The sequence below is a fragment of the Apostichopus japonicus genome, chromosome 20 (assembly GCF_037975245.1).
Source record: "Apostichopus japonicus isolate 1M-3 chromosome 20, ASM3797524v1, whole genome shotgun sequence".
Classification (NCBI taxonomy): Eukaryota; Metazoa; Echinodermata; class Holothuroidea; order Aspidochirotida; family Stichopodidae; genus Apostichopus; species Apostichopus japonicus.
In genome coordinates this window covers 30351604-30412551 of record NC_092580.1, presented here as the reverse complement: position 1 = coordinate 30412551, position 60948 = coordinate 30351604, and the positions used below count along the sequence as shown (strand labels likewise).

Here is a 60948-nt window from a genome sequence, read left to right as displayed (position 1 = left end):
CGTTGGTTTGTTGCGTGGTGTTATTGCCATTTTCGTCGGCAAAAAATTCACGGAGACGTAAGCGTCGATAGAACATATTTAGGTCAAGAGAAAGTTTCTGAGCGTTAACTTGCCGTGGTTTAGGGCAAAAATTTAGACCTTTGGAGAGTAAGTTTGTTTCTCCTACCGAGAGTTGGCACTCAATGGTAACAACTGCACCTTTGGTGGTGTTGCATCAGGTCTGTATCTCTTTGCGACGGAATGTGCGAGACCTGGTTCTTTTTGAGGTTTCAAGTTGGGTTTCACCAGAAGACTTAACTACCTCTCTTTGGGTGACATTATCCCTCTTCAATTTGTGAAATTGTCTTGAAGCTAGGGTATGTGAGAGGTTCAAGCATATTTTGGAGATGGCGTCAAGCTTTCTTTCGAACTCGTTCTGAGGGAGTTCTTTTTGCAGTTTTCTGGTTTTGGAATCAATTTGCTGGCTAAGTTCGTGAATGGTTTTGCGACAAATACTTATTTGCACAGCCATTAATTCAAGCGAAACATTCTTAAGGATTCCTCTCCAATTGGCAAAGCTGTCGCTATCAGAAAGTGATAAACCAGCACGGACCTTGATTTTAAGTCCTTTGGTACCGTTTTGTGTTTACGGTATAGTCTGTAGTTGGAAAGGTGATGCCGATACCTAACCCGCTTTTCGGAAAGGCGTCGAAGCGTTTTCAAAGTTTCGAAGGTGCTCTCCGTTTTGTTGGATCAATTAGATACAAACTGTGAAAGATATAGATAGGAATAACGGAAAAACGGTTAAACAGCTATGCTGCATTTAGGGAAAGGCTGGATCTCGAGTGAGATACAATAATTGAACTAGGTAAGTGATTGGAAGTAAAACAGCCAATGTTTGGTTTTTGCAGAGCTTTCGAGCAAAGCTCTGCAATAGCTCAGCGTAGTTGTTTAACAGTTTTTCCGTTATTCCTATACATAGGCGTAGGAGGCGGGGGGGGGGGGGGCTGGGGGGGGGGGCTGCAGCCCCCCAACCAAACTTTGTTGTGAAAATTCGGGCAGTATGCTAAGAATTTTTCGGGCACCTACTGGAAAAAGAATAATTTGCAGTGTGTTTTTCATTTTTTGGGGGGTGAAAATTCGGCAATATGCTGAGAATTTTTCGGGCATCTACTGAAAGAATAATAATTTGCAATGTGTTTTCAATTTTTGGGTGAAAATTCGAGCAATATGCTGAGAATTTTTCGAGCACCAACTGAAAGCATAATAATTTGCAAAGTGTTTTTCAATTTTTTTTGGTGAAAATTCGGGCAATATGCTGAGAATTTTTTCGGGCACCTACTGAAAGAATAATAATTTGCAGTGTGTTTTTCAATTTTTTTGGGGGGGGGGGGAATTTGGGCAATATGCTGAGAATTTTTCGGGCACCTACCAGTGGCGGAGCGTCCATACAGTCAGAGAGGGCGGATGCCCCCCTGACGGACTCAAATGGACTGCTGGCGCCCTTATCAGCTTTTTACCACTTTTTACTTATTCGCGATTATTGACTTTTTTATTGCTCTCTCAAATACCTATTGATATTTGTCACATTTTGTTGTTGCACTTTTCTGACAAATGGCAATGACACCTATTTATTCTTCGTTTATCTGCAAATTAGCGGGGCCCGGAAAGGGTCATTTCCGGCGATCTAGGGAGTATCTTTACTCAAAAAATTCTGTACGCTCCGCCCCAACCTGTGGTGGCGCTCCGCTTAGATAGTGTCGAAAGCGCCCCTACAGACCATTCTCTCCCCCCCCCCCCCCCGGACCTAGCTCCGCCACTGGCACCTACTGAAAGAAGAAGAATTTGCAATGTGTTTTTCAATGGTTAAACTTATATTATTATTATAATTATCATTATTGTTGTAACGACTTCCCCAATAATTATAACCAATATGGAAGGGTGATCAGACGGAAAATGATTTAATGTTATTGGCATGTGATGTAATAACCGATGAATGCCTATATGATAAACACAATAACATGTGGAATGCCCACTCTGCGCGCGAAAAATTTTGGTCATATTTTTCGGGCAAGTCGTTACAGCCCCCCCCCCCCAAATCAAATGAGGCTCCTACGCCTATGTTCCTATATATATATATATATATATATATATATATATATATATATATATATATATATATATATATATATATATATATACAAGCACCGATTCACACGCAATGTACAGGTAATATAGTACAGGTATAGTACAGGTGTCAGGTGCTACACTGTTGATGTGGCCGTTAATCCAGATGTCTGTCTTCCTTTTCCAGGTTGATAATACACACCTTGTGAAGATGAAATGTACGAGTCAGAGGACATGCCCAGCCGCTTCCTCCACATCCCCCAAATTTCGGATTTGAGAGTGAAGGCAAGAAAAATAAAAAGTCCTTGCAATGACGTGAATATGATAAAGAGATACCATAGCCAAGGTTCATCAAACAACGCAGCAACAAAGCCAGTGACCCAGGTTAACCCTAGGATTATGAAGATCTGAAGAATCAAAAATAGAATCAAAGCATATTTTAATGATATAATAGACTATAAGTTTCAAGTAGGCATCATTGAATTGTTAATATAGAACTATCAACCATAAAGAACCTTCACGCAATCGATTCCTGTTTTCCTAGACGTATGGGATTCCGAAATTCTTTTAGGTAATACGTTTGTTTGTTGTTTGCTTGTGTGTTTGATTGGAAATTTCGATTCTTCACAGTCAGGTAGCTGTAAGGATACTACTTTCATGAATCGCACTTTTTCCTATATAGCAATTATATGTTTAGTGACTCCGTAATGTAAACAAAATTGGAAGGAAGTGTTGCTCAGAATCACAGCCATTAACGACGCATATAAAGTTGCTGGTTATTAATTACCGAGGGAAATGCCAATGACATAAAGTGTAATTTACGTTCATCTATTTTTTTGTAACTCCATACTATCTCTTTAAGAATAATTTCAAAATTACGTTCGGAATAACAAGAACAGGTTTCTATATCGGTTTATACATTTGTCAAACTGACAATGTATGAACAAGCTTAAGTTTCAGAAAACTTGAAGCAGATATCAAATCTAGTCAGGAATCTCATGACTTTTCCTGAACTGGGAGGTTTTGAAAGCTTGGTGTATATTCTAGATAGATTGACCGTGAGTCGTTATCATTGACATCAGTGCATACTAAATTAAAAAAACAAGCGGCATCTCTCACACTGTTCAAACTAATTTACAGGCACTATGAGCCATAAGAACACGGTTTCTTGAAATAATATCCACATAACAGCGTTTTTAATGAATAACTGTGATTGTATCATATACAAACGTATCCTGCTAAGGTTATGGGATGTCATAGCCACATTATAAGAAGAAAAAGAGAGGAAAAAGAGAAGAAAAAACTTCTCACCTTTGAATAAATCACCAATTCACGTAAGTCCAAAGAAATGTCCAAGACCAGATATTACTGAGCATAAGGTACGATGAAGTGTAGAAATACCGGCGAAGATAAGTAGTAACTGAGCCACTACAAGGCAACCACAAAGGTTCATGATTATAATGTTTGCTAGTCTGGTTCTTAATGTAGGAAATACGGAGTAGCTGATCAATGTTAAAAGCAGTGCAATCACCGAAAGAGAAATACCAACCGTGCTCAGGATACTTTGTGTTTGGGAATATTGAGGCAAAAACCTATAAGTCACAACGGTGCCAGAGGCTTCCAAAAAGTTACACACCTGTATGTCACCATTTTGTTGTATTGTATACATATCTGGAGTAAATTGAATCGATATATCCGCCGCATATACTAAAACACTGGACTCGTTTTCCAAAGGGAGAAAGACGTTTGAATCGAGTGTAATCATCGGGCATGATGATACTTCACTAGAGTTAAATACGCATCTTTGTACTAAAATGTCCTCTGATGAGATGTTACCATGTGTTGATGAAAATTGAAATAAATGTCGAATCTTTATTTGAGATACGTCAGTAGTTTCCGATGAATTTTGGAAAAGAATTCCAGCAGTAATATTACCAGATGTTCTCCACTGAGGTTCACTGTACCATTCCGAATCACAATATAGGGTCGGGTCCTCCACTTTGGATGGACAGTACGCCACAAACTCCACAATGTTCAAACTTTTGCATACGTCTGAATTTTGCAAAGATGTACTGCCAGCTTTTGCCAAGAGACTTCCAATTATTTCGAAAGAAGTCGTGACAACTTCTAAAACAACCTGTTCTTGGCTCGTCATTCTGCACGATGTATTGTAATGTTCCATGTTAGCTTGTAAAAGTAATACCAAATCCGCTGGTAGGCAATTAAAAGTTGTTTCCATGTTCTCCAAACAAGAATTGTTGATAAAGTTTACGTTGTCAGCTTTCATATGTATAGAATAGTGATTACATTCTTCTGACGAATTTGTAGTAATATTTGGCAGTTGTACGCATAGTGAACTTCTCAGAACGTAACCACTAGGACATGTTAATAGTTTGCACTTAGCCTCGAGTGGATCAAAAACCTGTCCAACGTTACAAGTCACAGATATTTCTTGGATCCTTTCATTGTTTTTTGTGATTGATATACCACCAGAATTACCACCAAAATTAAAGGTTATAGAAATTGGTACGAGGGGCGGTGGTGGCGGTTGGGGTGTTGGGCATATGCTTTCACCGGTTTCGTGGTCATAGAGACACGGCACCGCTAAAATGGGCGGATTTACATTGAAGGAAACTCTGTCATCATATCTCAGACAGATCTCAAAAACCTCATAGTTGATATATTTATGAGAAGAATAGTAACATTCAACACAGAAGGTATTTTTGAAGTACCCTCCAATCCAAATGGGAGCTGCTATGGTCGAACATTTGTGTCTGATATCCTCGCTAGTTGTGTTGTCGTCACATGTATCGATAACGTCATCGGTAATTTCAAAACAAGGTATTACAGATAACACGTAAAATGGATGATCTGAAGGTGGAAGGAAGGACAAGCTTTGACAGTTTTCTCTCAGTAGAAAGATTTGATGTTTAGCGGTCAGGTTCGTAGCTGTTTTAAAAATATCACTGTCTTCACAATCTTGAGCCTCGAATGACCAAGGTGAAAGGTCGGATAAATCCTCTCCATGACAGACAGCACAGTAAATATTTCTGTAGGTTAGTCCTTTCCTTGATAAAACTGGAATACCAGATAAATTATCTTCCATTCTACCCACGGTGATATCTGTGTCGTCGCCTGTGATGTCACATTCGTTAGGCCCCGTCCATGTATCTGGACATTTAGACACCATCCAGTATTTCTTCTGTGATATGACATCCGTAGCACACTGAAAGTAATCTCTCATCTCGGGAAGAACTTCAGACAAAAATATGTCGGTGTCGGTATCATTGGAACAGCGATTACTTTTTTCGATAGTATTGTAACAACAATCTTGGAATAATTCACAAGCTGGGTGACAAGAACATTTGACCGATGTCAGAGAACCACATGAAGAACTACATTCATAATCTCTAGCGCAGTACTCTGCAGTCCATAAAATTACTGTAACGTGAATGGAAAAGAAAGAATAACTATAAAACCTCACTTCTACTTACGTTGACAATAATGCAAATGTCAAGTAGTAATTTCCTCCGATTGCCAGATTGCATAGCTAATATAAAACTTGTTCAATTGAAATCAGTGTTTGCTGGCGATGAGATATGCAAATCCGTGAATTGCCTTCTTCTTGTAAGTTTTCTGACATATCCATAATATATTTTGGTACAGAAACTGATAGCGATGTATATATAATGATGTTTGACATATGACAGGGAACTGATTGTTTTCACGGGAGTAGAAATTTCTAAATCTTGCTTATGTTGTTTTGAAGCGTAATTCATGTCTTATTCCATTCCGATATTTAATCGTAGAAATGTTGACTATATTTTAAAAAAAAAGTAAATACTTTTTTTCGATAGATTTGTAACAACAATCTTGGAATAATTCACAAGCTGGGTGACAAGAACATGTGACCGATGACAGAGAATCACATGCAAAATGGCATTCATAATCACTAGTACAGTAGTCAAGTACGGTACGGTACTGGAAAAGAAAGAATAATTAAAACCTCCGTTGGCGGACAAATTTAATACTAACATTGAAGAGAAAACTATTCTACACTGTTAATTAAGAACACCTCCTTAATACATTGTCCCTAACTCGCAAAATGGGTGATTGTATATAGCCTACTTTGGCTGGCTATAGTCAAACACTATCTTTCTCCAGGAAGGGGACTTAAGAAGATGGACTGTGATATTTTAGGGTGGATTTACTCCAAGAGTTTTATAATTTTCTCGTTGATATATTTAATATGTTGCTAAGCTGTTAAAGGTCTCTGCTTTTTGTTCTTTGTGGATTAGTGATATATTGTAAAGGAAAGTTAGGAGACTATCATATAAATTTATCTGATGCTTCTTTCACCCTGCGATTGTCAGATGCATATACAAAATAAGACCAAATTTATCACATCTTGGTGTTATACAAAATACAATGAAGATGTGGTTTGACCTAAAAATACATAATTTTCAAGTAAACAGCTGCACCCATCACACAGTTCCAGTCAAGAGGGGGGGGGGGGGGAATTAATGAAATGTCAAAAAGTGTGAATTAATTGTATCCTGCAGTTGCATTATCACGTATGGAACAAAGGGTAAAGTGCTATGTCAGGTAGAGCATCAATCAAATAAAATATTAAAAGCATCCTTGTGTACTAAGTGGCCGGGTGGAAGGGAGCATTCCCCGTCCCCCTCCCCTCCCCTCCCCTCCCGCCCTTCCCAATAACTCTCTTCTAGAGTATTGCAATCACGTGTCAAGTGTCCGCATACCAGCCCTACAATTCACGCAAACTTTATTGCAAATTTGTCTGTGAAATTACATTATTTTCTAGGGAAGAGAAGGAAAATCAATTTCCGCTTGCTAAATTGTACCAAATTTTCCATCTCAGTAGAATGTTCTTTCGCAAATGCACATCAGTGAGAAGCGCCGTCTGTTTCACATGTGTATTACAAATTTATCAGATTAGGCATATGTCACGTACGGTAACCGGTATCGATTTGTGACCGATTGGTAGCTTCCATGATCCAGTATACCTTAAACTACTGTGACGAAACTATGACAAAAGTAGTAACATATCATGGGCTTGATCGGGAGAGTTGGTTTCTATAATGTTTACCGAATGCAATATCACAACAGTGGCATACAATGTTACAAACTATATAAGAACAAGTTAGAAGTGGATTATATCAGAAGGAAGGTCTGTGATTTCATGATTGCAGACGTTCTTCAAAAGATTTATTTGCCTCTCATAACTTGTGTTGTTATTGGCGCTACAATTTTCCTACATTTGGAATGTTGGTTTCGTTGATATTGTTAATTTCATTTAGAAATTCTTTCACTAGTCTGTGAGAATATTCCTTCAATCCGTAGTGGATAAGTGCATGCATGACTTACATATTGGAAAAGAAAGACATTTTCAGTTCAATTGACATATGATAACATCATTAAAATCTGATGTAGCAATACAAATTCATAACAAGAATCCCCTAATTACAAAACAATTTAATCTCTACGATATAAATTGTTATCAAGACGTAAAAATTGAGCCCATTTGAAGGCAAATGTCCAGCAAGTTTGCTAAACAATGAATTTCAGTCACACGAATATCCCTGTGATGCGATGAACAAAAGGTGTCGTGGCGCGGTTTTGTGATACAAACATCAATGTCATCCCCTGTTTACAACAACAATTGTTCGCCACATATACAATACAAATGATTAACGAGATAAAATTGATTATTTTAGTTAAACGAGTACTTATTTTTTTTTTAAATCATGACAATATTTTGTTAACGATATGAATTCAAAGTTATTTCATTATGAACACTTGTTACTTCCTCTTGTTTATTTCCTCAAATCGTTTTTTAAGGACAAAGAAAACCAAATTATCCCTACGACAATATATCTGACATACTAATATCAAAGTGTTAACAACTTGGTGTATTAACACCAATGATTGCACTTCCATTGTCACACAGACGGCACGCCTCATGCTATATTCAAAACATAAGTAGACCTAATACGTACTTGGAACTGTTTGAAGTGACAAGGCTTTACGTGGTACGACCTTGTTAGCCTACATATGGTTACCTCAACTTCATTCGCGGTTCCTTGTTACAATATTTAATGAATGGATCCACCCTAACACCAGTAATAACCCCCACCCCGTCTTTCTCCCAGCCACGCCTCCGTAACCAAATCGAGCCCGCATTTTCGAAGATCTTAGAAATAATATGAAAGAGAACATAACGAAACTTGATCACAATATCATCACTCAATGAAGCATTTTGGGTTGTGGACTTTACCCTCGGTTAAGCATCCCCCCCACCCCTACCTCACCATACCAACCAGGGGGAGAACACCGGCAACGATACGTTTACTCTGCTCACAAAACACCGCAGACCCCATTAGCCACACAGCGAACTGCGTACTTACGTATTGGAGGTGGTTCCGTTTCTGGTTCCGACTCTCCTAGTACCACGATTACGTGAATACTCCAAAGCACTGTGAGGACACTTTTCAGATTTGTATATAAAGCCATGTTTTGTTGTATATACTTTACTTTCCAACGAGAAATCCAATAGCAGAAAAAATACTGAAGCAGGTTGTCATAACTGACAAACGAAATATACAAGATTATATATGTATATTGTTTGGAATATATAAGATCGGTTTGTATGCAAAAAAAGCGTTCGGTTTATTCAGGGAGTTGTTATTGAATAATAACTCCCTGGTTTATTGGTATCAGCATGGAGGTAAAACAGTTCTGTTTTACCTCCATGGTATCAGATATCTTTACGGAAATGCAAGACAATGGTAACACGATACAGGTATCGCCTGCAGCTATAACCAAGTCGAAACCAGGGTATGTTTTTACTACAATATGTAGAAGATATACAAAAGTTGTGACGACATGATAAGAAGACACCACGGTGAAATGAAGCTTAGCTTAGCTAGGCTATATAGATATGCGTATCCCTAAAATTATACCGCCAATCTCGTATCATGAGTTTCCGTAAGAGCTGAGTGCTTACATGGAATGAAGTATGCTGTTAAGATAACCCGTACATTATAGATGAAAGTTTAACGTACTATTACTGTGGCACGCCGTTTGTACAATGTAACAGTGTTTTACTAAGATGATGTGTAGTATATATATATGTTACCTTTCAAAGGGAATCGCTATACCAGGGAGTTGCAATGGAAACCCCTTGGTTATACATACCTGACGATGATCACCGCAGTCACAGTCTCGATGGAAGGGGACTGGGAATGAGAGCTGATCAGTCGTTTAGTTGTATGGTTTCGTGCCCAGGTTCTTTCTTGGGTGACTTTTCTTGAGAAGTCACACACTGAGCATTTGCGGTATAATCATTAGCCTCTGAAGTCAAAAGTGGTATTACCGATTAATGAAAAATATCTGTAAAATTAATAAGAACAAATCAACCCTATGAAAGAAGAAAACTTTGCAATAGAGGAGTTGTTATTTCAACAGAATATAACGACGTGAATTCTCGACTTTTGGGATTTGTGAAATGACAGGTTTCGAGGTATTTTGTTGAACGTCATTCGATGTCATTAGAAAGGTACGTGCTCCTGAATTTCCCCCAACAATCTTCTTCAGTCTCAATATTGTTGATAAACATTCCCCGAAATGAGTAAAGTGCATGGAACTTGTCATACTGAGAGATAAATCTTGTTCAGGGTTACTGATATAGCCAATTGGAGTTATGGGAGTCGTGCTGGTATCAATTTTGTCATTCGGTGTATGACCGTGCTGAAAATGATAAAAGAGTTGAGCCCTATGTGAATATCAGTGGTTTTGCTTTCAATTTGAATGATCAGTAACTTTTGCATACGCCAGAATGTGTCCCACTAACTAACCCCATGATATCAATGATAACGAATGAAAATGTTATAAGAAACAGTGGATAAGACAAATGGTTAAATTTAGGAATTTCATCCAATTTTTCACACTTGCTTCTAGTTCAAAAGGATATCATACGCAATATGTCTAAAAAATAATTTCGGTGGTAGAAAAAAAGCAAAGTGACAATATGTATGGAAGAGACAATGTTCGACTTTGTTACTTGACTAGCCCAATTTCTTAATTATTGTTTGTTATGATGGTAATTTATCGAATGTAAACTATCTTTATATTAGATTTTAAAAAAAACACTCCGATCTTCAGGAAGTTGATCATATAGTAAGTGGTTCTGTGAGGTCCCTCAAAAGTCTTACTTGCCTATCATAATTTGTTATTGATTTATCCTTCAAATTGTGATAAATTTGGAATGTTTGTTTCGTGGTTAGTGTTCAGAGCCTGAATTTCTTTCAACTAATCTGTGAGAAAACTCCTTCGATCTTTTGTGGATAACTGATTTACACAGTATAAAGAAAAACCGAAAAGTTGTCTCGGCTTAATGTATCTGCTTCTGTGCGAGAGGATGCATTCCGCATGGGAAGTTTTTTTTGGGGGGGGGGTTAACGCTTTGAGATTTGCAGAATCGATTAGAGAAGGCGAAATAGACAAATAAAATATTATGCTTAAATTAGGACATTGTACACAACTTTTTAACTCATTAAACTGATTTTTTACCCGCAGGAGCTCACGTTGTTTACATTACAAATCAACTCAGTTGATGCCTGAGAGTTTATAGCACCATCAACTTTCGTTTTCTATTGCTTTATTTAAATCAAATTTTTAAGACTTGCATTTAGATCAAAATGATATCATACGCAATATGTCTATAAGAAAACAGAATAAAAGCTCCTTATATATTCGTATTTTGATGGAGTGTCGTTTTAAAATCTTTCGTATACTTCCTATGTCCTAATCTCTCGTTTGTTAATTGGTAAGTATTGGGTAATAAGAGGAAGTCCTCTACTGTGAGTTAAAAGCATAGGCGTACGAGGCGGGGGTCAGGGGGCAGACTGCCCCCCCCCCCAAATTTCCAGAGGACAAGAAATTCGGGCAAAAGTCCTGAAAAATTCGGGCAGCCTAAGAGGAGAAAAAAATATATATGTATATTTAAATATGCAGTAGCTTGCCCGAATCTTTTTCAAATATTTGCCCGATAATTCTGTGGAGAGCGTTTTATGTTATTTGTTTTGTGACATTAATATGAATATAGGCCTAATGATTTTCTTTATTTAGCAACATGTTGCCCGAATATTTCCTTGTAACACCATCCAGCTCATCTGGGCTACCACGCTTTTTGCACTATCAAAATTTGTCTAACTAGTCAACTGTATACCTGGACATCCCCGACATGAGTGTATAAGAAACGTTTTCTTGTTCATGGATGGTGGCGGGGGGGGGGGGGGAGTGCCTACAAGCCTAGAAGTACAGGTTTATCGTATTCTTTGTTATTTTTTATACTTTTTTTTGTGAGACAAATTGCAGTCTCACCCGACACAGCGACATTATCCCGCCTACGTGTCGTTGAACAATGTATGTTTTTCTGGAGGTGGCTGAGTACTGTGTTAAAATAACAAATACGGTAACTAAATAGGAGCTTAAAAAAATATACTGTTCTATTTTTCCCCTTCAAAGTGACGTTACCATTTTTCTTCTTCTAATTTACAAAATTTTTGGGGAAGTGTAAATTTCTAAAACGTGAGATTATAAAATAAAGACTGTTTAGATGCAACTTGCAAGGCCTCAGAAGGGCCATTTCCGGCAATCTGAGAGGCATTTTTGGCCAAAAAAGTTCTTGTACGCTACGCGCCAACTGATGGTGGCGCTCCGCTTAGATAGTGTCCAGAGCCTTATATATAAGGCTCTGATAGTGTCCAGAGCCTTATATACAGAGTTTCCAGAGCCGTCTCTATATACGGCTCTGATAGAGTCACGGGAACTTTCGGGCACAAAAGTTTCTGCCCCCCCCCCCCCCCAAACTGAAATGGTCCCGTACGCCTATGGTTAAAAGTGCATTTGTTTGCAAAAAGTTGAGGATCGCCTCTAAAATGATAAATTTGCAGAGATTCGATCCGTAACCATCATCGGAGATTTCTTGTCAGAAGTGGGGGGGGGGGGGGGTTGCAGACCATTGATGAAATAAAAAGTCATAACTGCTGGCTCACTATCTAAGTGGAGCGCCACCATAAGTTGGCGCGAAGTGCACAAGAATTTTTTGGCAAATATTGCCTCCCAGATTGCAGTAAATGGCACTGCCCAGGCCTTGAAAAGCTGCATTTAACCAGGGGCGTATGCAGGATTTTCTAACCCGGGGGGGGGGGCGCGTATTACTATCTAAGCGGAGCGCCACCATTGGTTGGCGCGCAGCGTACAAGCAAATTTCTGGTTTTGGTACCCCCAGATCACCGGAAATGGCACTTCTCGGGCTTGAAACTGACCAACCATATGTACACTTTTGCCTGAGAACCAAGTTTTTTCCAGATACTTTTTTCTCATCTAACCTTTTTGAAGATTGTCACCAGTCACACATCACGTTCGACTTCATCACATATCCTGTGGATCATTGCTTTTGTAGGTGATTCTTCATCGCGGCCCACAATATCCGTCAGCCCCACCGTTCAGAATTTGAAAATTCACAATTCTCGTGAATAAATTCACTTCAAAACAGACCCATAATGTTGCACAAAATATCATCTATGGACAACCGATATAGAAAAACCTCCTTCAAACCCTAACAGACGGGTCAAAATTGCACGAGTATGATGAAGTATGATGAAGAATGTTGGTTAGCAAATTCAGACGGCTACTAAAAAATTTCGTTGAAGGAAATACAAATATACCAGATATTTCCGAAACCGAACACTACACATATCGACAGTTTTGATCATGGGTGCAGATCAGTCTTGGATAATGGTGGGGACGCGTGTCTGTTCTATGACACTATCTAAGCGGAGCGCGACCATGGGTTCGCGCATGGCGTGGGATTTTTTTTTTGGGCAAATATACCTCCCAGATCGCCGGAAATAACACTTCCCAGACCTAATGATGCTCCTAAACCTCCTTAAGTTTTAGATCTCATGGCTTAGAAATTTAGTTTGAAGAAATACATGGGCGTCTGCAGAAAGAAAATCAGGGACAAATAATCCAAGTAGACTTATGTATATACGATGGGTCTGGGGTCCTCTCCCAGAAAACAAATATAGACTGCCGCAAATGCGATTTTCGTCCTATATTTAACAACTGTGGATAAAATACAATAAAATGAGAACTGCTGCATGTCATTTGCAAAATGCTGGATCAAACTGCGCCAAAGTTCAATACAGGGAAACTTGAAATGCAGCTATTGGTCAAGACAAATTGGTGGGGCCACGGTATATCATGTCCCCACTACTGAAAAAGTTGGTTGGGACGCGTCCCGCTGTCCTCACCAGGATCTGCGCCCATGGTTTGGAGGCTGTTTATCGTGGAACGCCATTTTCATGCTCACTGATATGATGTGATATCTGCTGTTTGCTTTACAAATTCGAATAATTTTGTCACTGTTCCTCTTTCTCTTCCCGTTTTCTTGCCGTATTTTCTACTCCATCCTTTTCTCCTTTTCTCTCTTTCTTCTTTTTCTTTTCCTTCCTTCACCTCGTTGAAGTTGGCAAGTGTATACAGTTGCAAAGCTATTCAACAGCAACAAAACGTTATTTTGTGTATGTCTGTTGTGGGGTGAAGTTAGCGCTATGAGCTACAAGTTCCAATGCGCAAGGTGGGGGAAAGGGGCTAGAAATATTGTGTGGGTCAATTCTAACTCGGTTTTCGGTCGTTAATTGTTGATGTAGCCTACCAGGTAAAAGGTTGAAATGACTTTAACAATTTCAAATTAATAATTTGATTTATTATGCCATTTGGAGCACATAACATGGCTATAACAGAACATTACTGGCAAAAACTAGGGGGGGGGGTTGATTGTGTGGGCCAACCCCCCTCTTCAAAAAGTGGGGGGGGGGTTAAAACCCCCCAACCCCCCTGTTTCTCCGCCACTGGAGGCATACAACCTGCCCATTATCTATAGTTTACCGTTCGAAAGCAGTTGGTATTCTGAATCGATTTTATTTCAAGTCGAATGGTGGATTTGGAGTCTTTAAGACATCTGCAACTTATTTGTAAACTTTTATATCACATTATTTATGCTTTACTTTGGATATTTCAAACACCATCCCTACTACAAATTCGCTAACGGTAGCATAGAGTTATCAAAGCCTAAAATGTTCCATTGTCACGTGTGATTGCTAATTTCTGTCGGTACCATGGGAAACCATTCAAAATTGTCTGGAAGTATACTAGTGCAGTACGCCAGTATAATTGAACACTTCTCAATGTCTGTAAGTACACTTGTACACTACAGTAGTAAAATTTAAAACTCCTAAATGTCTGGAAGTACACTAGTACAGTACACCAGTATAATGTAGCACTTTTCATTGTCTGGAAATACACTAGTACACTACACTAGTATATTTTAACACTTCTCAATGTCTGCAAGTACACTGGTACACTGCAGTAGTATACTTTAACACTTCTCAATGTCTGGAAGTATACACTTAATATCCTTGGTTTGAGTACTAGAACGAATACAATACTTGCGAATAAGAGTAAGTATTAACCCTGCCCTATTAAGTCATGTACTAGATGTATTACGGTACGTCATGCATAGAGTCCCAGTATAAATCCACGGAGTGTGTTATATGGAATACGGCGAGTACTAACATATAGACGTTTCAATACGGGTTCAGTACGCTTACGCATGTACGAAACCATGAAAGGTGTTGTCTGCATACCTATGTATATGCAGCGTGAATGTAGTAGAGAGCACTTTTAGTACAATCATTATGCATAATATATGTTTTCTTCTATTTATGTCTTCCTTTCCCAGCCTGCCCGAAAGGAAAGCGGGGGAGTCGGCTGCAGTCAGCGCTCTCCAGTAGAATTATTCAGCGCTGAGCCAAGTAACGTTAATATGCTGGAAACGTCATGACGAGTGTCTTATTAGAATTTAACAGCGATCTTACTATTACGATACTTGTTGCGTTTGGTGAGGTGGAATTCACAGCTCTATATCCTTGGTGCAGGGTGATTCAATACGGTATGCACCGTACTCAATATTATGGGTAATCTACTTTATTACATATCTGTATTATATATTCGGTTGCCTGTATACCGGTACTTCAATATTTCCAAATTAAGTATCTTGCAGAAAATATAACCTTGTGCCACCAGAACCATTTCAACGTATCATCCTTGTTTCATCAACCAAAAAATATATAAATAGAAATAAGAGAACGAAGAACATACAAGCACCCGTCGAATCGGTTTCGATCACAAACCTCTCTTTAAATGGAAGGGCGTCACCCGGCATCCGGTACAGGTATGTGTTAGTGAGATCATGATATACAACAATTTCACACAAAAACCGAAAACCTCAGCTCATTAATCGACATTTAAGGATGGATAATCCTTTCTATTTTCTGATTCGAAGGTTTTAAAAATCACAACATTTCGGTTTTGTGTATTTCATGTTTATCTTTCAGGACAAGCGCTCTCTAAACAGTTGGAAATGCTCCCGAATGATTAGTTTTGAGATTATTTTTCTCGTAATTTCCTCATTGTGTTTTCCTATTGTCTTTTATTTCCTTCTTTCTTTCTTTTTTTGGTCTCATTAAGACTTATAACCATAATTAGCCCATACATAATGAACCTTTAATATTGACAGTTTGGTTTAATAACTATTTACATTCTTTATATATGTTTAAGTACGTATCGAAACAACCTGATTGATCGTGGATCTGAATTTTTGCAAAGAATCATACTATCACCTTTAGCTTATATATTTTGCAGACCACCCCGCCCCCCCCCCCTTTTTACCTCCTAAACAGCTAAGTGTTGACACTGAAACCATGCATTCATTAGGTCATATTCAGAATCTTGGTGTTATGTTGGCATCTCCATTACAGAAAATAAAACGGGGGCGATAAACATTTTACTCCGGTGTAGTCTTACTACAGTGTAGTACCACGATTTGAACACGAGTGCATGATCACAGATGACCAGTCAAAATGCCGAAAGGGGTTTCCATTTATGCGCCACACATGTACACTACCATCCGCACTGCCATGTACTTTTTTAGAAAAGCCTCTCAAGTTAGACCCTGGGAAAGTCTTGATCCACTTTCAACCCCAATACCCTCTGACCTATATATTGAGACTGTAACCACGTGATCATGATGGCGTACCGTAAAGTGAGGTACCACATGTAAACATGTAAATAAATTGATATCAAGAAATATTAATACATATCGACAAGGGGTAGGCGGAGCCAAAAAGAATATTCGGTGATATTAGCAGCCAAATTTGATAAGTGATGTTAGCAAATAATACTCGACATCACAAAAACTAATACGACAGTCATGAAGAAACCTGCATAGGAGTATGTCATATAAGCACAACAACGTAAAAGCATGCATAATATACAAAGTCACAAAGATGGAATGCATACCTACAGGTTTCACCTCAACCGGTTGTACACCATGGCAGTTGTAGTCCCCATTGTTCGCAAGCAAGGGCGGCGGAAGCACTTTTAATCTGGGGGGGGGGGGGCACCGACGTCGAAGGGCACTTTGCAGAAATTCGATTGGACTGATACAGCCTGATATTTAGTACCCTTTATAACTCTTATTGTATTATCTTATTTGCGTATACACATCACTCCATCAACGCCCGCCCCCCCCCCCACCCTCAAGGAAAATATGCATACTAGCACTGCAATACTGCAATATCCAATGTGCAAATTGGGAAACAAGGAACAAGTTTTCTTTTGAGACAGAATGAGGTGAAATCATGCTAGTTGCTAATGTAGGAACTTCCGAATTAGAGTTTATATCTTGTTAATATCTTAACAAATTGTTTCCATTCGAAATAGCTTTGAGTTTGACCCACATAAATTCATTAAAAGTCAGGGGCGTAGCCAGGATTTGCAAATTTGTGTGCACGACTATCTGAGCGGAGCGCCACCATCAGTTGGCGCGGAGCGTGCAAGAACATATTTGGTTTTACAATGCCCTCAGATGGCCGGAAACGGCCCTTCCCGAGTGTTCATTTTGGTTCCCTGGCCTCTTGCTAACTTGAGACACCTCAATTTTTATGTAGAAAAAGGGCACATTTTTAACCTGAGGAAAAGTGGGGGGCACGTGCCCCCTGTGCCCCCCCCCGGTTCCGCCGCCCTTGTTCGCAAGCCATGTTACTCACCTCAAGAGTGCGACCACACCTGATGGCAAAGTGTCCAAGCACTGAGGCATCAACACGATCGGTAGGCATATACATTTTGTTGAAACCGCAATGGTGCACGGCAGGTAACATTACGATGAACTTTCACAATATATTGCCAAACACAACGCATCGCATCTTAGGAGGGATATAATTGGATCAACCACTCCCACAATTCAAAACAATACGGTGATGAGATCGACTATCTAATTCCAAACATTACGGTGATTAGAACAGACCCTCGCAACTTGAGTTACTATTTCCGTAACCATCCATGGGTCGGGTTATGTACCCAACATATATGTGAAACACATCAATCAAGAGTAGTAGTAGTACAACCGTAGTATTTAACAAAGGCGAGGAATTCGCTTATTATAGTTTGTATAATTATCTTTCGTAAATACGTGCTTGGCAAGGTCAGCCACTATTTACTCCTTACATTGAATGGGCACTTGACTTGCTTCTTCCGTCTTTCTATTTTTTGTTTCGTTTTAGGGGTTGACTTTTTAATATTTAAACGCCCCCATTTATTTATTCGACTTCGTTTAGAGTCCACAATTGGATGTTCAGAGGATGATGATTAAGTTCCACGTCCGTATAACCATTAGCCATAGTACGTATTGGGAACGCTGAAGCGCCCCCCCCCCCCCCAATTACAAGGCACGAGTCTCTCATGAAGAGGACCGTTTCGTGAAAGGGACTTTTTAAAATTCTCTACCGCATTGACTTGACAATATCTTCAGCAGTTATTACATCTGGCCTGTAACTTCAATTGACTATCCACTATAGTATCTGCCTTAAATCTCTACAGAGATGTTGTACAATTCTTTTGTCACGGTCAAACTCCATTTATTAAGTTGATGGGCATCAGGACGATGATGAAGGAGTTTGGGGTCAATGATCCTCATGATTTTTGGCTTCTTTGTCTCAAAATAGGCGTGAGTTTTGAATACAGTTAGAGAACATAGGCTATGTACTTCGTTCCTGCTACTGTGATCAGGTATTTAAGAATAGCGCCCTCTCTTAGACCCCTGTTTTTTGTTTTTCTTAGTCCGTCTGTGTAGTAGGTCACTAAACTACTAAGTGGTTTCCATATGAGCTCAAATGAACTTAGAAATGAATATGTATTACATAAAATTCCTCCTATGATCCATATAAATATGCATATCTGGAACAACATAAACAGTAAAACATTCAACATTTTGTTTGCAAAGAGTTTTGTGAGTGTTCTTTTTAGGAAGAAGAACAAACAAGCAAACAAAGCTGCCAAGAGAATAAAAAACTGATTTCCTAACTACTTTTCTTTTTCTACCAATTTTCTACAAAGTTTCATGCAAAACTACTTCTGGACCACTTCCTAACAACACTTACTTGTTAACTACATAAACTAGTTATTTCAATCAAAAAACACCAACAAATCAACTCCCACTTGCCATCGTTTCATCCCCTTTCCTACATTAGCAACTTTCCCTTTACAAAATAAAAATACAAAATACAAATTAACTGCAAATAATTCAGGTTTTCAGAATATAATCTCCATTCATCAGGTTTAATATTTCACTCTAATGTTTCATACAGCCACCTCATGGAATAGTAAAGTACCATTGAATAGGGTGTGGTGTGTCAGTAGACATATATTTAAGTGATGGAAAATTTAAAACAAGCTTTACTGACCACAGGGGGAGCCTTTGACGTAAAGAAGGAGTACATAAAGAAGGAGAAACATTTCCATTGGTTCCAACTTGGCATGTATCATGCTCTTTTCCTATAAATTGCATACTTATGTAGGCCCACCCAGCAACTGACATGATGGTGACACACATGAGTGGGAAGGCGAAGGTGCACAGTCCTCCTGTGCTCTAGCCTGGCCATGGGCCTTTACTTATGTGTCTGAATGTAGATATATTCCTATTGACATTATGTTTGTGATGTGGGATTCATGTGATCACTCATGTGGGCAAAGATTTGACCTCCAAAAGTCCCCCAAAAACTGACACAAAAGTAAACTTGAAGCTAGAATGTAAAGCCAGGTTCATCATCTGTGGCAAAAACATTGATATGAAAAGTATGAAGATTTAGCTTATGAACTTTCAATAGTCATAAATGTGAAATTTTGTGAGTTGCGGGTGCAAAGAGAAATTTTCCAACCAAAGTTTAGAAGGTCATTCCGCGGATACAATATGGAGAAAGGAGCTGTATAACTATGTGTTCCCTGAGGCTGCAATGATCCAAATGTAAAATGATTACTTGAGAACTTGATTTGACACTGAACAAACTAACAAAAATGAGGGCAGTCTTTCAGTAGCATTAAGTGTACAAACACTTTAATACAGTGTTACAAATAGTAATGAACCTTGTTTACTATTCAATTTGGTGAACTGTTTCTTAATTCCAACGGCACACAATGATGGCGGAAAGGGGCTAAGCCACCCACTTCTGTGAAAAGGTCCCCCTTTTCATAATTAGAAGTTATCCTTTTGTTCTAAATTTTGTGCTATTTTTGTCGTGAGAAAGTGCTCTTGTGTATTTAGTTAAGTCATCTTGTCGAGAAATTAATAATACAACGTGACAAAATAAATGGCTGTTTTAGATGAAAAATCAAAACACAATAGTAAATTAAAAATGGCTGTTTTGTTGAGAAAAAAAAAATATTCAAATGGGGGAATTTGTGGTACAAAATACACTGAGGGTCAATTCTGTTGATACATTCTGATGACAATCTTGTTGTTTGCCCCTTCAAATCAAAGTCACATATCCCACTGCCCTTCAAAGTTAAGTGTGGGGCCTCAACCCTCTTGATCCCTCCATAACTGGACCTTCCTCTGCCAACTCTGAATGTACACATCCACAGACTGATGAAGAAGTTGAGAATCTTAGTGATGTGCAGTGCTAGATGAACTCCTCTGTAGCACTAAGACACCATGTGCTCCACTCCCACCAACCCATTGCCCCCCCCCCCCATCCCATTTGCTATTTGCAGGAACAGTTCAAAATTAGAAAGTTGGTATGTTTTGCTGGGAAGGGATCACAAAAACCCCTTGAACACTGGGCCCCTAGTTAACTGCCTCAAAGGACCCACTGGATAATACAGTACTAGTATTGTGTATAGACAATCAGACAATTAATTAGAAATTACAGTATCTATGTCCATGATGTCATGATATTAGGTTACATAGTAGAGACTGTATTACAATCCACTCAAAACTAGAACCCATAGGAACAAATCCATGTTGTTACTCATTTGTTGTTCAAAATATGGTCAGAACAATTCTTGTAACTGTTTGTGTAAGCATCACGTGACTGTCCCACGTGACTGTTGACTATGCCATGCATTCATTCAATGAAAACTAACAGGTTTATATTGCATGTCGAAAGCCACTTCTCCATTCTTTTTCCTTCCTCTTGTCAGAGCTTCATCACCCTTACTAATCCTCCTCCTCCTCTTCATCTGGAATATTTGGGTCTCTTCCACGGGCGGATTTAAGCAATAGAGTTCTGTAATCGATATTCTTTCCTCTTAGTTCTTCGGGTAGAGGCACGACAGATGGACACGGTACTTGTCCTGGAACCTGGCAAATACACTCCCTGGCAAACTCTCTTCCGAAATTAGCTGGATTTGTCTTCTTCTCCCTAGCTTTCCTTTCTGCAGACAGAATCTCTCTGCAAAAAGTTTAAGAAATTTGACCAAGCTTGTTATTTAACAAATTTGAAGACGAGTGGCCTAGATATCTGGTGCACCCAGGAGGGCTTTGGTGAGTTGACAATGTGTCGTTAGTTCATTTGATAACGAGAATATATTTCACCTTGTCTTAAACTATTGGGATTGAAGGCAGTTATTTTACACACTAACCAGCCATATGTGCATATGGGAAAATGCTACATCTAAGTGTAAGCTCACACTAAGTGCGGTTATCGGCCAATATGTGCATACCGGGCATGCTACATCTAAGTGTATAGCTCACACTCAGCGGCCTTATGTGCATACCGGGCATGCTACATCTAGGGTATAGCTTACAGGTCTTCTTTGGTGGTTTCTGACTCTATCAGTTTCTTGGGAATAATGACAATTTATGCCCAAAAGTTAAAGATGCAAATTTGGTCGAACTAACATATAGATCTGTATGGAAAAGGTTACTGCCTTACTTGGCATATTAAATACTTGGCGCATGCCTTTGATAAAGCTGTACAATATGCATAGGAAGGGGGTAGAGGCAGCTGACCCCCCCCCCCCCTCCTTTTTGACAGCTTCTAAATATAAATAGATATATTTAAACAATCTGATACTTATGTGGCCAGAGGCCATTTACTTTGCAAATGCAAACAAGATGCTTCAGAAAACATTTCATTTTCAAATTTTAAAGGAGCTGGCTAAGGTACTGCTATAGAAGTACTAACAAAGGACACATCATAAATCATATTTTAAAAACAGATATTGAAAAATTATCTGACTCACTCTGATTTTCCTAAAAGTTTCTTTACATGTTCTAAAATGGATGTATTGGATTTACTGTCAATATCTATAAGCACCTCATCACCATCATCTGAAAGATCAAAAAGACAAAGAAAGAATATCATAAACTGTTCAATAATCAACATAAATTCTCCACCAACAGTAAGTTGAAGAGTTACTCAATAGAATAGAGGGCAATAGTCATTTAAGGTCTACAGAAACCTATGAACATCATCATCCTAATCACTCTAATAGACATTAAAAATCATGAAAATAGCTGCATCTCCCATCAAAATCCATCAAGGATTGACCGTTCTTTTGTCACGTCTTTTCGTAATTTTCTAGGTTGATTTATGAATAAACATTAGCTAATTATGCACATTCAAGGGCGTAGGAACCGGGGGGCTGGGGGGGCGCCAGCCCCCCCAGTGAGAAATGTGGAGGGGCGGAAGTATCATTCCGCCCCCCCGCTTCGCAAGTCAGAAAACCCCTTTTTCATTTCCAAATGAGAAAAAAATCTCATTTGGAGCACCAAATTGCATCTAAGGCCAGGTGAAAATACAAAATTAAGTTTACAAAATGGAGTGGCTGTTGAAGTGTGCTATATTGCACCAAATTGCATCTGAGGATACCTGGAAATGCAAAAAATTCCAAAGGGGAGGGGGACACCCCCTCCCCTTAGACCACTCCCCCAGGCCGGCCATCAGTCTTCAGCCCTCCCACTCAAAAGTACCTTCCTACGCCACTGTGCACATTTGATGATGTAGAGGGAGTAACTGCCTAATTTTCTATTATGTTATTCCTTTGTTTTTACAACCTTCATTTCAAGGACACTGAACACAGCTTTGTGGTCTAAGGCAATTTTCGGAAATATTAAAGAAAGAAAAGAAAAGAGGAACATCTCATTATTCAAATGATATATGTAAGAAATGTATTTAGGGGTTAACTTATTAAGGCCTTAAAATAAGAAAGGTTGATGAGTGCAACACTCCACATCATAATTTGCAAATATTTAATGAGTTTCCCAGATTTATCAGAGACTTCAAATGTGTACTGTATATCTTGGACAGAAAAAGAGCTTTTCAAACATATCAAGAGATTTTGAATGAGTTTATGACATAAAACAAATGTACTGAATATGAGGCTAGTTGGTCTAGGTGTCTGCTGTACTTTAAATGAAGGGCAGGTCCAAGCTATTTGTACTGTGACGTACGGGACATTTCAGAGACTTGAATTTGTCTAAAAGTTATATAAAATCTATTTTCCAGAAACTTTTTCATGTTTTCATATTTGTTATTGCTGCTACTTTATTACAAACTCATGAAGATTTCCAACACTTGCTTTAATTAGGTTCCATCTTAATTAATGTACAGTGTGACGTACGGGACCAGAGAATTTTGTGTTTTTTTTACTAAAGAGCAAAGCTGAAAGCGCTCTGAAATTAGGAGGGCAGTGATCAAGCTGTTATAACTAGTGAATAGCCTAACCTTCCAAGGGCTAAGCTGTAACATATTAGAAAAAAATATGAAGCCATTCCAGTACAGTGGTTACACAAATAAAAATTGTCCTGTGACGTACGGGACATGTGACGTACGGGACAATTTGTCCATATACATATTGACTATGAAAACTCATATTTTTATTCGTGAATATACCATAACAAGCTGGTTTCTACATGAAAACATTATTTTGGATATGCCAGAACAATGTCATTGGTAATTTCATGCCATATTTCCTTCTTTCTGGGATACGGAACAGAGTAGTGACAGTACTTGTGAGATCATTCCACGTAAAACATGGAATGCATAAAGTATTAATCTACTCTACACATACATCAAGTACTCATAACATCAATTCTAGCTTTTTTAGACCACAAATTACTCTAGATGCAAAGTTTTGGTGCAAAACTGTTTTGGTATGTATACTGTACAACACTGTATCATACTCCTCACTATTGACCCTGAATTTGAAATATGATCCATCCCATTCAAAACATACCAAAATGTCCACAGTAACGTTCACATAATGTCCATCTATGAAACTAGTACAACAAAGAAAACTCTGTAGAGCTAATACTGGTTACCAGACCAAATAGTCAGAACATCAATTCTTGCTTTGTTAGACCACAAATGATTCAAGATGCAAAGTTTTGGTGCAAAACTGTTTTGGTGTGTATACTGTACAACACTGTATCATACTCCCCACTAATGACCCTGAAGTTGAAATATGATCCATCCCATTCAAAACATACCAAAATGTCCACAGTAATGCCACGTAATGTCCATCTATGAAACTAGTACAACAAAGAAAACTCCATAGACCTAATACTGGTTACCAGACCAAATAGTCAGAACATCAATTCTTGCTTTGTTAGACCACAAATGATTCAAGATTCAAAGTTTTGGTGCAAAACTGTTTTGGTGTGTATACTGTACAACACTGTATCATACTTCCCACTATTGACCCTGAAGTTGAAATATGATCCATCCCATTCAAATATACCAAAATGTCCACAGTAATGCCACGTAATGTCCATCTATGAAACTAGTACAACAAAGAAAACTCTATATACCTAATACTGGTTATTGAACAAACTCAGTGATTGTCCTATGCAAAAATTGGGCGAGCGAAACTCTACACTTGTAACTAAAAATCTCAATGTCTACTATCTAAGTTCAGGAAACAAGAACATAGTTGCACATAATCATAGTCACACTTCAAAATAGGCCTATGAAATTTGGAAATGCAAACTCAACATTCTTGAAGTAGTCCTCATTCAATGTCAATGTTGAATAGCATTGTAGATGATTCTGTATCCCCCACACGCACAATTGACTTCCCAATAGTCAAATAACACCCGGGCTGTTAGTGGTCCTCAGTCAATAGTTTATTTGGTGCCATGATGTGCTCTTCAGGCATGCAGGGATTATAAGTTGCAACTACCAGCTTTCAACAAAATAAACTTGTAAGCATTGGAAGGTTTCCAGTAGAGGTCCCCATTGGAGCCCATGCATGTTTATTATGTATAAATACAGGGTTTCCACCACACTATGTCCCGTACGTCACATTTTGTCCCGTACGTCACATTTTTAAATTTGATAATTAGATTTGCAGTGAATATTATTTCAATTTTTTTGGGATGGATATTGTTGAGCAATGTTCTTAATTAGAACTTTATAGAATATCACAAAAAAAAAAATTGTTCCTCCATATCAAAACTTGAAAAAAGTGCTGAAAATTGTGACGTACGGGACATCAGTATTTGGACACTAGCTAATTAGCATATTTAATTGATGAACCCCCAAACATAATATGTCAAAATTATTGGAAGGAAGGGTGTATCATGTCCCACATAACTTATATTCAATAAGTTTATATTGCTGGCAGCGAAATATGATTCCAAATGTCCCGTACGTCACACTGCAATTTGAATTTATGCAAATTAGCTGGCTCTAATTGTTTGAATAGGCAAAAAAATTCAAAAAAAATATGAAAATCTGAAACTTCAATATTTCAGCTTTAACATGACACCACATTTAGCTTGTTTCAGTAAAGTTTGAAATTTGGCTTCTAGGGATACAATAGCTTGGACCTGCCCTGAATAGAAATGAGCAAGTAGTTATTCCAGAATGAAATAAAATGTATAAAGATTACTTATTGTGTATATAGGGTTATTAAACCGTAAAACTCATTTTTAGTTATATTCATCTATCAGCAGTGATATTCATCTATCACCAGTTATATTCATCTATCAACAGTGATATTCATCTCCACTAGTTATATTCATCTACTGTAGCACCAGTTATATTCATCTAACACCAGTTATGTTCATCTATCACCAGTAATATAAATCTACCACCAGTAATATAAATCTACCACCAGTTATATTCGTCTAACACCAGTTATATTCATTTAGCACAAGTTATATTCATCTAGCACGAGTTATATTCATCTAGCACGAGTTATATTCATCTATCACCAGTAATATTCATCTAACACCAGTTTTATTCATCTAACACCAGTTATATTCATCTAGCACCAGTTATATTCATCTAGCACCAGTTATATTCATCTACCACCTGTTATATTCATCTCCCACTAGTTATATTCATCTACTGTAGCACCAGTTATATTCATCTATCACCCATTATATTCATCTAGCACCAGTCATGATCATTTAGCACCAGTTCTCAATTCTAGTGCTCATATTAAAGTGCTGTACTCAACTTCTCAAGCATTGCCTTTTATATTTTTGGTGTCACTTATCTGAGACAAAACTGTTCTTTGAGGCACATATTGAGGCAACATCTCAGCACATGTTGAAAGCAGTGGAAACCAACATTGCGGTTTCTTGAACATTTTTTGGCACTCTCTGAAACCTGGGCAATACCCATGTTACTGTCAACTTGTCAAGCAAACGATGGACAGGATTCACTCATTAAAAACAAATGAACCTTGACAGTGAAAATCCTATCAAACACAATACTCTTGTTTGCAGATTGAAGACTATGATTTTAGAATCTCTCTACTGTATGTATTGATCTTAGTTACAAGTTAGTTTAATGCCATAATGCATTCTGAAATCATTACTTAAATGTTACTTGATCAATAAGTGTTTATAGCAGATCACAACAAACTTTTCCTATTTTGACTTTTGAAGTCTCTTGATAGAAAACAGCTTGTGTTTGATAGCAAAGCATCTGTTATGAAAAATAAATCATTTGATAACAGATAGGAAGCATAATGATGTGTCTAAGTGATAACATTTAGACCGGTGGTAATTAAATGTAACAACATGAACTAAAACACAAGTTGAATTGTTCCACTCTTTACATCATGGGAGGGCATGGGATTGAGTTCAAACGGTTAGGGGTTAGAATAGACTATATAACAATTACCAACCATTATTACACATTTAACCACTGTTTACTACAAAATAAATGAGTATTAACCCATCCCTTTTAGGTATGGCATGTACAGTTAATGTCCTAGTTGCATTTTATGAAATATTATATTTTACTAAACTTTTCATCTGTACTGAGATTCAGAGAAAGTGTTTACAAGCTTGGACATACAGAAACACACACACTATTCGGAATGCATACAGTAAAAGAAGATCTACCTTAGCCTTCGTAGGTACTCTGCTCTCAGGAAAGTTACCAAAGAAAGTCCCAAAAAATGAAGAATGGATTGTTATCAGAGTATCATCCTTTGAATTAGAGTTATAAGAATTTATTTTATACATCAACTTTTTTAGATTTGTGATGGTCAATGTTTCATAGTTTTAAACATTAAAGTGGAAAATGGATTAACATTATATGTTTCATTTTGTTTGCAAATTTATGGAACCTGCAATACTATTTCTCCGTTCACCACATTTTTGGTTCCATCCAAAAGTGAGATCTACTACTACATATAGCTAGACAACAATATAGATATTTACAGAACAAATTAAAGTTCCGAAAGAGGAAAGAATTTGAATGTTTTGTTCTTACTTAAGAAACAGCGAATAAAAGGTGATGGTGTGAGGTTCTTGAATGTTTGCATCTGAACATTCTGGTTCTTGTACTGCAACTGTGGTAAATTGTAAAAAACAAAATCCCTGTAGAGGAGACAAAAAGAAAGAAAAATCAATTACCTTAATTAACATTAAACCAATCTCAGAAATACTATTCAGCATTAGTATGAATATTATACACAAATTTCGAAAGACTCAAGAATCATAGGATCAAGCTGAACTAAAACCCAGTGACATAGGCTTCAGACTGCTGTACTCCGTCAGCTTAGCTAGATCTACTGTACGTATGGGATCCAAACCGTGACTTTTCACGGTACCTTTGCATTTCTACATAGCCAGGTATAAAAGCCCAGTTACATTCAATCTGAGGCAGAATGTGGCAGGAAAGGGAATTTCCAAATTCTTTCTTCGATCTTCATACTTAAAGGGTGTGAAGACTCGCGCACAAAGAAATGTCTCATGCCGATAATCTGACCTAGTTTCGAATGAGGTGCAACCGAAGTGTTAGACACCACCATCGATCCCAGAAAATACACACACAGCTTGCTACCGTCGGTAATTAGACACTAGTGTACAGTCAGTCCATACAGCTGCGGTCAATACCCACAGCACAGTGTACAAACGATACAGCGATGGACATCTCAGGTCCAGCTAAAGATAACAAGGTATCACGTTTCATTTCTGTCTGCATTTTGTAGCGACAAGCAGAAAACTTCACTTGCAAGCAACGGAAAGTTAACTTTTCAGAGTTTTCAATGCCTTTAATTGAAAGCTGTTTGTGGAGTGATCGAAATGTATCCATTATTCATTTCTATGTTAGTTTGCGCTTCAATGACCTAATATTTCAAGTTGAATTTGCTCATTAACACATACATGTCACATACCTGAAAACACTGTGACAGACACTTTATGTGCATCCCCAAATCATGAATAGATGCTCCCAGTGTTGTGTAAATTATTTGTAAATTTGGCAAAATTATCAAGATATATCTTCCAGCATCAAATGGGCTGTTTATACAAGTTTACTACAACGTTAGGAATACATTGGGATCATCATGTATGTATGTCAAGCCTAATTAAGTACTGTTCAACGTAGCCTTAGCTACAGTGTATTGTGTAAGACTGCAACTTAGCAATTTCAATTCCACAGTCTTGTACAGTAATTGTGCACAGTAAATTGCTATATTTGTTAAAATCTCTTTGAGTTGGGAAAAATATAGACATTCTTGTCACAAAATAAGAAAGATACTCTTGACAATGTTGGAATATCAAGTTTTCGAAAGAGAAAAGCATGTTTGTATGAAGATAAATAATCTTAATTCGGTAGGAGGTATATTAGTATAATTTTATAAAAATAATACACGCATACGTACATGTGAGTTTATGTAACAGTCAGTTAAAACGTGTTACACCAGTCATATTTAACCTCCATGACCGGGATCATTATTGAACAGAAAATTGGCTGAATACAGGCAGCCTACTGTAAATAATATCCCACCTTGTATGTCTTCATACTTGTACTCTTGAATTTTCTAGAAAAGATAACTGTGCTTTTACACGGCCTCATTGTGTGTACAGCTACTCGGGAGATTTGGAGAGCACTGTAAGATTTAGGGCAAAACAACTTGTGGGGCCTACAGTACTCTGAATGCTGTTGTACAGTACTCATACCACAAGTTTGTGTTTTACAAATGAAACTGTTAAGCTGTAGGCCCTACATAAGAAAAATTGACCAAATTTTTGGCCAACCACTACATTTTTTCTTAGATGGATTCAAGTTGCAATCATTCACAAACTTGGTTGGCCTAGCTCACAAAGTAGGCCTAGGCTAAGCGGCCTAGTGTCTATCTTACTTAGGCCTAGGCTAGGCCATAAAGTTAGAGTACTTATTCATTTGGATTACAATGATTGCATAGACTAGATCTATATGGCAAAGCTAACAATCTTTCCTTTGGATCTAGCCTACACAGACCTTAGTGACACGTTTGTATGCAATTCTTTACAACATATAAATACCTGGCACCCTTGTGCGTTTCTCCTAACGTATTGTAGTTAATGGTTACAATTTTCACTGTGTCTCTTAGGTAGACATTTCCCCTTTCAAGATACCGCAACGTCCTTCTCAACGGAAACTTTCCTTTCATAGGCATTATTATCCTCTGTTATTGCTCAAACTCTGATAAACATTCGATTTTTAAGTAAGAGACCTATGGTCCACCAAATTGTGTCAATCTTGCGAGATTAATACGGTTCTCGTCCATAAAATCTCTCATGCATGTCGTGGAACTACCTTTGAGGCCAAACTTGGAAATGAAAGGTGAACAGATGTGTAACAGATCCTCTTCAGCCTGTGCGCAACCATTTGCCATGTGCACTGATCTGTACACTAACAGATCAGTGGCCCTGATCACTGAAGTAAAATAACTTTATTTTATTTCAATGGGACTTCAATTGAAGTTAGCGATCAATAACAACACACCAACCAGGAACGTGATTTCGAAAAGTCTAACACACTGCTTGTGTACGGTGTTTGAGTGGCATAGCTTTGACAGAAGATAATGTGCTCTTTCAGTGTAAACTATATTGACCAATTGAAGTAGTGGAGATCTATTTCAGGTGTTATTTAGTCTATCCCTCTCTCTTTATTTATATAAATATATTTTTAGGCTTGCTGAACCGTTTCGACATCATGAATGTAAGCCTGACGAAGAGAGAGTATGAGAAAATTATGGTTACCATTAACGTGGAACTATTACCATAGTACGGTAAAGTTTAAGTACCATAGAAGTGTTCATTGTGTGTCTTCACATAGTAGGTGGAAACAATTTCAGAGTGGCGTGTTTATATGTATAGCTGGTAAATTAATTTCGTTCTTCGAGCTACTAAAGACAATATGTTTGCGGATTTAGCATGTACATGTTTATGATACCAGTGGAAATTGACAGTGACGGTGAAAGAGGGTTAACTATTGTGCATGGTGTTGGGGGGGGGGGGAGGGGGAGTTGGAAGAAACATCACAGCTTGTGAAGGTTTTGAGTGGGACATTGTGACTTTGAGGCGGCAAACCACAATGTCACCTGAAAACGTCAAGAAAAAAATTATTATTTGTGCATCTGCACCATAAATTGATGTATTCGAACGTTTTTCAACAATATGGCAATTTTTTAATTCCAGCTCTTTTTTGTTGTTGTAATTTCTCAACCAATTGTAATTTCATACAAAGGCTACTCTCCTTACCAAAACAAAGCTCTACATTATTGAAAGAGGAATTTTAAAGTTTTCAGGAAACTGGCCCGAGGATCACGTCCCACTTTTGCCCCAGGCTCCACAGCGTCACCAGCTCCGCTACCCCTGGAAACGATTATTTTCATTATGAATTGTTTTAAATTTACATTTCGACATTTCCTGTATGAGTCCATATCAAAGTGACCGTCAATTCCAGCTGTATTGTCGAGTTGGCATATTAGAAGCATGCATGAAATCTATAGGTCGTGTGGCCGGTTCTAGTCTGGAGTGTCTGATCGACCAACTAAGGTTTAGGTTTCTTATCCACGGCTTTCCCTTCTGAGATGATCTCCCCTCCACCCACCCCACCCCCACCTCTGTCCAAGGCCTCTAATGCATAGATAAAAGAAATTACGCCACCATATCCGTTTGCATTTTGAGCCAGAAGAGGTGCAAGCTTAGCATAGTACTCCCAAACCTTCTGCTAGCTCAAAGCTGATCTGTACTAACTGGATTGGCGGCTCGCCGCTTCTGAACGCTAGTTGGTCTATTCTACTGATCTGCACCACTCAGCCAACTTTTGCGCAGACGAAGCACGCATGACGTTACACTTTTCTATCCGGTTGTGAAGTTATTTTGTTTTCGGTCATCAGACCTGTCTCATATCCTGTATAGTGGTGACATCATTTCCTGTCGCTGGTTGTCCACGTACCGGTATTTTCCAGTTTATGCTTCAACAATAAACATGTGAAAGAGGAAGGACAATCAATTGTGTATATTTAAACAAGTCACAGTAGGCCCAATTGTGCATGGTGCTATAAACAACATCACCCACTGACTTGGGTTGACCGTGATATCCGACTTGCGAACAAGTTAAATTCATTACATAGGTTAATAAATTTTACCAGTTTTATAATACTTTGTTTTATCCCTCTTATATTACACAAAAATGATTTAAAGCCGAAGTATGAACATCTATCAAATAACATGATTCATGTCATCTCATCACAGGGATTCAACTTGTCCAGTCCTGACGATAATGGAAGGATGGGAGGAGACACAGCCGAGGCCTCGTGTCAATTGTCTCTAGAGCCCGACCAGTGGCATGCGCAGGATTTCAATGTTTGAGGAGGGGGGGGGTGGTTGTGGGGACAAATTAAATTTCCCCAGACTGATTTATGTAAGGGGCTGAACTTTTGTGGAAAGGCTACAGGCGAACGACTTTGTTTATACATGCAGGGATCCTGCCCTGGGTTAATTGAAGCAATTTAGGAGATGTTGTGGTCCTTCCAAATAATACAAACTTTGGGCATCAAATGGTACATTTTGAGGCTTATTTGTACTATAATTAAGATCTTTAGACTCAAAATTGTCCCTGAACATTTATGAGAGGGCAAGATGCGAATGAAGTATTTAATAAAGGATGGGTGATGACGTGGTATCATTGAAACCGACTCAAATGTATGAAAATTCAGAGGCATTCTGAGGCATATTAAGACTAAAAATTAGGTCTATATAAGTATTATTACTTTACTCTTACATTTTAAAATCCAAGTTTCTTCTTATGAAAGGCTATACGGCAAGTAAAATCATTCTAAAATTTATACAGCGGCTGCATGAAGATAAAGGCCATCGTCAGATTCGGCCTCAATGAGATAATTAACGGTCTTGTTTCAACTGATTAGAATGTCTGGGGAAAATGTCGATGGTTGATCCCGCTCTTGTGAAGTGTGCTCGAAACTTTCCTTTCATTGCCATGCATCTATAATAAGCTGTGTAGTTAAGCTAAGAGATGGCATTATAGACAACATGTGAGTCTTGGTATAATCTATGTAGTCTAACACAAACAAAATGGCGGAAGGTGATATCAATATGTCTACATCGTTAGTCCGGTTTATTCAGTATTAAAATATACTAATCTCTAGAATGCCCCTTTAAGGCTAAATTGATGATGAGATTAGTTCCCCAGTATTGATCTAGTTGCCAATCTAGCCATATCAAACAAAATTCTAATAACTCAAGCAAAGCAATGTTCTTCCAATTTCATATAAAATTGAACAGTATACCACCATGTTGCTGACATTGAGCACCATTCGTGATTTACCCCGTGTCTACTGAAGTTTTATACTGTACTGCGAAAGTTGTTTGGACCATATTCAGTGATTGATAGGTTGTTGGGTATCTGAGAAAAACTATTGCCCCAATAGTCAGTTCGTGTCAGACTAAAGTAGTCTATCCACTTTAATTCATGTGCCTCAGATATTAATGTGGTAAATTCTCAAGAAATGTTTATATAGGTTACTAAACTAATAGCAGTGTTTCAAACGGTCTATAACCTATCAAAATGACTTTTGTGCCAAAATTCAACCATTGGTGACCTCAAGGTTCATGCAAGATTTCCTTTTGTTTTGTTTTGAATTGAGTCTTCAAAGAAGAATCGGGGCTTTGAAGCGGGAAATATGCTTTCACATTGAGCGGATATATGGTCAGATCATTTCACCTCAGAAGGGAATGTCGTCCTTCCAGGGATGTCTTGTGCAAACATCCTTTAATTCACGATAGGAACAGACATGTTTTTATACTAGGACATCCAGCACAAAACTCCATTGTTTGAATAAACTTTGCGTGTAACTGTATAGACTTCCGGTTCGTTTACTACTGAGCTTATACCAACATAACGAGTTAACGAGAGATATTGAAATGATTTGTTATGCTTGGTGTGGTTCTGAACGAGGTTAACAGGTGCGTATCCAGGGGGGGCGTTGGGGGCGCGCGCCCCCCGGGTAAGAAAAAGAGGAGAGAAAAAAAAAGAGAAGAAAAAGGAAAAAAAAGGGGGGGAAAGAGGAGGAGGAGAGGAAGGAAGGGAAAAGAAAAAGAAGAAAGAGAGAAAAAGGAGAAAAGGAGGGAGAAAAAGGAAACGCCAAGACACCGGGAAGAGAAAGAGGAACAGTGACATCATTACAGCGCTGATCCCTATTATAAACACAGGGTAGCCAGTGACGGATCAAGGATTTCGGAAGGGGCGTGTGCCTCACCCTACCCCTCCATTTTTGACGTTTCCATTTTTCCTCTCTCACTAATGATGTATATATATATTATATATGGTCTATCATACCGCGTGTATGTGTATATACGCCTTAAACAATGGAAGAATTGTGCTATGAAACCAACTGTGGCTGGTCTCGAACTCGACCGTGTCGTCGGGGAACATGACGCATTTCGGGAAGGGGCGACCGCCCCCCCCCCCCCCTTCAGCATGTTTCTTTATGATATCGCTAGTAATTTCAAAATAGAAAATGCTTAGATGCAACTTATAAGGCCTGGGAAGTGTCATTTAGTGGGAAGTGTCATAGGCGGAGGCGGAGTGTATAGCCTATGGTTAACGCCGGCGTCTCCCAGTCATGAGATCCCCGGTTCGATTCCCCGCCGACAGCAATGTGTGTCGTCTGGCAAGGGTGTTGTTCAATAACAACTTCCCGACATGGACGTTAAATGGATGTGTGCCGAGAGATTGGCTTCGGTCAGCTTGCGAGTCTAAAAGCCTCCATGGCTTCTTTCGCGAGTTTCTGCTTGCGGGAAGATCACATATACATACATTTCCAGCGATCTGGGAGACATTTTCGGCCAAAATTTGCTTGTACGCTTCGCGCCAACAATGGTCCTGGGTAGTACCATTTCCAGCGATCTTGGAGGCATTTTCGGTCAAAATTTTCTTGTACGCTTCGCGCCAACTCATGGTGGAGCTACGCTTAGATAATTTGCCTACAGGCTTTGCTCCTCCCTTGGCAAATTCCTCGCTACGCGCCTGTTCGAATTTCTAAAGCAAACAGCAGATATCACATCATATCAGTGAGCATGAAAATGGCGTTCCAGGATGAACAGCCTCAAAACTGCCCGACTTGCCCGAAAAAAATAACCAAAATTTTTTGCGCGCTCAACATGTCAATGTCATATAAGTAAGCATCGGTTATTACAGAGCATGCCATCGTGTACCACACGGTTCGTGAAAGTTGCGCAGTATACCGCGGGATGCTAATGTAAACAACGAAGTGTCTTATGCAGATGGAGAAAAAGCATGGAGGTCTAATTATTTAAAAACTCTCTTTTACAGTAGACATGGCGAATTAGGGCTGCAGCCCCCCCCCCCCCCCCCCCGCCTCCTACGCCTATGTGTGTAGTGTTCGCGGTTTTGGAAATATCTGCTATTTTTTCATTTCCTTCAACCAGGTTTATAATAGCCGTTATAAGAAGTTTTAATATTTGTACACCAATAAATTAACTGTATCTGAATTTTCGAAAATTTCCTGACCAACATTCTTCATCATACTTCCCTCTATACTCGTGCAATTTTGACCGGTCTGTTAGGGGTTCAAGGAGGTTTTTCTATATCGGTTGTCCATAGATAACATTTTGTGCAACATTATGGGTATGTTTTGAAGTGAGTTTATTCACGAGAAATGTGATTTTACAAATTCTGAACAAATAATTGGCTTAAAACCTTCAAAAGTGGGGCTGACGGGTATTGTGGGCCGCGACGTAGAATCACCTACAAAAGCAATGATCCACAGGACATGCTATGAGGTCGAACATGATTTGTGACTGGTGACAATCTTCAAAAAGGTGATGGGTGGAAAAAAAATATTGGGAAATACTTGGTTCTCAGGCAAAAAGTGTACATCTGGTTGGTCATTTTCAAGCCCGAGAAGTGCCATTTCCGGTGATCTGGGGGGTATCAAAACCAGAAATTTTCTTGTACGCTGCGCGCCAACCGATGGTGGCGCTCCGCTTAGATAGTTATTCGCGCCCCCGGGTTAGAAAATCCTGGATACGCCCCTGGATAAAGCTACAAGGACTATCAATACCACACCTTGGAAAGTGCTTTCTTCCAGTATGATGAGGTTCATCCAGAGGCTCGGGGTTGGGGCCAGGGACATAGCCAGGAGTTTGAAAGGGGGGGGAGCACTTTTTGGTGATTGATATGGATTTTCAAAGTTGAAGCCACGACTATCTGAGCGGAGCGCCACCATCAGTTGGTGCGGAGCGTACAAGAAAATTTTGGTTTTACAAACCCCCCAGATGGCCGGAAACGGCCCTTCCCGAGTGTTCATTCTGGTTCCCTGGCCTCTTGCTAACTTGAGACACCTCATTTAATATCACTTTTAAACCCAAAAAACAGACGAGTTAAAATTGTACGTAATTCAATACTAATGTATTAAAAATAGAATATATATATAATAGAAATGACAGTCTAGATGACTAAGAATAGGTCATCTAATTTAGCCATATTCTTGCTACGTTCATTTCAATAGTTTTTCCTGTCTAGACTCTTAAACTCGTCCAGCAGGCCTATGGATTTGAATTGTGGGTGTTTAAAAAAAAAAGATAACTTGGCCAAAAAAGTGTATGCCCGGGCCTACAGTGCTACATACTGGCTACGCCCCTGATCATATGATATCATATTATCAGCAGATTTTGTTTCCAATTTGAATTCTTTTACATGTTCTTTTACATAATATACCAGAAAGACAAACATACTGCTCTTTTACAATTTTTCCAGCAGGATGATTCTTGTTTATTGTCCAATGTCTGGACTTGAATACATTTGACGACAATATAAACTTTCATATTTTGTAATATAGCCAGATATGCAGTAGCCTTAACACAAATATCGTTATCGCAGTGTTTTAGCAGTGAAATAATTATTTATAGGAAGTGCGTATCACGTACGATTGCTAGCTTAGCTTCATAACATGCTGTTCGTGCAACAACTTAGGACGAATCATAGAAAGGATGAGAAGGAACGTTGTCGACGTTGTTGTGCATACGGTTCGTGACATTCCATAGAGTGCGGTTAAGTAGGCAATATGTATTTCATTACGCAGTGGCCAACTGTAGGCTATATGCTAAATTTAGCTAATTGCATCTGCCAAACTAAGTAAGTAGTTGAATCAGTAGGCGTGAGGCTGTTACTACGATTATAATCGAGTTAACATAGCTGACGAGTATTCAAGATCAAAAGAGCACTGAAAAAATACCATGCTAAAAAAACGACAGTTTAAAAAAAAATCGACACTGAAAGGGGGGAGCAGTCGCTCCCCCTGCTCCCCCCTGGCTACGTCCCTGGTTGGGGCATGAGTCGTAGGGATCTTTAGCTATAATAAGGGCCTCATGCCGATTGGCGAGATGTTTGTCCATAAATATCTAATCAGGTAATCAAGTGTTGCCCCATTAATTTTCCATCTTTATAGTGGTATGACTAATCTCTAAACTGACAAAAATATTTGAATGTTTTGCATAACAATTTACACAAACAGCAAAGAAAGTTAGTTTTGTCGATTAACATAACTATTAAACTGTAGTTCGTGGGAAACTAGTAAAACTATTTTGTTCCCATTCTCTCTTGTTTCCTGTTGTTTTTGTCTTTTTAGAGGTGCTAACATAATTAGCGGAGCAGATAGCTTTAATTTAGTTTTAGCTCCTGTGGGAATCTTTTTCTCACATCTCGTTACATGAGAAACCAGCAGAACCACTACGGAATTAAAACAAAAATAAGCATGATATAATTAATAGACAAACGATGGAGTTAAAAGATCTGTGAAAGTAATTATCTATTGCAATGATACACCGGATGGAAAATAATATGAGCTAATGAGTTTTGGGAGAAAATTGATAATTATGTACACTAGAAAGGGGCCAATGCTCTTAAAATATGTGATTGTGTTGCATGTGAAACACTTGTAATTGCGAAAATGGACTGAAATAGCCCTTGCTTTATGGACTGATCGAAATAGTCCTGAAATGTGAGTTGATGAAATTTCAAATTTCTCTATTTCCATCCATATACATATTCCACTATTATGTCAATTCTTTTCTGAAAGTTGTATATGCCACTTGAAAATGATATGGACAGTTATTCGATGTCGTTTCAATGTTGTAAAAAATAACTTTTATTACATATCATAAGAACATAACAAATATAGACATCCAAAATGCGCTGTATAGGTCGAAATGTTAAATTAAATCAAGCAAACCTCTGGTATAATTTAGTTCAATGTAGCCCTACATAAAGAAAAAAAAATCTTATGATATTTCAACCACCGAGAAACCTAGACTTTCAATGAGTAGGTATTTCACCTACGCTTCGAAAGATTCTTGTAAAATGTACTCATCATTGCACGAATTGTACGCATATTCACTGAGGCTGTACGCATTTTTCAGATGCTACCATATGTAGTTCAGCCTCCTCTGTACATTTAAGGTAAAATGATGACTTAATGTAACAAAATTAATTCTTATATGTTAAAAAAGCATATTCCGAAGAAGAATGTTAGAATAAAAGACCACATAGTCATGACGAATATGACGACGGAACAAGATATTCTGCAAGTGTATAGTGTATTGCGCAATACACTTCGTTATTATATGCCTTTGTACAATAAAGTATTAACAAGAATGAGCTTAAACAATGTCAGATCTCAAATCTCACATTCTGAGGATTATTCTAATACCCTTGTTCTGCATTGAGTCGCAAATCTAGAATTAGCATAAGTAGGCTATATATATATATATATATATATATATAACACACACACACACATATATATATATATATATATATATATATATATATATATATATATATATATATATATAACATATCTATAATATAGAACATATCTATAATATAGAACCATATGCATATTAAGTCATCCTTTATGATAACTCTTTCCTAACGGTTCCTACTTAACGCATATATTTGTGTGTTTTTTCTAGTTTTTCTTTTATTGAAAACAAGTTGCATACTGCGGACTGGATGGATAATTTGCACTCACACAAACACAGGCATATATACGTACACACACAGTTCTGACTGAAATAGTATTGCAGTAAGTCATCAAATAGGTAACAAAAGTTTCCCAAGGACACCTTTTCTTTGTAAGTGATCTTATCGTAGGGTAAAAATATACAAAATGTACGGTACGTGGTTGGCCTTGACCGTGAATCTTGCTATTCATAGAGTCACCTTGAACTACGACAGAGTATTGTTGTTGTCCTTTTGCTAAGTAATGCTTCCTGCCGGTAAACTTGTTGTGTATACATATATAGTATGAGTAAGAATTCCATAGCAACTCCCTGTTCTTACTCATACTATATATGTATACACCAGGGAGAGTTGTTATGTTCCATAACAACTCCCTGGTAAGAATAATATAAACTTGAAGAAGAACTTTATTGATCCTAAACTAAGGAAACTATACTGCTCGCAAGGCAATAAAAACATAAAAGGTGAGCAAGTCAAACTAAAAAGAAAGAAAACATGGAAAAGCAGCAGGCTGTTCAGAAAAGGCAAGAAAACAAATTAATATTATTATAAGTTTTAATAGCCCGAGGAATGAAAAATGAAGGATAGTGGTTTTTAGTAGCAATTATCCCGACCTGCCTATTGAAAGTGGAAAATATGCACCCTTGATGGCAGGTTTTTTCTATACATTATTGGATTTGGTATTACAAAATAATATGATTACTCTTTTCTATTTTCTCCCATTTTATGAGAAAATTGAAAGAGCAGAAAGTAAGGGCTTCTAACTATTCTAATTTTCAACTATTCTGTTAGTTATGTAGAACATGTACTGGTGTTTTCAACTGTAACAGTCTGTCCAAGGTCACCATTAGCTGTCAGTAAGATGATATCATAAAAATAGTATATTCGTAATAGTCAATTGTATCAGATTATAGGTACCGCACCACAATTAGAGTAGTGTATATACATCCGCTCGAAAGCTTAACCATTGCCAACGTAAAGGGTTAAAGGTACCTTAGGTAAAGCTTGTTTAAGCATGTTATCAGTTACTGTCATCGTTTGTTCTCCCTTTATATGAAAGAGCATAATTTAAAGTACAGATGGTGTGAAAATTGGGAGGATCGAAGGTGATATAAACCATTTTAGAAAATGTTTGGTTATATGAAGGCTCCGAGCGAGCAGATGGAAGGGTGGGGGTTCAGTATGCTAAACTTGCTCCTCTTCTAGCTCAAAATCTAAACGGTCATTATATGGAGGTTTGCAAGTGCCATGATAGGCCAAGATTTCAGCTATCATGTGGTGGGTAGAATATACCAGTTGAAAACTTCTGTCTATGCTTAGGCAGATCTTGAAAGTGACGAGTTTAGTGTGTAGGTCAATGGAACAATTAATTGTGGTGCGAGACCTATATGATGAGCAGGTACAACAAAGCCAATATACATATACACAAGCAAACAGATAAACACAAACAACATTTCACACGCAACGAAGTGTAAGGAACGCAACGCAGCCGGTATTTGTCCTTCTCATGTAAATGCAGAGTACAGGTGTCAGGTGCTACACTGTTGATGTGGCCGTTAATCCAGATGTCTTTTTTCCTTTTCCAGGTTGATAATACACACCTTGTGAAGATGAAATGTACGAGTCAGAAGACATGCCCAGCCGCTTCCTCCACATCCCCCAAATTTCGGATTTGACAGTGAAGGCAAGAAAAATGAAAAGTCCTTGCAATGACGTGAATATGATAAAGAGATACCATAGCCATGGTTTGTCAAACAACGCAGCAGCAAAGCCAATGACCCAGGTTAACCCCAGGATTATGAAAATCTGAAGAATCAAAAATAGAATCAAGGCATATTTTAATGAATTACTAGACTATATGTTTCAAGTAGTGACCAAATTGGCATCATTGAATTGTTAATGTACAATACAGAAAAGTACCTTCACGCAATCGATTCCTATTTTCCAATATGTATGGGATTCCGAAATTCTTTTGGGTAATTCGTTTGCTTGTTGTTTGCTTGTGTGTTTGATTGGAATTTTCAATTCTTCACAAAGTCAGGTAGTTATAAGGGTACTACTTTCATGAATCACACTTTTTTTTATATATAGCAATTATATGTTTAGTGACTCCGTAATGTAAACAAAATTGGAAGGTGTTGCTCAGAATCACAGCCTTTAACGACGCATATAAAGTTGCTGGTTATTAATTACCGAGGGAAATGCCAATGACATAAAGTGTAACTTACGTTCATCTATTTTTTTGTAACTCCATACTATCTCTTTAAGAATAATTTCAAAATTACGTTCGGAATAACAAGAACAGGTTTCTATATCGGTTTATACCTTTGTCAAACTGATGATGTATGAACAAGCTTAAGTTTCAGAAAACTTGAAGCAGATATCAAATCTAGTCAGGAATCTCATGACTTTTCCTGAACTGTAAGGTTTTGAAAGCTTGGTGTATATTCTAGTTAGATTGACCGTGAGTCGTTATCATTGACATCAGTGCATACTAAATTAAAAAAACAAGCGGCATCTCTCACACTGTTCAAACTAATTTACAGGCACTATGAGCCATAAGAACACGGTTTCTTGAAATAATATCCACATAACAGCGTTTTTAATGAATAACTGTGATTGTATCATATACAAACGTATCCTGCTAAGGTTATGGGATGTCATAGCCACATTATAAGAAGAAAAAGAGAGGAAAAAGAGAAGAAAAAACTTCTCACCTTTGAATAAATCACCAATTCACGTAAGTGGCTTTCCTCCTTGGTCTTTCTGATTCTCCGACTACTTCTCTTTTGAATACAAATGGAGACGGTTATGGTTATGAAGAATATCATATTTATGACAACACTCACTGCAACCGGAATACCAAAGGCATACAAGTTAATCTTTGGTCCACCAATCCAGCATCCTGAGTTAGAACCATACACTATTCCGTAAATGCCATCTTCATCCACAGAGTAAAGAATCAGTAATGTCCCACTGATGATACTTGGCAAAACAAAACACAGTAGTATGAAAAGAAATATAGATTTTTTGGAAGGTTTTACACCTCTTAATGTTTGGTTTCTGAGACTGAAAGTCTGATTCATAAGAAAACCTAATATTGAGCTAGACGAGAAGGCAGTCAGCCAAAAGAAATGTCCAAGACCAGATATTACTGAACATAAGGTACCATGAAGAGTAGAAATACCCGCGAAGATAAGTAGTAACTGAGCCACTACAAGGCAACCACAAAGGGTCATGATTATAATGTTTGCTAGTCTGGTTCTTAATGTAGGAAATACGGAGTAGCTGATCAATGTTAAAAGCAGTGCAATCACCGAAAGAGAAATACCAACCGTGCTCAGGATACTTTGTGTTTGGGAATATTGAGGCAAAAACCTATAAGTCACAACGGTGCCAGAGGCTTCCAAAAAGTTACACACCTGTATGTCACCATTTTGTTGTATTGAATACATATCTGGAGTGAATTGAATCGATATATTTGCCGCATATACTAAAACACTGGACTCGTTTTCCAAAGGGAGAAAGACGTTTGAATCGAGTGAAATTAGCGGGCATAATGATACTTCACTAGAGTTAAATACGCATCTTTGTACTAAAATGTCCTCTGATGAGATGTTACCATGTGTAGATGAAAATTGAAATAAATGTCGAATCTTTATTTGAGATACGTCAGTAGTTTCCGATGAATTTTGGAAAAGAATTCCAGCAGTAATATTACCAAATGTTCTCCACTGGGGTTCACTGTACCATTCCGAATCACAAAATAGGGTCGGGTCCTCCGCTTTGGATGGACAGTACGCCAAAACCTCCACAATGTTCAAACTTTTGCATGCATCTGAATTTTGCGTAGATGTACTGCCAGCTTTTGCCAAGAGACTTCCAATTATTTCTAAAGAAGTCGTGACAACTTCTAAAACAACCTGTACTTGGCTCGTCATTCTGCACGATGTATTGTAATGTTCCATGTTTGCTTGTAAAAGTAATACCAAATCCGCTGGTAGGCAATTAAAAGTTGTTTCCATGTTCTCCAAACAAGAATTGTTGATAAAGTTCACGTTGTCAGCTTTCATATGTATAGAATAGTGATTACATTCTTCTGACGAATTTATAGTAATATTTGGCAGTTGTACGCATCGTGAACTTCTCAAGACATAACCACTAGGACATGTTAATAGTTTGCACTTAGCCTCGAGTGGATCAAAAACCTGTCCAACGTTACAAGTCACAGATATTTCTTGGATCTTTTCATTGTTTTTTGAAATTGATATACCACCAGAATTACCACCAAAATTAAAGGTTATAGAAATTGGTACGAGGGGTGGTGGGGGAGGTTCAGGTGTTGGACATATCATTTCACCGGTTTCAATGTGTATGAGACACGGCGCCACGAAAACGGGCGGAATTTCTTCTCTGCGGTCAAATGCAGCTGTACAATACTCTAAAACCTCGTAGTCGATATATTTACGAGAAGAATAGTAACATTCAACACAGAAGGTATTTTTGAAGTACCCTCCAATCCAAATGGGAGCTGCTATGGTCGAACATTTGTGTCTGATATCCTCGCTAGTTGTGTTGTCGTCACATGTATCGATTACGTCATCGGTAATTTCAAAACAAGGTATTACAGATAACACGTAAAATGGATGATCTGAAGGTGGACGGAACGACAAGCTTTGACATTGTTCTCTCAGTAGAGAGATTTGATCTTTAACGGTCAGGTTCAAAGCTGTTTTAAAAATATCACTGTCTTCACAATCTTGAGCCTCGAATGACCAAGGTGAAAGGTCGGATAAATCCTCTCCATGACAGAGAGCACAGTAAAAATTTTTGTAAGTTAGTCCTTTCCTTGATAAAACTGGAATACCAGATAAATTATCTTCCAATCTACCCACGGTGATATCTGTGTCGTCGCCTGTGACGTCACATTCGTTGAGCCCCGTCCATGTATCTGGACATTTAGACACCATCCAGTATTTTTGCTGTGATATAACATCCGTAGCACACTGAAAGTAATCTCTCATACCGGGAAGAACTTCAGACAAAAATATTTCGGTGTCGTTATCTTTGGAACAGCGATTACTTTTTTCGATAGTATTGTAACAACAATCTTGGAATAATTCACAAGCTGGGTGACAAGAACATTTGACCGATGTCAGAGAACCACATGAAGAACTACATTCATAATCTCTAGCGCAGTACACAGTCCGTACAATTTCTGTAACGTAAATGGAAAAGAAAGAAAAACTATAAATCCTCACTTCTAAGAGAATACTTACGTTGACAATATGCAAATGTCAAGTAGTAATTTCCTCCGATTGCCAGATTGCATAGCTAATATTAAACATGTTCAACTGAAATCAGTGTTTGCTGGCAATGAGATATGCAAATCCGTGAATTGCCTTCTTGTTTTAAGTTTTCTGACATATCCATAATTTGTTTTGGTACAACAACTGATGGCGATGTATACTGATGTTTGACATATGACAGGAAACTGATTGTTTTCACAGGAGAAGAAATTTCTAAATCTTTCTTATGTTGTTTTACCCCGTAATTCATTTCTTATTCCATTCCGATATTTTATTCGTAGTAATGTAGACTTTATTTCTGACATATTGTGTTAACAGTGTTAGCATATTTGTTTATTAATACCATTGGTTGCATTTCCATTGTCAAACGCACTGCACTCTTTAGACTATATCAACCCATAGGCCTAAGTAGATCTAAAACGTACTTGGAACTGTTTTGAAATGACAGGATTTACGTGGTACGACCTTACATATGGTTAACTTCGCGGTTCCTTGTTACAATATTAAATGAATGGATCTAACACAGTCATAATCCCCACCCACCCCCCCCCCCCTTCTCCTCTCTCCCATGCCACGCCTTCGTAACCAAATCGAGCCCGTATGTTGGAAGATCTAAGAATAATATGAGAGTGAACATAACGAAATTTGATTACAATATTATCATTTAAGGAAGCAGTTCGGAAGTGGACTTCACCCTCAGTCATTTAAGCATCCCTGCCCCCCCCCCCCACTAAACCAACCAGGGGAAGAACATCGTCAACTACGTTTACTCTGCTCACAAAACACCGCAGACCCCATTAGCCACATAGCGAACTGCGTACTTACGTACTGGAGGTGGTTCCGTTTCTGGTTCCGACTGTCCTAGTACCACGATAAAGTTAATACTCCAAAGCACTGTGAAGACACTTTTCAGATTTGTATATAAAGCCATAGTTTGTTGTATATCCTTTTCTTTCCAACGAGAAATCCAATAGCAGAAAAAATACTGAAGCAGATTGTCGTAACTAACAATCGAAGTATACAAGGTTATATATGTATATTGTTGGGAATAAAGAACATCGGTTCGGATGCACAATAGAGTTCGGTTTGTTGTTATCAGATATCTGTACGGAAATGCAGGACAACTGAAGCACGATACTGGTATCACCTGTAGCTGTAACCAAGTTGAAACCGGAGTAGGTTGTTCACACTATTGAACGATCGTGTTTTTATTACATAACTATATACGCACGCATGCGTATATCTTAAACGATACCACCAGTCTCATATATGAGTTTCCGTAATACTGGCTGAGTGATTACTGAAACACTTAGGTCACAAAACTTTTGTAATGATATGTTTCGACGTCATTTGCAACGTATTGCATAGATAATATTATTTTCTGTTATGATCGTCGGTGTGACAGTGTAGAATCTCGCTCCTGGGTATTTTAACCCCGTTGTAAGTAATGCGCAGTCCTGGCGTATCCTATGATAGTTTTGATGGTTTACATTCCTAATATGTAAGTTTACGGATGGATTCAAACTGCAAACATGACGCAGTCTACGATAGTTGAAATTATACGACAGTTGAGATACCTCTCTCGCCAACCCCCCTCCCCCTCCCCCTCATCAGATAAATTACTCATAGCATGATCCTTCACTTCAAACTGGGTTCGTTTAAAACACCGAAGGGGAGATTATATACATACATAGACTAGTGGCATGCACAAGTGGGGGAAGGGGACATGGTTCAGTCGGGGAATTGTCGGGGTAAAGTGTCTTAACCCCCACCATTATTCAACCTCACACAAAAATTCAAGAGTTTTTATCAGCAGATTTTAGCAGTATTAGCAATCTTGCGTTTAGGGCTGTTCCGGGTCATTAAAACTGTCCGCGAGAAAATTAAATAGATAATTTCAAATGGTGCATTCTGGGGCATGTTAAGACTATATATATATATATATATATATATATATATATATATGTAACAAGTTTGACTATAATCCCACTTATGGGACCAAATGACCTCAAACATATTTGGACCACAAATTCAGGCCCAAAGAATGTGTCCCAAAATGTATTCGAGGTGGAAATAAACATTGGGCCCATCCTACGCAAAAAGGGTCCCGGATTGTTTTGCCAGCCCAGATGGTCACATCCAATTGAAACCTCTGTGTTCCAGCTACTAACCAACAGCTGTATACTAAGTTTGGCTACAATCGTACTGAAGGTTGCGGAGTTATTGCAATGTAAAGCTTTTCTATATCTGACCCCTTAAACTCATTAATATTCACAAGATCAGCACCAAAAACGATCGGGCACACCTTAATACATCTACATAGCAAGTATGACCAACATCCATCATGCATTGTTGTGCATTGTTGTGTTATTGCGGATCCAAACAAGCGTCACAGACTCACACACACACACCCATACCCGCAACCCACACGTACACGCCAACATGGCTGCATAGGTTCCATTGCTCCCAGCAAGGAACCAAAAATCCTATCATTTTCCCAATAATGTACAATCATACGTTAGGCCCTTTACTAGATACAAAGGGCACAAAGTCATAGACGTACGAGGCGGGGGACAGTGGAAAGACTGTCCCCTCCAATTTCAGGGACTAAAAATTCGGGCAAAAGTTGTTGCAATATTCGGGCATCCTCCGGACAAAATATGAAACTCAATTTAAAGATTAAAAAATATATATATCGCGAAGGTTTTAATGCACGGCCGATTGCCCGAAGTTTCTTCGATTCTTGCCCGAACTTTCCCGATCCTTGCTCAGATCGTTTCCAATTCTTTTCTGAATCGTTCCCGATACTTGCCCGAATCATTCCCGATATTTGCTCGAATCGTTCCTGATAATTACTCGAATCGTTCTCAAAAAGGAAGTATCCGCCCTGGTGCTATTCTATTCTATTTTCAATAAAATTTCAATGAAATCATACTCGCAACCAGCATCAGCATGTTTCATGCGGCTCGTCTTGTGAGTTTTGACATTTCGGACAAGGATTCGGGCAAAATTCGGGCACAAAACTTTAAGCCCTGAACCCCCCCCCCCCCTTAAATAAATTGGGTCGTTCACGTATGCATATGGCCAAAGCCCAGTCGACTTTACTGTTCAGCATGCTCAATTTTATTACACAGCAATGTATGGAGGCGGCTTTACATAAATATTTGGGCCCCTTGGGAGAAGGTACCCTGAGTTGGAGGGGCACCAACAATTTATGGGTTGAGGGGGGGGGCACCAATACCCATGTGCTGTTACTTGTGAAGTTTTTGTTCACATGATAGTAGGACAAATTAAGTGGTGTGGTGGGAGAGCACTTGTCTGAAAATGGAGGAGCATGCCCCCTGGACCTCGGCCTGGTTACCGGACTGCTGGGGAGGGGTTAATATTCAAATGAAGCCATACGGCCACCTTAGATAACTGCTCATTGAATGATAATACTGACATACACTGCAAAGCCATGTTAATGTAAAACATTTTATTGAACATTTTTATGGCAATTTAAGTCTATACAATAGCTGGAGCTCGTGAAAGATCTTCGAAAAATTGCTGCATTGTTTAACTAAAAGGTACCTTAGTAAAAAAAAACAACTAAGATGCCGTTATTACTGTGTATAAATTGATGATGCAAGTAATTGGAAGATAGGTCTTGGATTGAACTTCTCAAAATATATTTCTCTGTACTTTCTGACTATTTTCTATGGACGTATTAGATTATCTAAGTGGACACAGGTATACACCTTGCTTGCAAAACAAAGATCAAGATGGAAGAAGACATAGAGAGCCTCTCTTAAATTTCCAACTTTCCCCTACACCCTCCCTCTACCCCACCTCCCAATGCAATGGTTATAGGTTTTCAATGAAGTATGTCGTTTAATAATGATTGACACCCTGTTTCTAAGTTTTTACAATTCTCAAATGTCTTCATTGATATACGGTGACTCACATTTGCATACTTTAAGTTGTCATAAAATATTAAAATTCATCACTTCATAACCTCAGAAAGGATGTATATACATTTACCACAAACATTTATTCTTCATCGTCATTTGCTTGGAAAGCACAAAAAGGACTCCGTCGTGTTTCACCTTCAGCAGCTTAATTAGAAGTTTCAAATCAGTTAAGCCTATATAGGCGTACTTGAAAAAACATCTGTCATCGCAGTCGCAACAAAATGTGTTATCACCATTACCTGAGTTGAATTCTACATTACTCTCATAGCAATTGGATATAGCCTATGCCTATTTATTACTGCTAGCTTTAATACAACGATAATAGTAGTAGTGAGTAAGACACAAAACTAGATATTTGCACATTGAAAGTGGAAATATGCACCCTTAATGGCAGGTTGTTTCTATACATGATTGGATTTGGTACTACAGATACTATCATTCTACTTCTATTTTCACTTTCTCTCTTGGTTCATGTACAAATTTAACGCGCAGAAAACAAGGCTTCTCATTTTCAGAACTTTTAGAATTCATTGGAGACATTCCAACTGATCAAATATTGTGGTATACACATTATTGGTACAACTTGAAACTTACATAAAACAATATCTTAGCCAAAATATAGCCTATACCTATTTATTACTACTAGTTTTAATACAACGATAACTTAATAGTTATACTAGTAGTGAGTAAGACACACAACTAGATATTTGCCCATTGAAAGTGGAAATATGCAACCTTGATGGCAGTTTGTTTCTATACATGATTGGATTTGTTACTGCAAATAATATCAATCTTCTTTCTTCACTTTCTCCCTTTTCTTATTTACAAATTTAAAGAGCAGAAAACATGGCCTCTAACCCTTCTAATTTCAGCTATTCTCTTAGTTAGGTAAAACCATATAATGATGTTTTGAACTGACACAGTATGTCCAATTAGATCATATTTCGCAAGCTTATCAGCTGACTGTAAGATGATATCATTAAAATGGCATTTTATATATTTATATATATATATATATATATATATATATATATATATATATATATATTAACTGTTGAACAACTATGCTGCATTTAGAGAAAGGCTGGATCTCGAGTGAGATACAAAAATTAAATTAGGTAAGTGATTGGAAGTAAAACAGCCGATGTTTGGTTTTTGCAGAGCTTTCGAGCAAAACTAGCTCTTCTTCAGTGCATGATCATGGAAAGTGACAAGGAGTAGCAGGAATTGAAACTATTTTATAGAGAAGATTGTCGGCATGGTTGTCAAAGCGACTTACTGATTTCTGCTGAATTGAGCAGAAGTTTTAGAAATTCGGATTAGGAAAGGAAAGGAATTGTTTTGGTTTATCTTGGACGGCAAATCGTTTCTGATGTTTAAACGGAATGGTGCCGTGGTCTTTAGGTTTAGTTCCCAATTTTTTTTTTATTTTTTTTGTAGGGTCACAGTGGTGTCCAGGAAGTGAACGCCATGTCCAGAAACGGTAGGGCCGAAACAAGAGGTTGGATGAGAAGATCCACGAATTTGGATTTTTTTCAGTCGCTGTACCATTACCCGATATTATGGGCGTCCCGGGAATTGCCTTCTTTGTGAATTTTAGGCTACCAGGTTTTGGGTCGTTTTCAAGGAGGTTTTGGCATAACTTGCGGTCAATGGAACCGTTAGAGACTGTGTGATTTCTTGAGTAGGATCAGAATCCAGGAGTTTGTAGTGTTGAGGGTTGCCGAGTAGTCTGTTGGCTTCCTCTCTGTAGAATTGTTTGCCCATAGCGACAATTGCAGAACTCTTGTCGGCTGGCTTGATGACAATGTCATCGCGCTTCCGGAGTTCATGGATAGCCTGTCTCTCAGTTTTGTTGAGATTGTCACGAAAGTCTGGGGCAGAGGTCTGTGTTTTTACATCCTCTTCAATTGCCGAAATAAATGATTCAAGAGGTGCACAATGGGCCTTGGGCGGATTTCACAAGCTTTTTGGCTGAAAATTGGAATGCAAGTCGTTGGTTTGTTGCGTGGTGTTATTGCCATTTTCGTCGGCAAAAAATTCACGGAGACGTAAGCGTCGATAGAACATATTTAGGTCAAGAGAAAGTTTCTGAGCGTTAACTTGCCGTGTTTTAGGGCAAAAATTTAGACCTTTGGAGAGTAAGTTTGTTTCTCCTACCGAGAGTTGGCACTCAATGGTAACAACTGCACCTTTGGTAGTGTTACATCACGTCTGTATCTCTTTGCGACGGAATGTGCGAGACCTGGTTCTTTTTGAGGTTTCAAGTTGGGTTTCACCAGAAGACTTAACTACCTCTCTTTGGGTGACATTATCCCTCTTCAATTTGTGAAATTGTCTTGAAGCTAGGGTATGTGAGAGGTTCAAGCATATATATATATATATATATATATATATATATATATATATATATATATATATATATATATATATATATATATATAAACATATATACATATATATACATACATATATATGTATATGTATATGTGTATGTATATATATATATATAAACAGATATACACAAGCAGCGATTCACATGTGTATGTATATTTATATCAATATGTATATATATATATATACATATATATATGTATATGTGTATGTATATGTATATATATATATATATATATATATATATTAACAGATATACACAAGCAGCGATTCACACGCAATGTACAGGTAATATAGTACAGGCATAGTACAGGTGACAGGTGCTACACTGTTGATGTGGCCGTTAATCCAGATGTCTGTCTTCCTTTTCCAGGTTGATAATACACACCTTGTGAAGATGAACGGTACGAGTCAGAAGACATGCCCAGCCGCTTCCTCCACATCCCCCAAATTTCGGATTTGACAGTGAAGGCAAGAAAAATGAAAAGTCCTTGCAATGACGTGAATATGATAAAGAGATACCATAGCCAAGGTTCATCAAACAACGCAGCAACAAAGCCAGTGACCCAGGTTAACCCTAGGATTATGAATATCTGAAGAAGCAAAAATATAACCAAATCACATTTAATGAATTAATAATAGCCTATGAGCTTCAAGTAATGACCAACTTGGCATAATTGAATTGTTTATATACAATTCAAAACAAAAAAGTAAATTATGCAATCGATGCCTGTTTTCCTAGATGTATGGCATTTCAAAATTCTTTTGGGTAATGCGTTTGTTTGTTTGTGGGTTTGTTTGGGGTTTTCGTTTCTATTTAAAGTCAGGTAGTTGTAAGGATAATGCTTTCAAAAATCACATCGTTACTATTCAGCAATTATATGTTTAGTCACTTGTGCATGAGCTCTGTAATTTAAACAAACTTGGAAGGAATCTCTTGTAATTTCCTGAACTGTAAGGTTTTTGAAAGTTTGGTGTAATTCTAGTTTGATTGTCCGTGAGTCGTTATCATTGACATCAGTAGACACTAAATTAAAAAAAAAAAAACAAGCCAGCGGTATCTCTCGCACTGTTCAAACTAATTTACAGGCACTATGAGCATAAGACATATGAACTCGGTTTCTCGAAATAATATCCACATAACAGCGTTTTTAGTGTTTAATTGTGGTTGTATCATATATATATATATATATATTCAAACGTATCCTGCTGAGGTAGTTATTGGATGTCATTGGCACATTATGAGAAGAATGGGGTAAAGAAATCTGCCAAACTTCTCACCTTTGAATAAATCACCAATTCACGTAAGTGGCTTTCCTCCTTGGTCTTTCTGATTCTCCGACTACTTCTCTTTTGAATACAAATGGAGACGGTTATGTGTATGAAGAATATCATATTTATGACAACACTCACTGCCACCGGAATACCAAAGGCATACAAGTTAATCTTTGGTCCACCAATCCAGCATCCTGACTTAGAACCATACACTATTCCGTAAATGCCATCTTCATCCACAGAGTAAAGAATCAGTAATGTCCCACTGATGATACTTGGCAAAACAAAACACAGTAGTATGAAAAGACATATAGATTTTTTGGAAGGTTTTACACCTCTTAATGTTTGGTTTCTGAGACTGAAAGTCTTATTCATAAGAAAACCTAATATTGAGCTAGACGAGAAGGCAGTCAGCCAAAAGAAATGTCCAAGACCGGATATTACTGAACATAAGATACCATGAAGAGTAGAAATACCCGCGAAGATAAGTAGTAACTGAGCCACTACAAGGCAACCACAAAGGTTCATGATTATAATGTTTGCTAGTCTGGTTCTTAATGTAGGAAATACGGAGTAGCTGATCAATGTTAAAAGCAGTGCAATCACCGAAAGAGAAATACCAACTGTGCTCAGGATACTTTGTGTTTGGGAATATTGAGGCAAAAACCTATAAGTCACAACGGTGCCAGAGGCTTCCAAAAAGTTACACACCTGTATGTCACCATTTTGTTGTATTGTATACATATCTGGAGTAAATTGAATCGATATATTCGCCGCATATACTAAAACACTGGACTCGTTTTCCAAAGGGAGAAAGACGTTTGAATCGAGTGTAATCATCGGGCATGATGATACTTCACTAGAGTTAAATACGCATCTTTGTACTAAAATGTCCTCTGATGAGATGTTACCATGTGTTGATGAAAATTGAAATAAATGTCGAATCTTTATTTGAGATACGTCAGTAGTTTCCGATGAATTTTGGAAAAGAATTCCAGCAGTAATATTACCAGATGTACTCCACTGGGGTTCACTGTACCACTCCGAATCACAATATAGGGTCGGGTCCTCCACTTTGGATGGACAGTACGCCAAAAACTCCACAATGTTCAAACTCTTGCATGGATCTGAATTTTGCAAAGATGTACTGCCAGCTTTTGCCAAGAGACTTCCAATTATTTCTAAAGAAGTCGTGACAACTTCTAAAACAACCTGTTCTTGGCTCGTCATTATGCACGATGTATTGTAATGTTCCATGTTTGCTTGTAAAAGTAATACCAAATCCGCTGGTAGGCAATTAAAAGTTGTTTCCATGTTCTCCAAACAAGAATGGTTGATAAAGTTCACGTTGTCAGCTTTCATATGTATAGAATAGTGATTACATTCTTCTGACGAATTTGTAGTAATATTTGGCAGTTGTACGCATAGTGAACTTCTCAGGACGTAACCACTAGGACATGTTAATAGTTTGCACTTAGCCTCGAGTGGATCAAAAACCTGTCCAACGTTACAAGTCACAGATATTTCTTGGATCCTTTCGTTGTTTTTTGTGATGGATATACCACCAGAATTACCACCAAAATTAAATGTTATAGAAATTGGTACGAGGGGTGTTGGGGGAGGTTCAGGTGTTGGACATATGAGACACGGCACCGGGAAAATGGGAGGAATTATTTCATCGCGGACATCATCAGCAGCTCTACACTCCTCTAAAACTTCGTAGTCGATATATTTACGAGAAGAATAGTAACATTCAACACAGAAGGTATTTTTGAAGTACCCTCCAATCGAAATGGGAGCTGCTATGGTCGAACATTTGTGTCTGATATCCTCGCTAGTTGTGTTGTCGTCACATGTATCGATTACGTCATCGGTAATTTCAAAACAAGGTATTAAAGATAACACGTAAAATGGATGATCTGAAGGTGGAAGGAAGGACAAGCTTTGACAGTGTTCTCTCAGTAGAAAGATTTGATCTTTAACGGTCAGGTTCGTAGCTGTTTCCAAAATATCACTGTCTTCACAATCTTGACCCTCGAATGACCAAGATGAAAGGTCGGATAAATCCTCTCCATGACAGACAGCACAGTAAATATTTCTGTCGGTTAGTCCTTTCCTTGATAAAACTGGAATACCAGAATTATCTTCCAATCTACCCACGGTGATATCTGTGTCGTCGCCTGTGACGTCACATTCGTTACGCCCCGTCCATGTATCTGGACATTTCGACACCATCCAGTATTTCTGCTGTGATATAACATCCGTAGCACTCTGAAAGTAATCTCTCATCTCGGGAAGAACTTCAGACAAAAATATTTCGGTGTCTTTGTCTTTGGAACAGCGATTACTTTCTTCGATAGTATTGTAACAACAATCTTGGAATAATTCACAAGCTGGGTGACAAGAACATTTGACCAATGTCAGAACACCACATGAAGAACTACATTTATAATCTCTAGCGCAGTACCCAGTCCGTACAAATTCTGTAACGTGAATGGAAAAGAAAGAATAACTATAAAGCCTCACTTCTAAGAGAATACTTACGTTGACAATAATGCAAATGTCAAATAGTAATTTCCTCCGATTGCCAGATTGCATAGCTAATATAAAACTTGTTCAATTGAAATCAGTGTTTGCTGTCGATGAGATATGCAAATCCGTGAATTGCCTTCTTGTTATAAGTTTTCTGACATATCCATAATTTGTTTTGGTACAAAAACTGATGGCGATGTATAATGATGTTTGTCATATGACAGGAAACTGATTGTTTTCACAGGAGAAGAAATTTCTTTCTTAGGTTGTTTTGAAGCGTAATTCATTTCTTATTCCATTCTGATATTTAATCGTAGAAATGTTGACTATATTTCTGACATATTGTGTTAACAGTGTTAGCATATTGGTTTATTAATTATAATGGGTGCACTTCCATTGTCAAACACACTGCACTCATTAGGCTATATTAACCCATAGGCCTAAGTAGATCTAATACGTACTTGGAACTGTTTTGAAATGACACGATTTACGTAGAACGACCTTGTTAGCCAACATATGGTTAACTTCGCGGTTCCTTTTTACAATATTAAATGAATGGATCTACCCTCACCCAGTCATAATCCCCACCCCTCCCCCTCCTCTGACCTGCCACGCCTACGTAACCAAATCAAGAAAGTAATTCATTAATTCTAATGATTGCACTTCCATTGTCAAACACACTGCACTCTTTAGGCTATATTAACCCATAGGCCTAAGTAGATCTAATACGTAGTTGGAACTGTTTTGAAGTGACACGATTTACGTAGAACGACCTTGTTAGCCAACATATGGTTAACTTCGCGGTTCCTTTTTACAATATTAAATGAATGGATCTACCCTCACCCAGTCATAATCCCCACCCCTCCCCCTCCTCTGACCTGCCACGCCTACGTAACCAAATCAAAAAAGTAATTCATTAATTCTAATGGTTGCACTTCCATTGTCAAACACACTGCACTCTTTAGGCTATATCAACCAATAGGCCTAAGTAGATCTAATACGTAGTTGGAACTGTTTTGAAGTGACACGATTTACGTGGAACGACCTTGCTAGCCTACAAATGGTTTACTTCGCTGTTCCTTTTTACAATATTAAATGAATGGATCTACCCTCACCCAGTCATAATCCCCACCCCTCCCCCTCCTCTGACCTGCCACGCCTACGTAACCAAATCAAAAAAGTAATTCATTAATTCTAATGGTTGCACTTCCATTGTCAAACACACTGCACTCTTTAGGCTATATCAACCAATAGGCCTAAGTAGATCTAATACGTAGTTGGAACTGTTTTGAAGTGACACGATTTACGTGGAACGACCTTGTTAGCCTACATATGGTTTACTTCGCGGTTCCTTGTTACAATATTAAATGAATGGATCTACCCTCACCCAGTCATAATCCCCACCCCTCCCCCTCTCTGCCCCCTGCCACGCCTACGTAACCAAATCGAGCCCGTATTTTGGAAGATCATAGAAATAACATGAAAGTGAACATAACGAAATTTGATTACAATATCATCATTTAAGGAAGCAGTTTGGTGGTGGACTTCACCCTCAGTCAGTTAAGCATTCCAGCCAACCCCCCCCCCCCCTACTGCCCTCACCAAACAACCAGGGGAAGAACATCGGCAACGATATGTTTACTTTGCTCACAACACACCGTAGACCCTATAGGCCACATAGCGAACTGCGTACTTACGTTCTGGAGGTGGTTCCGTTTCTGGTTCCGACTGTCCTAGTACCACGATAACGTGAATACTCCAAAGCACTGTCAGGACACTTTTCAGATTTGTATACAAAGCCATAGTTTGTTGTATTTCCTTTTTTTTCTAACGAGAAATCTAATAGCAGAAAAAATACTGAAGCAGGTTATCATAACTGATAATCGAAGTATACAAGGTTATATATGTATATTGTTGGGAATAAAGAACATCGGTTCCGATGCACAATAGAGTTCGGTTTGTCGTTATCAGATATCTTTACGGAAATGCAGGACAATTGAAGCACGATACAGGTATCACCTGTAGCTATAACCAAGTCGAAACCGGAGTAGGTTGTTCACACTATTGAATGATCGTATATGTTACATACCTATATACGCATGCATGTGCAAATCTTAAACGATACTGCATATCTCATATATGAGTTTCCGTAACAGTTGAGTGATTACAAGGAATTCTTTATTGTTTTCTATAGAAACAAAACTTAGAACACAGCACTTTTGAGATGACCTTGTTGTGACGTCATTTGCAGCGTATTGCATACAGTTTGATATTTTCTATTCTAGTCGTCGGTGTTACAGTGTAAAAGTGTGGATGGATAAAAACTGAAATCATGACGCAGTCTATATTCAGTCCGCTCAGTAGAAGCTCTCTATTCAGAATTGTGTCCCTGTATTTGTCAAGCCTTACCATGTGAACTCAAGCTATTTGTCGAGATGACAAAATGGCAATGGCATACCTGTCACGACGTTGAGCAACTTTGAAAGCTGTTATTTGAGTGGTAGAACCTTCAGAGGTTTGATATACACTTTGAGTTCCATTCAAAGATAAATGAATTAATATAAAAGTGCTCTGAATGATAAAATGTAGTCCATTTGGATTCCAATTTGTTGCCAATGTTAAATGAATATGTAATTACATAAGTGCCCATATATTTCAAAAAACATCCAAATAACTGAAATTGGTGATGCGAGATGTACAGAGGAACCATTTTATCGGAAAGTGTTCAAGTTACTTTGTGATTTCCCCCTCAAAGAGCGTGAGATTCTACAATAGTAGAGAACCTCCGCATTCATTGTGTATTTGAGAGTAGCTTAGGATATATATTTAATAGAAGATTTTATGATAGCTGAGACAGCTCTCATGTCACCGCCACCCCCGACCCCCCCCCCCCAACCATCAGATAAAATACTCATAGAAGGATTCTTTACTATCAAACTGAGCTCGTTTGAAACACCGCCCGAAGGGGGAATTTTACGTAAATAGACTACTAGCAGGCACACGTGGTTGGGGAGGGGCTCATGTTTCAGTCGAGGATGTTCTTCAGTCAGTGAAGGGGGAACAATTGTATCACTCGTCCAGGTGTCTAACCCCTACCATTATTCAACCTCACAACCAAGCTGCCGTTATAACTGTGTATAAGCGATGATACAGGTGCTTGTATATATATATATATATATATATATATATCGTGACCGGACAAATACCCCCCGGACGATTACCACCCGGACAGATACCCCCCGGACAAATACCATCCCGGACAACTACCCCCAGGACAACTACCACCCGGACAGAAATCCCCCGGACAATTACCCCCGAGGACAAAAACCCCCCGGACAAGTACCCACCTGGACAACTACCCCCGAGGACGAATACCCCCTAGACAATAACCCCCCTAGACAATTACCCCCCGGATAAATACCCCCGGACGAATATACCCCTGGACATATGCCGTTAACTTTAGGAGACGGATACAGCGACGGATACGCCCGTCTTTTTTCGAGTTTAGTTTCCCGCGGGCCTTTACATATACCCTGGTCCCTCGGGCAGCTCCGAGAGCATATTTACAATTGGGTCAGGGTGACGGTTAAACTGGCACCACTAGGGTCGTCGTGTGCCCTGGCCCTTATAACCTCCTCCCGACTTTTAAAAAGATTCGAGCTTTTCATATATAAGCCCCCAATACTCCTGGATAGGGTTTGACAATGGACCGAGGCCCGGGGGTTGGTTTGGGAATTGCTCACTGCTGGTAGTAATTATTAATTTACTATTTGTTATAGTGACACTATTCTGTATTATTAATCTCCGAACAATTCCGGCTTATTGCGGCTTACCATTTTCCGTTTTCTTCTGACTAATTTTACTTGATGATTTGTTATGTTATGTTAATTTTTGTATAGCGCTTTATATGGCACAGCCATCTCATTGCACTTTGAATCTCTGGTCATCAGGCTGGCTGCTAAGAATCCAGCGCACACACCTTAGTTACCTCACAGGTTCCCATTTATACACCTGGATGGATAGGGGCAGTCGAGATAAAAGTGCCTTGCCCAAGGACACAACATAACAGGATTATATATCAAACAAAAGCATTAGCCACTCGGCCTCCACGCTCCTCTTGTTTTGCTAATTCTAAGCTATTTTTTCCTGTAAGTGCACCCCATTTTAGGATGGGAGGAGCAGAAGGGAGGGGCGGGGCAAGCACAACCACGGTCCACCCCTCTAGTTTGGTGTGCATGATCATCATCCATACCCCCGTGCATTGTTTCATGGACCGCTGGGCTATCATAGTCAAACCCGGTTACGGTGTAGCCCGTTACACCAACAGAATTGCCTGTAAGGTTTCATAATAGTATGTACGATTGTATGAAACATAAGTAAAGAAGGAGGCTTGAGACCACGACGTCACTACCATTTGAAAAAACCTATTCTCTGGTCATTCTGTTTGCAAAAAGAATGATGATAATCTAAGAAATCAATTTAATTTTCCCAAGTTATAATAACGTTTCATATCAGAATAATAATCTGATATATCAGAATAATAATCTGATATACCAGATTAAGAAAATTGTCTTTCATGGCCCTAATGGGCTTTCGTACTACGTAGTTCGCCAGCTAAAGGTCCGCTTGGTTAGCGGGCTCGTGAAGGGGGGGGGGGGGGGGCTGGGGCGTATTCTGGTTTAGGTCGGGTAGTAACCTGGGTGAGGTATTTATGCTGGTGTATTTGTGCGGGTGTAGTTTTCCCGGAGGTAATTGCTGGGGGTGGGGTTAATTGTCCTCGGGGTATTTGTCCTCGTGGGTGTATGTCCGGGGTAGTTGTCCCGGGGGTAGTTGTCTGGGGGGTATTTGTCCTCGGTGGTGTATGTCCGGGGGGTATTTGTCCGGGGGGGGGGTAGCTGTCCTCGGAGGTATTCGTCCTCGGGGTTTTTTGTCCGGGGGGTGATTGTCCGGGGGGTACTTGTCCCGGGGGTATGAGTCCGGGGGTATATGTCAGGGGGGTATATGTCAGGGGGGGTATTTGTCCGGCAACCATATATGTATATATAATATATATATATAATATATATATATATATATATATATATATTATCAAGCTAAAAGGTATTGACGATCTATAAAAGAAAATGGCGGACAAAGAAAAGGAATGCAAATAATTATCAAGGCACAAAACTTTGATTTTTTGGAGGCAAATGGCGTCAAGCTTCAGGGATACCATTCGTTTTGAATATTAATGTATTACATTCAGTTCAGACATTTGGACATTTTGTTACGTTTTTTTTCTTTTCGAACTGGAGAATTTTTGTAAGTACAACTTTTATTTGCTTTTGTACCCCTGCTTTGCTATTTATTGTTCATATTGGGATTTCACCAGCTCTATTTTTATGAGTATGTGCTTGTTTGTTTCCTCGTCCATGGTTCCCGGCTAGGAATCTGTAAGTTGGGCTGAGATTTGTTCTCTGGGTTCCATTCGGTTGCTTTGGAGGAAGCCCTGTACCCATTTGACTTGATGTTTTTTCCTTACTGTTATTATCCTTCTTCTTTTCTTGCCATTTATTTGTTTCTTCTATATGCCGTCATGAGTTCAACTTTAAACATCGGTACATTGTGCTATAATAACATAACTACTTTTTTAACGATCTTTATAAAAATGTTTTTATTTAATAGCTCTTTCGTTACAAAATGGCGGAGTTAAAAATTAGTTCATATAACGTTAGAGGTATCAGGCAGCACAAAAAGAGGCGAAAAGTGTTCGCATATTTGCATAATAATAGGAGAGGCATCTATCTATTAACAGAGCCCCATAGTTGTAAGCTTGATTTTTTTTTCCCTTATTTCTCGCTCTCTTGGCCCTCTTGTAAAGAAATACATCGTTTTCTCCCAGTTTACAATCTGATCGTTCTATTGTCAATATTGATTTAAATGTTTTCTGCGAGAAGAGAGGTCCAGGATACTGGAAATTCAATTGTTCTTTACTTAATGATGAGGAGTACATTAGGATTATTGAAGAAACTCTTCACTTGATTTGTACAAATGAAACCTTTATGAACCCTTCTCAAAACTGGGATTATATAAAATATAAAATTCGTACAGTGCATCAAATTATAGTAAAGCAAATGCTAGGACTCGTAGAAAACATGAAATAGATGTTGTTAACAATATTTCTAAGTTGGAAGAGGACTATTTTGCTACTCTTTCCTTAAATATTCTTCATAAGCTCAATTCTGAAAGAAATAAGCTTGAACAGAGTTTTGATAACAAGCTGCGTGGTATTATTGTACGTCCTAGGGCGAGATGGGTAGGCTATGGGGAGAAAAATACTAAGTACTTCTTTAATCTAGAAAGACACAACAAGACTAGAAATGCTATTCGCAAGTTGCATGATTCAGGTGGTTCAATTATTTATGATACTACTTCCATTCTTCGCATGCTCGCATCCTTTTATGGTGACCTGTATTCTAGTCAACGTATTGAGCTAACCCCATCGAGATTACAAAATCCTTAAATGTTGAAGATGTTAATAAATGTGATGGGCTGTTAACAGAGGATGAATGTAGAACCGCTCTCTTTTCTATGCTTTTTGTTATACTAAATGTGATACTATATATGACATCTGTCCTTGTTGAAATATTGTTTAAAACATGTTTTGTTTTTACAATTTGACCCCTGGTGAACCCTAGCGACCATTGACCTCCGCCCAGAACATTAGGCTTTTTTTACTCAATGTATTACAATAACATACCAAATATGCAATCTGTCCAAGATTCCCTTGTGATATTATGTTTAGGAATGTGCGTTAGTGTAGAGAGTAAAAAAGTGAGTGAAGTAAATACTTGGCGTTTTTTGACTTCAAATGACCTTTGACCTCCACCAAAAGCAATAATAGGTTCTTTACATTTGATATGGTACTTTTACAAACCAAATATGAGTTCTGTTCAAGGTTTCCTTTTGCAATATCATGTTTACAAGGCTTACACAATTTGACATGTTGTCGCGAAATGACCTTTGACCTCCATCAAAATCGATAGACTTCTTTTACTCAATGTTATACACCTTCAACCAAGTGTGAGATCTGTCCAAGCTTCTAATATTGAGATATCATGTTTACAAGGTTTGCACAATTTGAACTGTGCTGACCCCAATTGACCTTTG

The 60948-nt window shown here is 38.4% G+C and overlaps 3 protein-coding genes across 5 annotated transcripts; all 3 read right to left on the bottom strand.

Moving 5' to 3' along the window:
- Positions 1–2146: 2146 nt before the first annotated feature.
- LOC139960879 (uncharacterized) lies at positions 2147–44863 on the bottom strand. 3 transcript variants are annotated; one of them, XM_071959547.1, is made up of 3 exons: positions 44474–44863; positions 41057–43557; positions 2147–2513 (listed from the first exon to the last, which is right to left on the bottom strand). In XM_071959547.1, exons 1-3 carry the CDS (start codon positions 44577–44579, stop codon positions 2244–2246), a joined length of 2877 nt encoding a protein of 958 aa, XP_071815648.1. In that variant the 5' UTR covers positions 44580–44863; the 3' UTR covers positions 2147–2243. The 3 variants fall into 3 exon arrangements, with proteins under 3 accessions (XP_071815648.1, XP_071815647.1, XP_071815649.1); XM_071959546.1 differs by lacking the exon at positions 2147–2513 and adding an exon at positions 37438–40145 and having other exon boundaries at positions 44474–44845; XM_071959548.1 differs by lacking the exon at positions 2147–2513 and adding an exon at positions 37438–40145 and having other exon boundaries at positions 44478–44838.
- Positions 18838–29678, bottom strand: LOC139960890 (small ribosomal subunit protein mS25-like). The gene is made up of 4 exons (XM_071959562.1): positions 29309–29678; positions 27270–27376; positions 21778–21865; positions 18838–20984 (listed from the first exon to the last, which is right to left on the bottom strand). Exons 1-4 carry the CDS (start codon positions 29440–29442, stop codon positions 20750–20752), a joined length of 564 nt encoding a protein of 187 aa, XP_071815663.1. The 5' UTR covers positions 29443–29678; the 3' UTR covers positions 18838–20749.
- A 5271-nt stretch (positions 44864–50134) lies between the features above and the next one.
- On the bottom strand, positions 50135–55880 carry LOC139960883 (uncharacterized). The gene is made up of 3 exons (XM_071959552.1): positions 55497–55880; positions 51274–53750; positions 50135–50585 (listed from the first exon to the last, which is right to left on the bottom strand). Exons 1-3 carry the CDS (start codon positions 55600–55602, stop codon positions 50316–50318), a joined length of 2853 nt encoding a protein of 950 aa, XP_071815653.1. The 5' UTR covers positions 55603–55880; the 3' UTR covers positions 50135–50315.
- Positions 55881–60948: the final 5068 nt, after the last annotated feature.

Bases quoted from the DNA above. Each gene is read 5' to 3' on its own strand.
- LOC139960890 (XM_071959562.1), bottom strand. From the start codon at position 29,442: ATGCCTATGAAAGGAAAGTTTCCGTTGAGAAGGACGTTGCGGTATCTT. The intron at 21,866-27,269 runs GTAAGAACAAAA...TTGATCTTTCAG, and splicing joins TTTTATTCGCTGTTTCTTAA to ATGATGGTGATGAGGTGCTT. The intron at 20,985-21,777 runs GTGAGTCAGATA...AACTTTTTGCAG, and splicing joins AAACTTTTAGGAAAATCAGA to AGAGATTCTGTCTGCAGAAA.
- LOC139960879 (XM_071959547.1), bottom strand. From the start codon at position 44,579: ATGGCTTTATATACAAATCTGAAAAGTGTCTTCACAGTGCTTTGGAGT. The intron at 43,558-44,473 runs GTAAGTACGCAG...TTTACGTTACAG, and splicing joins AACGGAACCACCTCCAGTAC to AAATTGTACGGACTGTGTAC. The intron at 2,514-41,056 runs GTGAGAAGTTTT...TTGATTCTTCAG, and splicing joins AATTGGTGATTTATTCAAAG to ATCTTCATAATCCTAGGGTT.
- LOC139960883 (XM_071959552.1), bottom strand. From the start codon at position 55,602: ATGGCTTTGTATACAAATCTGAAAAGTGTCCTGACAGTGCTTTGGAGT. The intron at 53,751-55,496 runs GTAAGTACGCAG...TTCACGTTACAG, and splicing joins AACGGAACCACCTCCAGAAC to AATTTGTACGGACTGGGTAC. The intron at 50,586-51,273 runs GTGAGAAGTTTG...TTGCTTCTTCAG, and splicing joins AATTGGTGATTTATTCAAAG to ATATTCATAATCCTAGGGTT.